The sequence below is a fragment of the Gadus morhua genome, chromosome 7, assembly GCF_902167405.1.
Source record: "Gadus morhua chromosome 7, gadMor3.0, whole genome shotgun sequence".
NCBI lineage: Eukaryota > Metazoa > Chordata > Actinopteri > Gadiformes > Gadidae > Gadus > Gadus morhua.
Window position 1 is genome coordinate 9,571,220 of NC_044054.1, and position 67,339 is coordinate 9,638,558.

General features: G+C 46.1%; 2 protein-coding genes and 1 long non-coding RNA gene across 3 annotated transcripts; all 3 read right to left on the bottom strand.

Annotated features, from left to right (window-relative positions):
- Window positions 1-3,067: 3,067 nt before the first annotated feature.
- Window positions 3,068-5,337, bottom strand: LOC115546776 (uncharacterized). The gene is made up of 2 exons (XR_003977265.1): window positions 3,463-5,337; window positions 3,068-3,347 (listed from the first exon to the last, which is right to left on the bottom strand). It is a non-coding gene; the product is annotated as an uncharacterized LOC115546776 (long non-coding RNA).
- A 6,176-nt stretch (window positions 5,338-11,513) lies between these two features.
- LOC115546764 (cytochrome P450 2K1-like) lies at window positions 11,514-30,106 on the bottom strand. The gene is made up of 9 exons (XM_030360516.1): window positions 29,815-30,106; window positions 26,440-26,602; window positions 26,121-26,270; window positions 25,881-26,041; window positions 20,791-20,970; window positions 20,541-20,682; window positions 16,666-16,850; window positions 11,927-12,068; window positions 11,514-11,814 (listed from the first exon to the last, which is right to left on the bottom strand). The coding sequence occupies exons 1-9, from the start codon at window positions 30,019-30,021 to the stop codon at window positions 11,627-11,629; spliced, it is 1,518 nt and encodes a 505-aa protein (XP_030216376.1). The 5' UTR covers window positions 30,022-30,106; the 3' UTR covers window positions 11,514-11,626.
- A 7,102-nt stretch (window positions 30,107-37,208) lies between these two features.
- On the bottom strand, window positions 37,209-51,366 carry ncf1 (neutrophil cytosolic factor 1). Its single transcript, XM_030360536.1, has 11 exons — window positions 51,257-51,366; window positions 50,811-50,891; window positions 50,545-50,620; window positions 42,100-42,259; window positions 41,814-41,878; window positions 41,136-41,258; window positions 40,941-41,048; window positions 40,438-40,555; window positions 39,937-40,047; window positions 39,266-39,423; window positions 37,209-37,547 (listed from the first exon to the last, which is right to left on the bottom strand). The coding sequence occupies exons 1-11, from the start codon at window positions 51,326-51,328 to the stop codon at window positions 37,393-37,395; spliced, it is 1,227 nt and encodes a 408-aa protein (XP_030216396.1). The 5' UTR covers window positions 51,329-51,366; the 3' UTR covers window positions 37,209-37,392.
- Window positions 51,367-67,339: the final 15,973 nt, after the last annotated feature.

The following is a 67,339-nucleotide window of genomic DNA, read 5'->3' on the forward strand; positions in this document are numbered from 1 at the left end:
TTATAGTTTACAATAAGGTAATTTATAAAATGATTACCGCATGTGAAAGCAGTTCCTGGAACCAGGAACCACGACTGGAAGCCAGTCGTGATTGGTTGAGGTTGGAACAGGGAGATCCCAGGAGAGGCAAAGATCAGTCACACGGTAGGTTTCTGCTGCAGTAAGTTCTGTATTCTTCAGCTAAGAAAATCCAGAAACCAACGAAAGCAGAACAGAATTTCAGAATAACATGCCAAGTTCTTTTCTGGGCAATCCACAAAAAAGGGTGGATAGAAATCACCTTTTGCTTAATATCTAGTTCTGAATCTATTTGTCGATGCTTTAGATGACAAAACAATGCATCATTGTGGTGCATTGGTGTACTGTATGTCCACTTTCAATAACATTACTTACAAAACCTATTGTTTCCCGATGGTCAAGATCAGGACAGTCCAGCAGGCTCAGAGCTGACACTGCTGTGTTTGTGCTCCCACCAGTCAACAGGGTCCCCACAGGCAAACTGATTCCTGACACACCAAAACCACCATGCAGGAAGGAATGGCCTATCATTCGACTTGCCATCTCAAACAGGTTGCTTTTCCGAAGCACAACAGCTGCAGAGGGAACCCGATGCTCTTTTTCCCCTTCAAAAAGGCTTGAAAGAGCAGCAGAGCCTTCATTTAAAGAGGGATAAATTGTATCAGACACCATGTAATATGAAAACATTATGTAAGGCAAGCATCCATTAGACATGCATGGTCACAGTGGAACCAAAACTCCATTTCTGGGGGTTTATTGAACTAAAGGTGAGTATAAACATGTCAATAATATTCCCCCATTGAATGCACTTTAAGTCAAAGGAATAGGCAACAATATATAGTGCAATTATTTAAATTATTATTGTGAAAAGATTAACAGTTTCTGGAAGGGTTTTAACATGTGCGACAACTTTCTATATATATGTACATATACAGTATATATAGCATCTAAGCTCCTCCCCTTACTCTGCCTGGCCCGCCCAGAGACGTTGGCCCGCCAATGAGACACGGCCGTGCGAGCGCCACGTGTGTGTGTGTGTGTGTGAATACACGCACGGTAACGCAAGTGTTTCTTGTCGGTTCTTTGACGTCTCTTCTATTTCCACAACGAGACTGTAGTGGGGGTTATCTCAGCCGTGGTTGAGAAGGAATTGGGGGAAAGGAACTTTGGCTTTTGGCTCCCTGAAGTACATGAACTGCGACATGCCGCCGGTTGCCGCGAAGCACCACCGCCCGGCAGCGGGCAGCCGGTAGCCGGCAGCAGGCAGCGCGCGGTTCAGTCGTGAAAGTGGAAGAAACAGAGACGTCGCAGAACCCGACGAAGTCGTCTGTGATTCATAATATCGTCTGGAGGCGCACACAGCTTTTGGCCGTGATAATATGTATTATATGATATAGATATCTATGTATTATATGATATTATTTAGATATAGAGCTCCAGGACTGTAACGAAAGTGTTGTACACTTCCTTGTTATTTGGATAACCGTTCTGCTTTTGGTGTTATGGCGCATAACACGTCGGACTCTCGTCTCTGGTATTTCTACAACGAGTCTCGTAGTGGGGGTTATCTCAGCCATGGTTGAGAATGAATTGGGGGGGAAATGAACTTTGGCTTTGACTCCCTCAAGAACATGAACCACGGCATGGAAGAGAAAGGGATTGATGGCGGCGAATGTCTCCCGCTTGAGCCCCTCTGAGGAACCACCGCCGGAGGCGGAGGTGCCTAAGCGCTGCCCGGCAACAATCCCTTTCTCCTACTTGTCGCGGTTCAGTCTACTTCACATTGATGTGGACGTGGAAGAACCAGGAACGTCGGAGAACCCAACGCAGTCGTTTGAGATACATAATATCGGCTCACAGAGCTTTTGGCCGTGATAATATGTATTATATGATATAGATATCTATGTAGGCTATATGATATTATTTAGACATAGAGCTCCAGGACTCGCGTGTGTTCTAGAATATTTACAGAACACGGCTAAAGGCTGTGTGCGCCTCGCCATAGGGTGTATGCACTAAGCTGTGTGACGTACTTCCTGTTTCAAATAATACAGCTCGGTTGCTTCCGGTCTGTGTGTTTATCGCGCTAGCCTGCTGACTTTGATACTGTAAACATGGATCAAGACCGCAAACACCTTAAAACTGGACCTTTTCAGAGGCAGGAGACAACCTACACAGAGCACTGCTGTGTCCCCCACTGTACAGCGTCAGCAAAATTCAACGGGGTATTACGTTTTCATGGCTTTCCGAGCCAAACTGACGTGAGGAGTCGATGGATTGTGAACATACGCCGGGATGCATATGTCATCACCACTCACTCCAAGGTCTGTAGCAGACACTTTAGTCCCGACAAGTTGATTGAGCCAACTACTCCTCAGGGTCGAAGGAGACTTGCAAAAGGTGCCGTAGCGACCCTTTTTGAGTGGAACCAGTATACAGTCGAAACCCCAAGGCGCGGCGTGTGGGAGAGAGTTGATCGGTTCGTCGAAACTGCCCCTCCGGAAGATGAAGTTGATCTCCTATTCAACGATCAAGACTACTGCTCTCTCTGAACCGACTGCCATGGATATGTCCGCATCCGCTGCTGAAAGCGTCTCAAATGAAGTACAGGAGCTGAGAAAGGAGCTACAGGAGTTACGTCTCCAGCGAGAGTTTGGACTGCAGCGGTTTGCTGGCTCCGACGCAGACATCCGAATTTACGCAAGGGAAGTCACTTTTTCACAGTCACATTTTTTGTATTAGTCTGTTATTAGCCTAGTCCCTACGTGACAGGGATATGTGTCAGTCAGGGACATTGTTGGTCAGAAAATAGCTTTACCTTACAGATTAATTTATAGTACTGTACCAAATTATTTCTTAATAGGTCTGTGAATGATTAATAGGACACATGTCCTATTAATCAAGTAGTGGCATGTTGAGAGATGGTGTAATTGGAGTTGGGGATGTCCATGTCTTATCAGAATTTATATATATGAATGTGACCACACCAATAGTACAAAAACAAACAACATTTATAATACAGATTTGTGTAAAGACTTACAGAGACGTGTTTCCAGTTCAAGTCTACAAAAGTTTATTTTTAAATGGTTGAAAAAAGTCATGTTATTATTCTATGAGATGAAAATAGGAGCACTGAAGCGCCAGCGCCAGAATGTGACCGTCTCCAACTCCACCAATGCTGGTCCTAGAACAAAATACTATCAATAAACAATTGTAAAAATTTTAAATGTATGAATTGAGCAGGTAGCACCCTACTTATCTACATGCAAGTACACGTCAAACCACCAAACCGCGCCTCCCAAAGATACGGCCCAGACAAGAACACTACTCTAAAAAGAGAGCACAGAGAACACATTAGGGCATTGGATATCCACACACATCAGGTTGTCTTACAGGAAGTTGGTGCAGTTATTGAACTGCACCCAAAGAGGAAACTAAACAAACCTGTCAGCTGAGTGCCAGGGATTAGTTACGACGCCCTCCGGTAGAGCAACCGTTGCGTAGTTGCACAAGTCACAATACAGGTAAAAGGGAGGTGACTGAGGCTGAAACAGATATATGGGAGAAATACAGGTCACCCTGCTACATAATATATACATATATATATTATATAAACGATAAAATCTTAATCTTAGTAGTTACTGTTGACATTATTTTGGTAACAATGTATACTTTTGATGTACACTTCTAATTGACAATTTTTATGCGATGTCTTTTGTGAATAGATTTGCCAGCTACAACCATCTGATAGCTTTTTGGTCTTTGATTGAGCCTTCTCTACAAGATGGTCCGTGTTTCCAGAGCCAAATCAGCTGCCCAGAAAAAAGAAGTGGTCGCACCTGCACGTGCATCAACAGTACTTTATAAGTAGTTACAGATGTAATTATATGTGATGCCATTGCATTTGTATTTGTTGTTTTTGAGCTATACTTTTTTTCTTTTCCTCTCAGAGACAGCTGCTCCAGCCCATAGATTAACTCTTTATTTTTTTATCCCTTGGCTGATGAATCACAAAACTTGATCTAAGAGAAAAAGGTAAATCATTAGAAATATAACCTCAGCATCATGGGTGTAAAAAACAACTTGTTTCTTATGAAGGTAAGTACTTCAACTGTGCTAGAAAAAGCCTACCACCTGAATGCTTACTGTTATATTCTCTCCCTCTTAAAATAAAGATGTGTTTTTTTTTAAAGCAGACTCCAAGAATCACAATTATTCCAATGTACCTGTACTTCTGCTGTGCAAACGACAATAAATATCTTGTTTATTGAAAAGTTGTAGCCTTGTACTCATTACTCAGTACTCACTTGACTATATTAAATTGTGTGTGAAAAACAGGGAGACATGAAAAACATTCAAGTTGGTGGCCCTTGAGGACTACACTTAGCTACTGCTTAACCGAACAAACACCACTGAACAGGGATGAACACAGCTTCCTGCCTAGACTCAAACTGTGGTGCCTCGCTCTTCCCCATCGACCTGTAGCACAAGGCTCTCACGCTGACCTGCACTGTCAGCTTGTCTTTATTGGACACTGAATGAATTAACACATACAAATTCATTAAGCTTCAATTGTACTGGGTTACTCCCATCATCACATCTATAACATGTTACTACATGGAAAGAAACGTTAGGTAGCTAAGTAATGTTACTTTTATATACACAAAACCGTGGCTGTACTTAAACTATTATTACTCAACACAACAGGCAAACATCAAGGCTGATATAAAACACTTGTTAAGAAATCTTGTTGGCGTTTGCTGTTCCTGCATCGTAATACACGTTCGACAGTGACAGTTAACTGACAGATTAGACTTTGACAGTAGCTAGCGTCTGTTAGACGTCGTTTTCTTACCTTCGTAGCTGTGAATGTAGGTCGAAGCATACAGCCTAAACCCCTTCTCCAATTTGCTTGTCGGAGTTTTTGTTTCCCGACATAGACTATGCACATTTGTGATATTTATTGTCGGCAGCTCCTGTAAACACTGGGTGTAGAACGTTGCCATCTTGGAACCGGAAGCTGATGAGCTGTATTACGGCGAATCAGGAAGTGCTTGTGCAAGTAGCCTATTGACTGAGCATCTTAACAGTAGTCCTTTTAAACTGCACCCCATGCAATTTGGCTTTAGAGCCAATCACTCCACTGAGACAGCTAATTGTTTCTTTGTGGAAAACATCAAGTCTAAATTGGACAAAGGAGGTATAGTTGGAGCAATTTTCTTAGATTTGAAAAAAGCTTTTGACACTGTCAACCATGAAATACTCATCCACAAAATGTCCTATTTTAATTTCTCAACCAGTTTTACTGACTGGATGAGATCTTACCTGTCAAATAGAGTTCAGTGTGTGAGAGTTAGTGGTGAGACATCACCACCCCTGAGGAACGAACTGGGTGTACCCCAGGGATCTGTCCTGGGCCCTACTCTGTTCAGCATCTACATAAATGACCTGCCATCAGTGTGCACTGGATGTGAGATTCAAATATATGCTGATGATACAGTCATATATGTTCATGCAAAAACTGAAGCCCAAGCTGCTGCCAAGCTCAGCGACACAATGGTACATGTACGTCAATGGCTTACTTGCTCACAGCTGAATCTCAATGTTAACAAGACAGTCTGTATGCTTTTTAGCAAAAGCAAAACTGTATCTCACTGTGAACCCAATGTTTGTGTGTCTTGGGAGGTCATTCAAACAGTTACACAGTTTAAATATCTAGGCATTATTCTTGACTCTACTCTTTCATTTAAACATCAAGTGAGAAAGGTAGTGCAAATAACCAAATATAACCTAGCAAATTTTAGATATATAAGGAACTGTATAACAACACCTGTAGCAAAGCTATACATGAATACTATGATAATCCCTCACCTAACATATTGTATGACAAGCTGGACCCAGGCATGTAGCACAACATTAAGGCCTATTTTATCACTTCACAAACAAGCACTTAAAGTCTTGGAAAAAAACCCCAAACTTTACCACCACTGTAACATTCTTAACAAATATAACTTACTCAGTTGGGAAAATATTTTAAAACACAGTGATGCATGCCTAATCTTTAAGATCATTAATGGGAAGGCTCCTCCACCACTCTGCACTTTCATACAGCAGAAGTAATCTAGCAGCAGAACCACAAGGTCTGCCTTAAAGGTCCCATGACATGAAAATCTCACTTTGTGAGGTTTTCTAACATAAATATGAGTTCCCCTAGCCTGCCTATGGTCCCCCAGTGGCTAAAACTTGCGTTTGGTGTAAAACGAGCACTAGCTGTTCTGCTCGCCTTTGAAAAAACGGAGGCTCAAGCGCGCTGATTTGGAATGTCTGTGCTCATGACGTCATGAGGAATCTCGGCTCCTCCCCTTACACTGCCTGGCCCGCCCAGAGACGTTGGCCCGCCAATGAGACTCGACCGTGCGAGCGCCACATGTGTGTGTGTGAATACACACTGTAACGCAAGTGTTTCTTGTCGGTTCTTTGACGTGTCTTGTATTTCCACAACGAGACTGTCGTGGGGGTTATCTGAGCCATGTTTGAGAAGGAATTGGGGGAAAGGAACTTTGGTTTGACTCGCTGAAGTACATGAACTGCGACATGCCGCCGGTTGCCGCGAGGCACCATCGCCCGGCAGCGGGCAGCTGGCAGCAGGCAGCGCGCGGTTCAGTCGACTTCAGGTTGATGTGAAAGTGGAAGAACCAGAGACGTCGCAGAACCCGACAAAGTCGTTTGTGATTCATAATATCGTCTGGAGGCGCACACAATATATTATATGATATAGATATCTATGTATTATATGATATTATTTAGATATAGAGCTCCAGGACTGTAACGCAAGTGTTGTACACTTCCTTGTTATTTGGCGCATAACGCGTCGGACTCTCGTCTCTGGTATTTCTACAACGAGACTCGTATTGGGGGTTATCTCAGCCAAGGTTGAGAAGGAATTGGGGGGGAAAGAACTTTGGCTTCGACTCCCTCAAGTCAAGAACATGAACCACGACAAGGAGGAGAAAGGGATCTTTGCCGGGCAGCGCTTAGGCACCTCCGCCTCCGGCGGTGGTCCCTCAGCGGGGCTCAAGCGGGAGACATTCGCCGCCAACAATCCCTTTCTCCTCCATGTCGTGGTTCATGTTCTTGAGGGAGTCAAAGCCAACGTTCCTTCCCCCCAATTCATTCTCAACTTTGGCTGAGATAACCCCCAATACGAGTCTCGTTGTAGAAATACCAGAGACGAGAGTCCGACGCGTTATGCGCCATCACACCAACAGCAGAACGGTTATCCAAATAACAAGGAAGTGTACAACACTTGCGTTACAGTCCTGGAGCTCTATATCTAAATAATATCATATAATACATAGATATCTATATCATATAACATTGTGTGCGCCTCCAGACGATATTATGTATCATAAACGACTTTGACGGGTTCTGCGACGTCTCTGGTTCTTCCACTTTCACATCAACCTGAAGTCGACTGAACTGCGCGCTGCCTGCTGCCGGCTGCCTGCTGCCGGGCGATGGTGCCTCGCGGCATGTCGCAGTTCATGTAGCCTACTTCAGCGAGTCAAACCAAAGTTCCTTTCCCCCAATTCCTTCTCAACCATGGCTCAGATAACCCCCACGACAGTCTCGTTGTGGAAATACAAGACACGTCAAAGAACCGACAAGAAACACTTGCGTTACAGTGTGTGTATTCACGTTGATGTGGACGTTGAAGAACCAGGAACGTCGGAATATCGGCTCACACAGCTTTTGGCCGTGATAATATGTATTATATGATATAGATATCTGTGTAGGCTATATGATAATATTTAGATATAGAGCTCCAGGACTCCCGTGTGTTCTAGAATATTTACAGAACACGGCTAAAGGCTGTGTGCGCCTCGCCATTGCGATACATCCACTGTAAACAGAGCGCATGGTACCGTCCCTGGCTGCAAGCTGCTCAGGGCCACACCCCCACCCTCCTCCTTGACACGCCCACCGAAACAGCGCATTTGGGGGAAGCTCAATGTGCGACTGGCTCGGAGTGGCTGTAACTCTGCACCACGGCTGAATTTCAGGAACGTCTTTGAATACTGTGTTAGTTGCCCACTAATACCTATATTAAAGAATACATAAAATAGCATGTCATGGGACCTTTAAGAGGGGACTGTGTAGTCCCTCTTCCAGTTCCTTCGGCCAATTATGCTTTTCTGTGAGAGCCTCTAAACTATGGAACCAATTGCCAGTGGACATTAGAAACTCCACCTCACACCATACATTCACACACCATCTTAAGGGCTGGCTTTTGACCATACAAAAATGTGAGCGCCTCTCATAATACATTAATGTTTGTCTGCCTATATACTTTAGCTCGCCTGTAGTTAGATGGATAGTTGGTTACTTTATTGATCCCTTAAGGGTTGTATGGCTGTATGGTTATATGTCTTATGTTTTAATGTTTTAATGGAGCCAGTCCTATGGCATTATGTTTTATTGCTGTATATCAATTGCTGTGTGATTTAATATGTTATTTTATTTTCAGCCACCATGTGCCTAGTGTAACATCTTGCCAAAGGACTACAGTTGAAAATTAGCCTGCTGGCTAACACTGGCGCATTTACAGAAATGTTTATCAATGTGCACTGTCCTTTAAATAAATGAAATGAAATTGGCTGGTTCCGCAAGGCAAATAATAGAACATATTTAATTATCTTTCTATCTGTCTATCTAACAACGCACGGGTCTGGTTTTAATGTGATGTATTTTGTGTATGTCCAGTCAGACTTGTTGTCTCCCTTGTTCTGTGTGGTCTAAATGAATTCCCGACATGTAGTTTGGTATTAATAAAGACTTGACTAGGCTATTTATCTATCTAGGCTATTATGCCGCTTTTCCACCGCACATGTAGCTCGACTCGACACGACACGACTCGACACGACTCGACACGGTAGCAGCGCGGGTCCTTTTCCACCGCAAATAGTACCTCCGGGACGTGGGCGGGGTCGGCTGCGCGAAAGGGCCGTGACGTATTTTTGTATGCGACGCAAACAACACCTACGTAACCCACACATGGACAGAACCCACATAACAACAATGGAGAACATCGATGCGATGGTATTCGTGTTCGTATTATTAGCTGGCATGTTGAAGAAGTGGAATATGTTGGCTGCGGCGCTGCTATGGCTGTTACCAGCATGGTTGCCATGTCGCTCTCGTGACTTCGTCACACTCTCTGGCCAATCAGTGGCCGGCCGTCTGCCGACGTCACCTTTTAGCATCGGCTCAGCCGCTTGGAACCTAGAGCGAGGCGGTACTAGAAAAAGCAGCCACTTCAGGTACCAGATACCATGTTTTCGCGGTGGAAACGCAAAAAAGGCGAGCTGAGTCGAGTCGTGTCGAGCTGGTACCATGCAGTGGAAAAGCGGCATTAGTCAACAATTATTCGCCGAAGGCAAAGTGAATAGTGGGGAATAGCCCCAAAGACTGAAGGTTTATTTGTTGTTATCAGCTGACATTCTGCGATGAAAACAATATCAATTTTGAGATGTCAATCATGGGATATTGACCAATATCCCGAGATAGCGAACCAATCAAATTGCGCAATCTTAGGAGGTTGACGTGTAGCATATACTAACTATATATAATATCTATGTATCTGTATAATCTACTGAACACTCTATTACTAGTCTCTACTCTCAAGGGTCTCAATCATGGACATATTATAAAATGGACAATGGATTCCAAAATGGTGCCCATTCATTCCTATGTAAACTGCTCAATGGCGCAGGGCCCAGTTTCCCGATAACGATGGATCTTCCCTCGTACGATCATTCTCACGATGGATCTTTCGAACCATCGTTAATTTCTTTGGAGCGTTTCCCGAAACTCCTCTTAACATGAACGCGCATTCGCTGCACTCACGACGTTCGTAGGATTGTACCCGTCCACTGACATGGTGCTGAAACGGGTTATGAAGCAGGGGGAGATGCAGGAATGTCGCAGCGAAATGGGGTTAAAAAGGGTTAAAATATCTCCCCATCAAGGCCAACCGCAGAGTAGCCTACGAAAAGAATAGATTGCAATAATATGCATGCTAAAGATATTAAAACACAATTGATTAGGCCTAGGCCGACATATGTATCAGTCCTAATCCTGAACGCACTGTGCATACATTTATTCACGTCATTTCCCCCCTCAAATAATTCCATATTACAAAAATCCAGAATAGCTTGTGTGACAACTACATTTATCTTAATGTGCTGATTTTTTAAACACATATTTTGCGCAGCAAGAGAGCCGACTTTATCTGATTCCGCATAAGGTTGCATTGATTGGCTCTGTATAGAATATTTGTAGATATTAAAAATGCAACGTTCCATTCATCATTAAAACGTGGCTATTGCTGACCCGATCAGGAGAGCTTGGTCTAGATCCTGCCCATATTGTTGGGCAGGATGAAGTAGGCTATAGGCAGGGTTCGAGTTATGATTCTCTGTGGGGGTCTAGTTGTTGACGGTGGGGGGAGACCGGCCTTGCGCTGAATTTTGACGGGGGGGGGGGGGGGGGGGGATATAGGACGTAAATATGTGCTATTATGACACAGATCTTCTCAATGCCGTGGAACACTCCGTTCACTTGCATGGGCCATTCACAACAACGCCAGCTTCTTTGGTTGCTAAGCGACGTCAACGTCTTTGGCTAACTATTTCTCTGCTGATCAACACTAAGTGTGGTAAGTTGGTAACAAATAAATTGTAAAAAAAACACCTTGTGAAGTTATTTTTTCGTTTGGCAAGTAGCCGCTCATTATCGAAAATAAGCCCCTTCAGGTCGAAGCACCTCCGTTTCGCGTCGGTGTCCGGTTCGCCCTGTCTGGGCTTATTTTCCCGATAATGACCGGCGTTCTATTATCCCACTTAACGTCAATATAACTCTGCATGTGGAAGGGAAAATATCTTTCTTTGTAATTGCAATATTATGCTGCTGTATTTTCAGAGACCCCCACAGATAGCCTATTTGAGTTTGCTGCTTTCATGGGAGCCAGACCTCTCTCGGAGCTCAGCTCCCACTGGCTCCCACCTAACTCGAACCCTGGCTATAGGTCTTGGTACACTGCCGAGCCGGTTCGGTCGCAGCTTGGCACGCCCGGCGATTTCACCTTCCTAACTCAAGTTTCCTGTGTAAAACCGAGGGGGTCAAATCCCCCGTTCGTCAAGGTTTCTTGGTTCACTGGGGAAGGCGGGGCTGTGCACGGAGTCTCTGACCTCTTTAGAATAATTTGTATTATTGCATACTCCCGAATGTTTTCATTTTTTATGAATGAAGACACCCGCATGCAATAATGAGTTCGCTCTATAAAAGGCTAACAATGCTCTTAGCGTCCTACGAGTACCCTGGAGCACTTGTTAACTACGAGCGTTTTCACGACGTTCGTTACCAACGATGCTTTCGGGAAACGGTGTGAAAACTGTACGATGCTCGTACGACGCACTTCACAATAACATATCCACTGATGGTAAAGTAAAGTTTATTATCAACCTGATATACGGTTCATCTACCCATGTTTGCTCTATAATTCTTCTCTTCAAATACATGTGCATTTTTTATGCATAGTAGCTGTTCTTCAGACAATGCTGACAGCACACAACTGATGGGGTGAAGGATTGAGGGTGAAACCAACTGCTGGGGTCAGATCCAGCTCCTCCTCCGTCACCCCGGGTGGAGGAGTGAATCTGAAGCGTTGAAGGAGGGAGGTGAAGAAGAGGAAGAGCTCCATCCTGGCCAGACCCTCACCCAGACACGCCCGGCGACCTTGGAGACAATACAAGTGCAACACTTTAATTTTTGTTAATTTTTGTATTCATCCAATTCATTTGAAAAGAAGAGTTGTACTGTATTGTGAATATAAATGGGTAAATCCTACCTGCAGAAAAAGGCATGAATGCGTCTCTCTTCACAAATCTCCCCTGCTTGTCTAGGAAGTGTGCAGGGTTGAATGTGCTTGGGGTTTCCCATTCACAGTCATCATGAAGGACAGATGTCAGTAGTGGATACACAGTGGTCCCCTGGCAACACAGAGACAGCCGGTCATGAGGCAGCGCTGGACATCAGCTTAAAGTCTGCGTAGAGTTAGTCCAGACTAGCTTCAAATATAAACTAATTTAAAACGTTTTAAATTGATAAATACCTTTTCATTCAACTTAAGTTTAGTATACAGGATTTATTCTCATGTAACAATAACAACTCTGTATTTGTTATTGATGACAACCTCCGGCATTCATTTCTTTGGGCTTCATTTTTCAACCCTGAGCCGAGGAGAAACTACCTGAAAGGGAGTTTCTTTAACTTTCGCTTGATCACGGTCCGTTTGTTTTTGCGTCCAACCAAGTCAAGGAGTAGTCTCTCGTTTTCAGGATATTTCCCTGCTTATATAGCCATATCAATTATCCTTCACCCGAATTTTAGATAACACGGGTTCCAGTAACTTCAATTATATATATATAATTGAATATATATATACTTCAATTTATTTTTTTGAAGAAGCCACATATTTCTCGTTTTAATAGTTACTCAGGTAAAATAAGCTCTGAATGCATCTTGTGTTAAAGGTTGTATCAGCGATTCTAGGCCGAAACATAAATGATCTCATTCATCTGATCTTTCCTCACGATCCACTAGCTGCCAGCCCCATTAGCAGGGCGTTAAAAAAACGCATCTCTTCCTATGCTCCGAGATCGTACACAAAAACAAATGGTACTACCAACCACTCAAAACTAAAATAAATAGTATTCCAACCAATCACAGACAAGGGGTTGGTGTTGTGGGGTTTTGCGCTGCGTTCATGACCGTTCTATTTCATGTAGGCTACGCCGTCTAGGGTTCGCCTTATGGGCTTGTCCCGTGAGCGTGCTCACGCGCACTGAAAAATTCCAACTATACACCAATCAACATGGGCACCGCCCCCGTTTCCAACGGCACGTGTATATAATGCGGCACAAACCGCCGCCCATCCTCCCTTTTCTTTCAGCGATTTGTACTGATCAACGAAAACAAAGATATGACTTCTAACAATAAGATTACCGGTGGCAGCGGCGTGGGCGGGCCACGGATCAACCAGCTCTTACAGGAGTGCTCTCAGGGCCACTTGAGAGCGCTCCTGTAAGAGCTGGCGGGCCCTTTTCAGGGCCTCAGTGCGCCTCCTGTCCCGCTTCCCTGGCGCCGGGTGACGGGCACCGGGCGTGTTTCAGGTGCCTCGGCGCTGAACACGCTGCAGCTGCCTTGGCTGCCCCCGCCTCCTGTGCTGCCTGCCGCGCGCTGCCTGAAGAGGGGCTCCTCTCCAGGCACCTCTTTTTCTCCCCGTCGGTGGATCTCGCTGAGGCCATTGACATCTTCGGGGCCGGAGTTCCGGACGCCCAAGACGCCGAGGAGTACTTCGAGGTTGACCTCGTCTCCTCCTTGGACGACGTCTTTCCTGGTTCTGCCTCCGAGTTCTCCCGCTCCGGGGCTTCCACCGAATCCACTATCGTCCCCGAGGGAGAGACCGCACCGGATGGCCAATCTCTTCGGCGAGATCATGGGTGAGGCGGCGGCCATCAAGGGCAGCCCTATTTCAGCCCCGCCACTCGCCCCCATGTCGGATGACATGCAGGGTGAGTGTTTTCGCACCCTGTTTTCCTCCCGGCGGGCTACCCAGTGCCCCCTGTTCCCACCGGGTCAGCACCTTTTCACCGCTGAGGGTGGGGACCCCTCTACTCTGATGGCCCCGGTGAGGGCCTTCACTGACTTCACCAACCTGGAAGAGTGGGCTGATACTCAGGCGAGGTCCCCCTCGCCTGGAGCCTTCCCCGGCAGCGGTTCTCTGTCCGGGCGCCGGATGGCGTCCTAACGAGAAGCCGCTGCCCCCCGACCGCCTCCAGAAGCAGATTGCCGGCCTGACGGACAGGGTGTTCGTCTGTGCCTCGCAGTCTGTGCCTCGCAGTCTGCGGCAGCGGGCAACAACTTCGCCCTATTCTCCTCTGCCCTGGTCTCCTTATCGGCTGGCAGGGAGGCTTATGGCCCGGAGGAGGCCGCGAGATGGCTGACGGTTTCCCGCTTCTCCAGCGCCATCCTTCAGCTGCCTGAAGGATGGCGCAGCAGCCGCCACCACCAGCCTGGGAGAGCAGCACCGCGGGGCCAGAAGTTCCGCAAACTTGCTCCCACTTTTTCTTATGCAAACAATAAAGAAAAGAAAGACTGTTCGACCGAACGGCAGTACATACTCCCTAAAGGGCAATATTCCTTTAGATTACCTCTTTCCCCCCCTCAGCCAGATGGCTGTAGGGTGGCGGCCGCACGGCGTGTTTACATTACCTCTGGTTCACCTGCTTCTAAGAAGCGGCGTCCCTTTGAGCTTGGAGACTCATTAAACGAGCCCGTGGATACGGACGCTTATACTAATTTCCTAGTTTCCCACATTATCCCCGCTACCTCCCTTCTAAAGTCTGTGGAAAGTGAGAAGACGGGTCTGCGCACTGTGGTTACAGCCAGCGGACAACGCACGGTCATGAGTGCTACGGCTAGACGGCTTGTTACCTGTTCAGCGGACACGAGCGCGGCGTCTAGACAGCTCGCTGTTTGTACAGCGACTAGTTCTGTGACGTCTACCACGCTCGCTGAGCCTCCTCCCTTTCATGGGATGCCCCCCTTGGTCCACACACTGTGTGGAGGCGGTAGGGGCCGAGCAATACGGGTTATTCCTGGACAGCGTTCCTCAGCTGTCAGCTCGCCCTCTCTCCGACCGCTATGCGTGTTGGCTAGAGTGGAGCGTTCTACCATCGTGGTTGGACAACCCGTTGAGATGGGGTCATCCCATACAGTTCAAGCGCCGTCCCCCACCCTTTATGGGGTTGGTGGAAACCAGGCTACGGGATCCGGGCTTTCACAGGCCCATGGGACGGTGCACCACCCGCCCGATGTATCGGGACGGTTGTTGGTCTGGCTCCTGAGAGGTTGATCCTGCAGGACAAAGGTTTGCCTGGAGCGTATCAACACTATCCAGGGTGCTCGTGCTTGCGTTTCTACAGCACTTATTGGAGAAGGGTTTGGCTTTTTCCACTATCAAGGTCTATGCGGCAGCTGTTTCGGCTGGCCATGCGGGCTGTGATGTTGGACCGATCTTCAGCCATCCACTGGTCAAGAGGTTCTTGCGTGAGGCTAGACGGGTTAGGCCTGTTTCGCGTGTGCTTACACCACGCTGTGATCTCCCCACCGTTTTGCGTGGGTTGTCCAGGGACCCGTTCGATCCTCCGTGTCAAGCCCCTTTGGATGCCCTGTCCTTTAAAACTGCGCTATTATTGGCTTTGGTTTCTGCCAAGCGGGCCTGTGAGCTGACCGCTCGGTCTGTCAGCCCGAGCTGCTTGTTGCTTAAAGAGGACAGCTCCTTTGCGCTGCTCAGACCTAATCCTGCGTTCCTCCCTAAGAACATTAATAGTTCTTTCTGGTCGAGAGATATTGTGCTTAAGGCTTTTCCCCCCCGCCTCATTCTAGTGAGGCAGAGGCGAAGTTGCATCTCCTGTGCCCTGTGCGGGCGCTGGCTATGTACGTGAAACGCTCGGCCACGTTCCGATCCCCACAACAGTTGTTTGTGTGTTATAGCGACGCTAGCAGGGGCCGCGCTCTCTCTAAACAGCGTTTTTTTTCGCTGGATATTTGAGGGAGTTTGCTTAGCCTACGTTTGGCAAGGCTTAGCGCCACCATTGGGCGTTAAAGCTCACTTGACACGGGGCGTGGCCGCTGGCACTCCCTGTGGCACTCCCGCCGTTTTTTAAATAAGAAACGGACGAGAGAAGCTCCTTATTGGAGAGTCGAACTCCGTAGCTCCGCCCCGGTGGTAGCGGACCTAATGGAAATTGTATTACTCTGGTTTTTTCCCTTCACTTTTCATGGATTCCATGAAGGACGAATTGGAAAAAAGTGAGTCTTTGCAGACTCACTTTTTTCTCTTGATCATCGCCTTGCTTGATCTAGGAGGAATTCGTTTTTTATTAAGCTGTTTTGTTTTGCACATCCTCTGCTTTTTTGAGTCTTATGTGCCCTGGTGACTTAAGTTTTCTTGACTGGGGTCCAGCAGGAGTACATTGATTGGGCTCCGCTCGCAGCTTCACCTTAGCCCATAAGGCGAAGCCTAGACGGCGTAGCCTACATGAAATAGAACGATAGTTATGATATTATAACTCTAGTTCTATGATTGTAGGCGTAGCCGTCTAGTTTGGGGTTGCTGAAAATGCTGAAAGAATAGCGTAGAGGATGGGCGGAGGTTTGCGCCGCTTTATATACACGGTGCCGTGGGAAATGTGGGCGGTGCCCACGTTGATTGGTGCATAGTTGGAATTTTTCAGTGGGCGCGATCACACGCATGGGACAAGCCCAGAAGGCGAAGCCTAGACGGCTACGCCTACAATCATAGAGCTAGAAGTATGGTATCATAACTATAGTTTTTACTGGATGCACTTAACACGGTAGGGAGGGGCGATCTGGCTCTTTTTGTTTGGGATCTTGCTTCAAATACCAACAGAAGTGACGTCACTCAACATCGCTGATACAACCTATAAGATTAATATTCATCTCCGCCTTTTTTCTGCAAAAATAGAATGGTCAAGCCCAATTTATTGAGTTTAGTCTGACCTTTCTGATGAAGAATCCCTGCAAGGTGACATCTTGAGTTGTGACATGAGGAAGGGCCACAGGGAGAATGTTAGCCAGTCTCTGGGTCTCATGGATGACGGCATCAGTGTAGGGCAGCTTCTTCCTGTCCTCTACCCTGACCTGACGACTCCCTGTCTCCCTTCTCAGCTCCTCCTGGACCTGAGCTAGGGGATGTGCACAAAGGAAACCATACATCATTTTGATGCTCAGTCTTCAAAAGCTATTAGTTATAACTAATATTATTATATAGAATGTAACTATGAAAATCTGATTATTGAAAGAGTTTCACTTTTCAACTAATGACTTTTAATCTGAATTCACAAGTCTATTTCAGCACACGCACGACCTCCGTAGCAGAGCCGTACCGTATCTGGTGCACATTGACCTTTAAGGTGCTGCCACACCTGAGCTGTTTGCTTCATTTTAATCTAACCCTGGAGCTTTCCCCCTAATATTATGGCTTGTTTGGGATGGATTTGAAGGCTCAATCAAATGCTGTTGTGGACCAAACAAACTCTTGTCCACCTTAGCTTCAATTCTGACAATAATGAGTTAACCTTAACATATATTTGACCTGAGAAATAGAATGATTTCATTGAATATAGAGAGATAACCGCTTCACCGGTTACTCTACAACAAGCTCTGATCTAGACATGAGATAAGGAGCTCCTGTCATGAGACTAAGGAGATGTTATAAATGACACATGGAATTCCCCTTGGAAAAGGGCCCTTATGGTGTGTTTGAGATGCCTCGTACACCACCCGCATGAGTTGCTCTTGTGATGTAATTTCCTGGCTTGTAGCACTTACAGCGTTCCCATTTGTCGTTGTGAGTCATTGGCTAGTCATTGTTAATGCTAGCTACTAGCCTCTTTAGCAAACCAGCTCAAAAACAAACAACACAACTTTACATTGTATTGCACTCACAGCAAGACCGTGCGATGCATAAATTGGTGACCTGATTAAAGGAGCAATGTATTCAAATGTGTTAGAGCATTTGAAATCAACATAAAAAGGACCAACGTGGTACAAATACAATTTCTTTGTCGTACCGCACAGTTAACCTCACTGAAACTCGCTAGACTCTCAGAATCCCGAGTGGGACCGACCAAAAGGGGGCATGCCTCTGTGAAATGCTGCAAGAAAGCTGGGGGATTTCCCACTTTGTTTTGTTGGTTTACGAGGCATGTCCAACATGTGGGCAAAATATTACTCATAAGGCATTTTTACCCTGCCACGCCTGTACTGTCGCTGCTTGGCACACCCTGCAATTTCACTGTCTTGCCTGTGTCAAACCGAGGGGGTATAATCCACCTTCGTCACAGAACCGGCTTTCTTGGTTAATTGGAGTAGGCAGGGCTACGCACGGAGAGTAGAACTCTTTAGAATAATCTGCATACTCCGAATGTTTTTTTGTATTTTCTATTCAAGCAGCTCACATGCAAGAATGAGTAGATGACATCTCAGTATAAGCTACTATTTGCAAGTGCAAAAACACCAACATATTCTTTATTTTGCTGACCACATGTTTTTTATCCCGACAAAAGCCTTGTTAGGAAATTGCCTCTGCTTTCTCGTAGGCTACATGAATTCCATGATGGTGAGCAGCTCGCAGATTTCAACATCTTTCAAGTTTCAAATACTCGTGGTGATGTTGTCTGTTGTCTTGATGACCAGTTAACCTGTGGGGTGTTCCACAAAGCCGGTTTTATCACATAACCGGGTAAGTTAACCCAGGGTTTGCTGTAACCCTAGGTTTTCCGTTCCAAAAGGATCACGGTATGTTAGTTGCTATAGCGACATATGCTCTGAATCAAACCTGGTCGGACCAGGTTTTGCGCAGGTTAAGTTTGAAACATAACCCGGTTTTGGGTATTTCAACCGCCGTTCACTGCAGATTTCGAATGTTCACAATGGCATGCCCTTTTGATAAGAGAACTGCTGATATCAGAGCGCAAATTATACGTGCAATCCACCGGGAGCGATTGATAAGACCACGGCTCGACATCTTGGCATATTGGATGACTTTTTGCTGGAGTGGAGACATAGATTCTCGCGCAAATCTTTAATATATTTAAATAGCCTTACATAGCCAACACTACCAATCGAGGACCTGGCCTCAGTTCACTCCAGACTATTTGCGTAGCCCTCCGTTTTTTTCAAATGGTAGTTTTATCTAGGCTATAATGCTGGAGATGCTGAGCACATCACAGTCGTTTCAGATGACCTATACAAGATTTGTATCGGCCTCCTATCATACAAAGAGCAATATTGTCTGAGTACTATGCCGAGAGGCATTTACAACATAAAGTATAAAATAGTCCTAACGGACTTGCATCCAATGGAGAATGTTCGATCGTAGCCGGCGGCTTCATTACAAGCACTGATCCATCTTGATCTGTGAAGTTGATGAATTGTCACTTTTAGGTTTTCTACCCAGTTACCAAAAAAAGAAACATTTGGAATAGTATGCGCTGTGGCAAGCACACGGTTTGCATGTGTTACTTCGAAGGCAAAAAAAATCTAAAATACAAGAAAACACAAAAACCTACATTCAACAAGTGTGGGGTATGGCCCATGACTCTCTGAGGTGGTATTAGGCCTACCTCCAGGTACCCCCTCCATGCCATGGCGCCCTGAATTTATGTTTATTAACAGCTCCTCCACCGGGGTCAAGACAATTTGAGGGCCAGATCCAGTCTGCCGACTGTCGGCCTTTTCACGATTGGCTTAAAAAAATGGCTTATTTAAATTTATACCAATACGATGTTGGGAAAAGCTTACCAGTTTGTATGTTTTTTATACTTCATTTTTATACTTGATCCTCTGACCGCTTGGAAGCAATCGGAGTACATATTGTTTTAGTAGAAAGGGCTTATGTGGTAGGATCTTTAAGAATGCTTAACTGGGATATTTATATATTCATGGCTCAAATATTAAGGATCATGCTTTTGACGCGTAACTAACGCATTTACGCGGTCAGCGATCCGCTGCCAGGCTTTGGTTCTCCGGGTTCCAGAGGTTTTAGCGTTCCCTTTTCTTGTGATAATGTCCTTCTGCTCGTCATAGCTCTCCAGGAGAACCTGGAGTTCCATTTCATTGAAATAAGCGGCCCGTTTCGCCATATCGATCAGGGTTTCCATGATCCATACATCACGTCTTTTTAAGTTTGGCGTGGACGCGCACAACCCTGTGTTAACCAACCCCGAGTTGATTGAACTAATGCATAACCGCTGCTGTGGAACCGAAAACTCTGGGTTGGTCGGCACAGGGTCAATCAACCTAGAGTTCAGCGTTAACTCAGTGTTTGTTTAACCTCCGTTCGTGGAACACCCCTCTGCTCTCTCTTAGCTGTCTACTGCTTTTAAACAAAAAACTCCTGTCTGTGGGTCACACCTTTTTCGTCCTCTAACCGAGTCCCGCCCCTGGAACCGGCAACCGTCTATTCACATTTACATGAAAATGAAACCCCCAATATCTGTAGGGTTCGAGAGGGTAAATTGGGGTGCGAAATCAAGCCGGTATATTACCTTGTCAGTATTAACTGGCGGACCATGCCAGGAAAAGTCAGTGTTAGCGCTAACCAAACCAAAAACCGTTACAAAGTATCAACTGCACTGTGAATGCGCCCTGAGTTAACCAACTGAAATGACCCAAACACACCATGTGGTTGGACCACAAACTGATTTAATTTTAAATTAAATCATTTTAAATTTTGAAGGGGCGATATCAACGTGCACAGACCTAAATACCGCTGGATGCGATTGGATAGACCTACAAAATCAGAGTAACGCAACATGTGACACATTCTCCCATAGGGCACACCTCTGTACAGGGATGAATGTCTTTCTTACATTGAATTTGTGGATACTTGGCCATGAGAAGCAGAGCCCATCTCAGGGTGGTTCCTGTGGTGTCCGTTCCAGCAGCAAAAAGGTTGCCCACTACTTTTAACAGATTCTCCTCATGGTAGAGAGAGTCTTTTACACAGGAGTCCTGTTTTCAAGTAGAAAACAAACACCTAATGAAACTCTCATGTGTCCCATTGTGGCTCAAAATAACATAGGATTGTTTTATTTTTACATGAGCGAGACTTTTTTTTACCTCATCCTTCTGTTTACGGATCAGAAATGAGTCGATGAGACATCTGCACATCTCTGGGTTCAAGGAGGTTTTCAGTTGATCGATTAAGTCCCTGAAATTATTGGCCTGAACTTCAACATTGTTCTTCAGGAGTTTAAGAGTCTTGATCCATTTTCCCATCCAGGGAAATATGTTGTAGATCTGTCAACACAAGTTGAAAAATAACAAAAAGAAAATGTTTCACTGACAAAGTGAACAATAAACACATTTATCACATGAACAACATGCATCAACATTAAACATCACGATCCAAATGGCCAATGTAGGTTTTGTCAGTGATGTCAGGTGATGTCAGGACGAGAACCCAATAGCACGACACGGGAAACAGTTCAGGTGAAGATAGTGTTTATTCCTAGGGGCAGGCAACAGGGAAGGTCCAAAGTCCAAGCAGGCAGGTCAATCCGGTAGGAGCAGGCAAAAGGAAGGTCCAAAGTCCAAAAGGGCAGGTCGATACAGAGGCAGGCAGGTTCAGGATCAGGATCAGAAGATGCGGGAGAGCTAGGTTTACACACTAGACAATCTGGCAGGGAATGTTTGGGAGGAGAGGACTGATATAGGGGGAGCACAGGTGACGGTGGTTGGTTAATTAGGAGAGATCAGGGCGGCAGACAGGTGAATGGGAACAGCAGGTAATGCAGAGCAGGGGGGAGTGGCAGAGTCTGAAATGACATGTGTGAGTGTGGCAAAACAGGGAACAGACAAATGAAAAACTACAGCCTTGCTGAAGTTGTGACAGAACCCTCCCCTCTAGGGACGGCTCCTGACGTCCCACCGGACTGGTCAGGATGGTCCCTATGGAAAGCTGAGATGAGGTCAGGGTCCAAGATGTTACGAGCCGGGACCCATGAGCACTCCTCAGGGCCATAACCCTCCCAATCGATGAGGTATTGGAAACCCCTCCCCCGCCGTCTCGACTTGATGAGGCGATGGACAGAGTAAGCAGGGCCCCCATCAATGAGCCGGGGGGGTGGTGGGGGTCTGGAGGAGGGCTGGAGCCGGCTTTCCTTAACAGGTTTGACCTTGGAGACGCGGAAGGTGGGATGAATCCTCATAGAGCGAGGAAGGCGGAGACGGACTGCAGCAGGGTTGATGACCTTAGTGATGGAGAACGGGCCCACAAACCTTTGGGCCAACTTCCTAGACTCCACCCGGAGTGGGAGGTCACGTGTGGACAACCAAACCTTCTGACCAGGAGTGTAGCATGGTGCAGGGATCCGACGGCGGTTGGCATCTCTCTGGTACCGGTTGGACGAACGCAGGAGAGCAGAACGGGCCCGCAACCAGGTGCGCCGACAGCGCTGGATGAACGCCTGGACAGACGGGACACTGGCCTCTCGCTCCTGCTCAGGGAACAGTGGAGGTTGATATCCCCGAGAGCACTGGAAAGGAGAAAGCCCTGTTGCAGAGCTTGGAAGTGTATTGTGAGCATATTCCACCCACAAAAGCTGTTTGGACCAGGAGGATGGTGTCTGGGACGCGATGCAACGCAAGGCAGTCTCCATCTCCTGGTTCATCCGTTCAGTCTGTCCGTTGGATTGAGGATGGAAACCAGAGGAAAGGCTGACCGTGGCCCCCAACAGTTGGCAAAAGTCTGTCCAAAAACGAGAAGTGAACTGTGAGACCGTTTTACCTTGTCCACAATATCCCAGGTAACTGCGCCGATGACCACCTTAGTGGAGAGGATCCTCTCATGTTGTGTGCGACTGTTGTCGGACTGGAACTGACAGGACAGGGAGTCTGGTTTGACATTCCTTGTACCTGGGCGATAAGACAGGGTGAAGTCAAAGCGATTAAAGAACAACGCCCATCTGGCCTGACGGGAGTTCAACCGTTTGGCCGACCGGATGTACTCGAGGTTCTTGTGGTCTGTCCATACAACAAACGGATGTTTTGCCCCCTCCAACCAGTGCCTCCACTCCTCGAGAGCCAGCTTGACAGCCAATAACTCCCGGTTTCCGACGTCGTAATTTCTTTCTGCTGGGGACAATTTGCGGGAGAAAAAGGCACACGGATGTAACTTTTGGTCCTCTGCTGACCGCTGAGAGAGGACTGCCCCCACCCCGGAGTCTGACGCATCCACTTCCACAACAAACTGGCAGTCTAGATCCGGAAGGATGAGAATGGGAGAAGAAGAGAACCATGACTTTAACTCACTGAACCTTTCTTCTGCAGCAGGGGACCATTGGAAGGCTACCTTCTGGGAGGTGAGGGCTGTCAGGGGAGCTGCCACAGAACTATAGTTGCGGATAAACCTACGGTAGAAATTGGCAAACCCCAGGAACTGTTGAAGCTTCTTCCGAGAGGTGGGAACCGGCCAATCCGCCACTGCTTTAACCTTGGCGGGATCCATGTGAATACGTCCGACTGAAATTATGTATCCCAGGAACGACACCTCAGTGGCATGGAACTCAGACTTCTCCACCTTCACAAACAGTTGGTTCTCAAGGAGTCTCTGGAGAACACTACGGACATGCTGCACATGTTCCTGTTCAGACTTTGAGAAGATTAAGATATCATCAATATATACGAACACAAACACATTGAGAAAATCCCGGAGCACATCATTCACTAAGGCTTGGAATATTGCTGGAGCATTAGTAAGTCCGAAAGGCATAACCAGGTACTCATAGTGGCCTCTAGGGGTGTTGAACGCCGTTTTCCACTCATCCCCCTCCCGAATGCAAACAAGGTGATAGGCATTCCTGAGATCAAGCTTGGTAAACACAGAAGACCCTTGCAGCAGTTCAAATGCAGAAGAGATGAGTGGGAGGGGGTACCTGTTCTTAATGGTGACATCATTCAGACCGCGGTAATCGATGCAGGGTCGGAGGGATTTGTCCTTCTTATCCACAAAGAAAAATCCAGCTCCAGCAGGAGATAAAGAGGGACGGATGATGCCTGCTGCCAGTGAGTTGTTAATGTATTCGTCCATGACCTTGGTTTCAGGGGCTGACAGAGAGAAGAGTCTCCCCCTTGGTGGTGATGAGCCAGGGAAGAGGTCAATGGCACAATCATATGGGCGGTGTGGGGGAAGCGAGGTGGCCCGTACCTTGTTAAACACCTCCTTTAAGTCCAAGTACTCGGATGGTACGCCTGAGAGATCTGAGAGCTCATTAGAGGAAGAGGTGTTGAAGGCAGGTAACAAAGCAGATTTCAGACAGACCGCATGGCAATGTTCACTCCATTGTAGAATGGAACCAGTCCTCCAGTCAATATGTGGGTTATGTTTTACTAACCAGGGAAACCCCAGGATGACTGGCTGCTGAGGAGCAACTATCAGGTGAAAGGTAATTGACTCAGTGTGGTTACCTGAAATGCCCAGACGAAGAGGAACAGTGCGGTGGGTAACTGTGCAGAGGAGGCGCCCATCCAGAGCAGTAGCTTCGATAGGCTTGACCAAGGGTTCCTGGTTAACACCCAGCTGCATGGCAAGACCACGATCCAAATGGTTGGTGTCGGCCCCGGAGTCAATGAGGACAGAGACGGTGTGTGATTGTCCATTACAGTTGAGCTGGGCGTGAAGTAGTGCACGAGAGAGCGTTTCAGATTTCAGAATACGGCTCACCAGCGCCCTCTGGATTCCTGGTGAGCCCTGTCTTTTACTGGACAGGAAGACACGTAATGACCTCCCTGCCCGCAGTACATGCAGCAGTTCTCCCTTTGGCGCCGCTGTCGTTCAGCAGCCGACAGCCTGGTCCGGCCAAGTTGCATGGGCTCAACCGGGTCTCTAGGGGCACCGACGGGAGGTGACGCTGGAGGACGTGGAAAGCTCCGGGGAGTACTGGTCAGTGCTCTCTCTCATCCCCTTTCCTGGAGACGTCCATCGATGCGGATGGCCGTGGCAACGAGCGCATCTAAATCTGTCGGAGGGTCCCGAGCCGCCAGTTCATCCTTGATATCATCAGAAAGGCTGTTGTAAAAAGCGTCAGTCAGAGGGGAAGCGTTCCAGTCACTCTCTGCAGCAAGTGTCCGGAACTCAATGGAATAATCAGTCACTCTCCGGCTCCCCTGAACCAGGTTTAACAGTCCACGAGCAGCCTCTCGGCCAGGGGTAGCATGGTCGAACACCTTCCGAATACCCTCAGGCCGTCACAGAAGAACAGAAAACCGACTGCTTCTCCCACTCGGCGGTGCCCCAGTCCCGAGCCGGCCCCGTAAGCTGGGTGATCATGAAAGCCACTCTTTACCTCTCAGTGGGATATGTGAGAGGCCGAAGTTCAAAAGTCAACCTGCACAAAGTCAGGAAAGAGCGGCAGGTACCTGGAGCTCCAGAAAAGCGCTCCAGAGCATTTAGGCGGGGGTTCCGGACCCGGGGCAGTGGGAGGCGAAACCGCTGGCGGTCGACTGGCCTGCATGAGCTGCTGGAGCTGACCGCTCAGAGTCTCCAAATGTTGGTTGTGGCGTGCAGAAGCCTCCCGGAAAGCCACCTCCATAGCGGTGAATTGCTTCTCATGCTGGTGTAGAGCAGCAGCTTGAGCTGCTATTTCCTGATTCACCTTCTCCATGTCGGCCTGGGTTCATTTTTGGCCAGATTGTACTGTCAGGTTTCACCAAATGGCAGACGAGAACCCAATAGCACGACACAGGAAACAGTTCAGGTGAAGAAATAGTGTTTATTCCTAGGGGCAGGCAACAGGGAAGGTCCAAAGTCCAAGCAGGCAGGTCAATCCGGTAGGAGCAGGCAAAAGGAAGGTCCAAAGTCCAAAGGGACAGGTCGATACACAGGCAGGCAGGTTCAGGATCAGGATCAGGATCAGAAGACGCAGGAGAGCTAGGTTTACACACTAGACAGGGAATGTTTGGGAGGAGAGGACTGATATAGGGGGAGCACAAGTGACGGTGGTTGGTTATTTAGGAGAGATCAGGGTGGCAGGCAGGTGAATGGGAACAGCAGGTAATGCAGAGCAGGGGGGATTGGCAGAGTCTGAAATGACATGTGTTAGTGTGGTAAAACAGGGAACAGACAAATGAAAAACTACAGCCTTGCTGAAATTGTGACAAGTGAAGTCTTCACTGAATTTCAGATTGTTTGTTCATTATTAAATGCTTACCTGTATTGGTGCAGTTCCAGTAATGCGTATATTCTCATTTGCTCTATTCACCATTCCTTTAAACTGTGGGTCACTGTATTCAAATCGGCTGCCATACACAATAAATGAGATTATATTGGAAGCAGCATGGTTCATCGGTTGCGTTGTGTCAAATGGCTGACCTGTAAAGTTAGATTATGAGAATTTAAAGGGACATTGTGAGGTAAAAAGGGCATGATACGTTTAGTTAATAATACCTACCTTTGTGCTTCTCAAACACCTCTATCAAATACTGGCATTCTTCTAGGATTTTCTCCTCTGCTGTTTTCTTGCCCATCCCATAATCTCTGAGGTTAGAGAGGGCAAAGCGCCTCATCTCTTTCCAATTATCTCCATTTGAAAACAAAATTCCTGTGAAACACAGTGAACAGTCGACTATTCTTTGCATTCAATATTAAAGTTAAGTGCATTTGCTGTTTGCTTAAAATAATCACTCATAATAAGCCTTTTAAGAAGTAGGGCCTTTTTAAAATTAAGTTTTAAGGTTACTGTATATTTAAATTACAGTGTTGTGTGTTACCATGTTGTTGGTTTATGTCATCAGCAACACGGGAAACGTATCTGCCTCCAAATTCTTCAGCATGGTCCACCAGAGCCTGTTTGACTGTTTTGTACCCGGCCAGGACAACCGCTTTCTCAGGTCCAAAATAAACTGTGAACACCGATCCATATTTCTTGGAGAACTGTAGTTGTAGTAAATAGAAAGTAAAAATAAAATATAGTAAACAACCCATGAACACAACCATATAATGGAACCTGAACCAAAAGCTGCATGAAAATGTCAGAACTAAAAGATTCAAATCATTCTATAATTTCCTATCTTTTCAACACAGTAACATTGAGTCATTATTATTATTGGCTAAATTAGCCTCTTTGGCAAACAAGCTTGAAAACAAACCAAGAACTTTACATTGTATTGCACGCACACCAAGACAGTGAAATGCATAAATTAGTGACGGATTAAAGTAGCAATGTAATCAAGTGTGTAAGAGCATTTGAAATCGACATTAAAATGACCAACTTGTTGGTCATCGACAAATAAAATGAAAAGACATCTCATTAAGACATCTCATTATGGGCCAGCCATCTATGTTTGTCAATTCATAATGTCAACCTCACTGAACTTGTTGGATTCTCAGAATCCGGATATATTACGACCACTTGCCTTGGTGAAATGTCGCAAGAAATCCCACTTTCCAACTCGTGCGGGTGGTGTAGGAGGCATCTCGAACATATCATAAGTGCGCCTTATTTTAATAAAAAAATTATACATATATATATATATATATTGTGGTGATCAGAAAAGTAGAGACATCAATAGTGTTCGGTCACATAATTGCTTTAAGCACAATAAGAGTCACAATAATTAATCCACATGGAAAATAAAATGTATTAAATTAATTCAAACAAATTTAACCTAGCATTTCCCCCTACTCAAGCCCCCCTCCCTCGTGGGCCAAATAATATCAGCAACACTATTGAACTGAACAAGTGTTCAAATATGTTTACTATTTTGACTATTTTTGTAATGTTTGATTTCTGGCATTAACAAGTTCCCTTCTGTTAATTTTTTTTTTTATATTAAACTATCTGGAACTCTGCAAAGTGTAGGCTTACTTATTTGTTGCATTTTTATGCATACTCAACTTAATAGTTATTTTTCTGTTTGATTATCATTGTTAAGGAAGACTTCTGATATCTACAGAAGAGTATTAGGGGCACATGTGAATATTTTGAGTTCTGAGTCTGAAGTGAGAATTCTGACTTTTTTTTTTTTTCACTTACATTTTTATTGCAAAATTCACATAGACAGTCCACAGTCAAAAATAACACAATAAACACAAAAAAAACAGGAAAAAAAAACTGAAACCAAACAGAAAGTTTGGCTTGGGAGTTACATTTCTAGCAGTTCTTATTTTCTCTTCGTGTCTTCGTCTAAGTAATTTGTTCCTGTCTATATTCCACGTCGCTGGTTTTGGTTCTGAATATGATCCATTTCTCCCACTTTTCTTCGAGCTGTGCTTGTTGTAGTCTTAGGCGGTGTGTCAGTCTCTCCATGACATAGATTTCCTCCACTATGCCTATTCTTCCTTACAAGGATGCTCCACCTTACCCCATTTCCTAGTTATAGCCTTCTTACTAGCTATCAGTAGTATTTTAACCAAATATCTATCTCTCACTCTTATACTCTCTTCGGCAGAATTGAAATTACAAAGGTATAGTATCATATTGCTCATTGGAATATTGTAACCTAGTATCTTTTGTACAGTTTCTTGTACAATTCCCCAAAACTTAAACACTTTATGACATTTCCAAAATATGTGTGAGTGGTCTGCAGCATCCTTTACTCCACACTCTCTCCAACATGTTACATTTGTGTTATTATACTTGCTCTTGACCTTGGGCGTGATAAAAAAACGAACCCGATTTTTCCAAGAGAACTCCCTCCATATCCGCGAATTAGTGGTTGTTTGATGTGTTTTCCACATGTCTTGCCAATCATCATCCGAAATGTACGTATTAAACTCTGATTCCCATTTTTCCTTTATGTATTTTGTTGAATGTTTAGTTGTTGTCAATGTTTTATATAAAGCAGATATGATTCTTATCTTCTTCCCTTTGTATGTATTCATTATAATTTGGATCACACCATTCACTTCTGTGGAGGGGTCTATCTCGATTTCTTTTTTATAATAATCCCTTAGTTGTAGGTACCTGTAGAATTCCCGTTTATCCAAACTATATATATCTTTCATGTTTTGGAAACTCTCCAGTGCCCCATCCTTCTCTAGAGTACACCATGCCGTGACTCCCTTGTCTACCCACTGCTTGAATCCTTTATCATATTCAGCTGATTTAAAATTACTGTCAAATGCTACCCATCTAAGAACTTTTGTTTCTTTCTTTATCCTATATTTTTTAATAACTCTGAACCATAGTTCAAGTGTGAATGTTGTGATTGAATCTATATTATTTTTAATCCTTTTGTATATTTCTTGATCTCCAATAAGGCTCTGGATAGGATATTTTACAAACTCTATTTACATGTCTTTCCATTTAGCCGTGTGAGAATTCTGACTTTAAACACAAAACTAACTATGAAGTCAGAACTCCTAAAAATAATCACTTGTAATTTATTTTATTGTTTAGATTTTAAAGTCAGAAATCGGATATTAAAGTCAGAATTCTGACATTAAACTCAAAACTCTTACTTTAATGTCAGAATTCTTAGGTTAAAGTGAGAACCCCAAAAATAATCACATGGCACTAATCCTCTTCCATAGATGTCCAATATACAATTAGTGTAATACATTGAATGTGTAAATCACTTTTCGTTGTACAATCTGAGAGCGCATGCACCTGAGTGCATTAACGTTTTTTAAAACAAAACCTACACAAAACCAGAAGACTGTCAAGGGGTGACTTTTAAAGCTGATCGGTTCGGTTGCTCGATGGCCGAATGGGCTGGAGATTAAGCGGCCCATTGTTTCCACGGGGATTATAAAAGTGGCCCCCTATGAAAAGTAATGGCGGATCCCTGTCGATACGATAAAAAATCCATAATACAAAAATGTATTATTACTCTTCCTACTGGTTAATCAATCTCAAAATGTCCACCGCTGTGCGGTCTATAGATGTTTGAAATTGTTCAGCTAATATAGCAGTTTTCAACACAATAAATGACCAGGGGAGATGACCCACTGTTCCATGCTAGTAGCCTACTGTGTGTGCATCACGCAGCCACCCAATAAGCATGCTCACTTGTGTTGTATAACATGCTATAACACGCCTGCATACATGTTAATCTGCCCAGAGAGCCAGTCTGTGCATTCAGAAACCGTAGCCTCTCAGTTTAAAGGGCTGCCTTGTTTTGTTCAACACCAACAGTACAAACCTCTATCAGGGTGTTGTGTGGCCTGTTCAGATCCAACTGCAGCAGGTTTCCAAGAAGAGGAAGTCCTCTGGGTCCTGGAGGCTCCTTGTGGTGGACATGGAAACCCTGGCTGGAGGAGAGGAAATAGAGGAGTAGCAGCAGTAGAACTGTCCATATGAGGACACAACCAGGAGTCTGGACAAAGACCAGGCCTTCTAAAACAGACATACTGCCTCCGAGCTTGACTGACTGGTTTGAGGCAATGGTTCCTGATTGTGCTCAGATGTTAACAGTAGTCTACAAAGTGGGCTGTCACCTCTATCACCTGACACCCGTCCCTTAAGGCTTAAGATGGTTAGGCTCCGGTTACCACTAAGAGGTGTGGGAACAGGGAGGTGCCTCAAACAAACACTGGTTTGTAATAAAATGCAATCCAATGGCTCCAATGATTTGTTTTATGGCTCCGATTTTCGTTTAAAATGTAATTGAATGCTCGGTTACCTTGTGTTTATGTCTTCTGAATATTTTTAAATCCAAATAACATAAATTTGATGTGTTTATCATTTAATTAAATTGTTTAATGATTTGGGGTGTTAACAGTGCTTTGTTGATTTTCAAATATATTTTGGTTTAATAATAATAAATGAGATTATATTGGAAGCAGCATGGTTTATCGGTTGTGTTTTGTCAAATGGCTGACCTGTAAAGTAAGATTATGAAAATTTAAAGGGACATTGTGAGGTAAAAAGGGCATGATACATTTAGTTAATAATGCCTACCTTTGTGCTTCTCAAACACCTCTATCAAATACTGGCATTCTTCTAGGATTTTCTCCTCTGCTGTTCTCTTGCCCATCCCATAATCTCTGAGGTTAGACAGGGCAAAGCGCCTCATCTCTTTCCAATTATCTCCATTTGGAAACAAAATGCCTGTGAAACACATTGAACAGTCGACTATTCTTTGCATTCAATATTAAAGTTAAGTGCATTTGCTGTTTGCTTAAAATAATCACTCATAATAAGCCTTTTAAGAAATAGGTCCTTTTTAAAATGAAGTTTTAAGGTTACTGTATGTTTAAATTACAGTGTTGTGTGTTACCATGCTGTTGGTTTATGTCATCAGCAACACGGGAAACGTATCTGCCTCCAAATTCTTCAGCATGGTCCACATTAAAGTGACCAACTTGTTACAAATAAAAAGAAAATACATCTTATTATGGGCCAGCCATCTTTGTTTGTAGAGTCATATTGTCAACCTCACTGAACTTGTTGGATTCTCAGAATCCACGACCAAATGCCTTGGTGAAATGCCGCAAGAAAGCTGGGAGATTTCCCACTTTCCAACTCGTCCGGGTGGTTTAGGAGGCATCTTGAACCTATCATAAGTGCGCAAGAGACAGGATAAGTGCGGCCGCTGTCACTGTAGTTTATTTTGGTTTGACCAGAACGGGCAGAACTCATCACGATCATCATGTTGCTGCAACGATGCATCATATATTCCGTTGCATCCATAACATCTGAAGCATCGATGAAAGATTGGAGCATGATTTGGAGACAAATAGAAGAAACGACGAAGAAGAAAGGCGTCGCGAACGACTGTGTTACTTGATTTTCAAATATATTTTGGTTTAACAACTATTACAAAGGAAGTCACCTTTCATTTTTAACATAACATGGCGTGTTGCTTGGAGACAACCAAAAGACAAATGGTTTTGTTTGATAATTGTCTTTATCTTTGACCCCTGTCCTGAGTTCATGTAGCAACTATTAGAAATCTCTTACCGCTATAGATTTAGTTCTGAGGTGTATAAGGGGGGGGGATTTTAAGTGTTAAGTACAGGGCAATAAAAAAGCCACAGTGTTACAGACATAATTATTAAGCTAAAGGTTTTCTACTCAGTTAGTAAAAAGTATGTGGTCAGCTAATTCTGAATGCACGATTTTGATTGATGGGATTGAGGCTTAGACTTTTGGTTTCGGCAGAAACTGATTAAGAACAGCAGTTCACGCATGTAATCGACAACAAAGAAATTACAAAGGAATCAGGCGAACAGGAACACACAGCACACAATAGACACAAGAAAGGGGAGAGGAAACTAATGCTCTATCATATATATTGTAGCGGGCCAGTGGGTGTGGGGTTTCCAATCCACCAAGATATACAGATAAACCGACACAACACACAAAGCAGTTTGAAGGGGTGATTTATTTACAGGGTAAATAACTTCACCAGGGTGGGGGAAAGGGTGATCCAAAGTCCGTACTCCATAATCTGTGTCCAGGGGTCGTCACCAAGAGCGTCCTCAAACAAGCGGTCCTCAAACAGCAGGTAATCAGGTAATCAATAAACTTCAAGCTCTCTCTCTTAGGCCGAGCCTCCAGGCAACACACAGATCCTGCCTGTAGCTTGCTAGCCCTAGCTCCGGCTTGTGGTAGCCTGATCTCCCTTTCAACTGCAAGCAATCCAGGTTAATGGCCTTCAGGCCGGCCTCATTAATTGGAGGAAGTCCATGTATGGCTAGGGGTGGAGCCAGCAGGTTGCCCAATGTCTCCCTTCAATCCCCACTCCCCTCACTCCTCCCTGGCGTCTGCCACACACCCTCCACCTCAGCTCTGACCGGGAGGGAGGGTCGGTCCAGCTCCCCAGAGCATCCCTCCTGGACAGGGCATCTGCTCTCCCAGGGGCTGCGTAGTCTCTGGTTGCGGCCTCGTCTACCGTTGCGGCCTCGTCTACCGCTGCGGCCTCGTCTCATGCGGCTGCGGCCTCGTCTCTTAAGGTACGGCCACACCAACCGCGTTACCCGCGTAAGACGCGTATAAAATCGGCAATTTTTCCATAGGGAACCATTGGTTTACGCGCGTATGAGCTGCGTAGATGCGTTACATGCGCTAAAGCAACATTGTAGCCGCGTTAGCCGCGTATGAGCTGCGTATATACGCACCTAACGCACCTACGCACCTACGCGCCTACGCCCGGAGTTCAAAATATGTAACTTTCAACGCTCCAACGCGTGATGCTTAGCCGCGATAGCCAATCAGCGTGGAGCTTGCCCCGACGTCACTGGCAGAGAGTAGTGACGCTTGCACAGAAGCATACATCTTTCTTTATTCTGGGTGGAAATAGTAACATAGTTACGCCATTAAATGCGTTTATGGAAACATTTTTAGCCAGAAATGTGCATTTTACTTTCATAATGTTCGCTCTGTGAATGTGAAGGATGTTTGGTTTGATAGTTATGACGAAGAGTGAACGCTCCGTTCACTTGCATGGACAGAGTCTCTGGTTGCTAAGCAACCTCAACGTCTTGGCGGACTATTTCTCTGCTGATCAACACTACGAATGCTGGAAACACACCAGACACACCATGTGAAGTTATTTAACCCGATTATTGTTATTTATATCCGAGATTATTTAATCGAACCCGATCTAAGCTCTATCATGCACCCAAACACGGCGGCGTTTGGGTTTCCTACCTCGGACTCCTAAATCCAGCGCAGCCACAGGCGCGTTAGGCGCGTTGAACCATTTTTGTGACACACAATGATCAAGCAACATTTTAGCTGCGTTACGCGCGTAAATCTTACGCGGGTTACGCGTTTGGTGTGTTCGTACCTTTACGGCTGCGGCCTTGTCTCTTACGGCTGCGGCCTTGTCTCTTACGGCTGCGGCCTCGTCTCTTGCGGCTGCGGCCTCGTCTCTTGCGGCTGCGGCCCCGTCTATTACGGCTGCGGCCTCGTCTCTTGCGGCTGCGGCCTCGTCTCTTGCGGCTGTGCCCTCGTCTCTTACGGCTGCGGCCTCGTCTCTTGCGGCTGCGGCCTCGTCTCTTGCGGCTGCGGCCTCGTCTCCTGCGGCTGCGACCTCGTCTCTTGCGGCTGTGGCCTCGTCTCTTGCGGCGGCATCTCTTGCGGCGGCGGCGGTATGGAAGAAAATAACCCTACATTTTATGGTAAACTATGATTATTATTAGGCCTGTAAAACATATAGATACTTTAATGGTGGAAGGTATCTTATCACCTCTCCCCTATAAGTTAGGTTTGACATGGCGCCAGGGAGCAAGTTCACTCTGTTCCTATCTTGGTTGTTTTTCCAAGGGTAAAGCTCACACGTATACCATCGTTCCTTATGCATAATGGTTGATGTATGTTCAAGGGTAAAGCTGTGACCTGGAAAGTATGCTATGTAGATCAACATTGTGGTTAAGTGGTCAAGGGTTGAGCTGTGACCGGGAAAAATATGCTATGTAGATCAACATTGTGGTTAATAAGTGGTCAAGGGTAAGGCTGTGAGACGGAAAATGTGCTATTCAAATCAACATTTTATGCAAGTCTGACCTCATAATATGTAAGGATTGGGTATATAAGGAGCAGGACGAGAATCATTCTGGAGTGTCTTTACAAACCTCACTCGGCTTTATCGTTGCCTGCTCACGGGTAGCAATAAAGTCTCTGTCAATACTTGATCCAGACTCTCCAATTCCTCATGTTTTTAGTTAGTTGAAGTGAATTAGATGAGTCGTCAATAGATTTCACGACAGCGGCAGCGGGACCAATCTGCTGGGGCCCTGGACGGGAAGCTGCAGCACCTGCAGCCCTGCCAACAATGACCGCTGTCAACGCTCCCTCCGGCTCCCGATTCGTGGCCAGGATCGCGTCCAACCATTGTCGCACCAACGCTTCGATGTCCTTCGTGTGGGCCTATCTATTCAACTTGGGGTAGATAGTTGCCTGCATTCTCCACCATATGTAGCGGGCCAGTGGGTGTGGGGTTTCCACTCCACCAAGACAAACAGATAAACCGACACAACACACAAAGCAGAGGGGTATTCTACAAAGCCGGTTTTATCACATAACCGGGTAAGTTAAACCAGGGTTTGCGGTAACCCTTGGTTTTCCGTTCCAAAATGAACACGGTATGTTAGTTATATAGAAACATATGCTCTGAATCAAACCTGGTCGGAGCAGGTTTTGCACAGGTTAAATTTGGAACATAACCCGGTTTTGGATATTTAAACCCGCGTTCACCGTAGATTTCATGTGTTCACAATGGCATGCCCTTTTGATGAGAGGCCTGTTGATATCGGAGCGCAAATTATTCGTGCAATTCACCGGGAGCGATTAATAAGACCACGGCTCGACATCTTGGCATATCCGGATGACTTTTTGCTGGAGAGATATAGATTCTCGCGCAAATCTTTAATATATTTAAATAGCCTTCTCCAGCCTTACATAGCCAACACTACCAATCGAGGACCTAGCCTCAGTTCACTCCAGACTATTTGTGTGAGCTTTTCTTTCTCCTCTCTCTCAGTTTGTCCTCATCTGCGATCTCGATATCTCTCTCTCTCTCTCTCTCTCTCTCTCTCTCTCTCTCTCTCTCTCTCTCTCTCTCTCTCTCTCTCTCTCTCTCAAAACTTGACTTTGCGAGCCTTGGCATCAGCAAATCTTGTTATGACATCTTTCATGTCTAATGATTTCCTGCTCAATCGAAAGAACAGCAAGGGAAGACAATGGGGTCAGAACCAGTTGCGTGGCGTGGGGATTTTTTTTGAGGAAGCCAAGTGAGGCCAAACCTTTAGAGAAAATAGTGCGTTGCAGCTTGGATGTATTTAATGCAACTACAAGAGCTATTTGAGCGCCTGGTCATTTACCAGGACTTACACACACCTGTAATATGACTGACACGACACGCTCTCTCTCTCTCTCTCTCTCTCTCTCTCTCTCTCTCTCTCTCTCTCTCTCTCTCTCTCTCTCTCTCTCTCTCTCTCTCTCTCTCTCTCTCGCTCTCTCTCTCTCTCTCTCTCTCTCTCTCGCTCGCTCTCTCGCTCTCACACACTCACGCACACACACACACACACACACACACACACACACACACCCCCAAACACACACACAGTCCTCCTAAACATCTCCTTAAATTACACATTTTATTATAAATGCAAAAATGCATTGATTCGCTGCTGTTGTGGTAGTTTGGTAAAATTAATTTTAAGTAAATAATCTAAATCTCCACCCTCCATAACTGCACTTGCTAAGTAGGCTACTCAAAATTGAGAAGGATTCAAACATGCTAATTTCGCACTATTTGTTTTGTTATTGTTTTTTCGGTGACGTTGATAATGATGCTTTGATTTGATTGGTATGAAGCCAAGGGTCGAGTGGCTACCCTTGGCAACCGCCTGACACCCTCCCGACCAATCAGAGGAGGGCAGTGTCATGACATTAGCCTCACCTGATGGGTCAATTCTTTCTTTTTTTTTCACCAAGGGATGCCAGCTCGCTTCCTCGCAGCGTTTAGTGTCGTGTTTCGTTTCGCCGCTATGGCAGCCCATCCCCGCCAGAAAACGGCATAATTTGGACGCGTATCACCTTCATTACGCCGTAAAAAACGCCGTAAAATGTAGAAAAACTGTGTATTTTACGCCGTCATGCGCAAAAAAGCGCCGCTTTTTACGCCGCAATTAAGCCTTTCAAGAGCGCGCATAAAAAGTGCCGTTTTAAACATCATACCGCACGTAAAATACGGCGCGTTTGTGCACATCACAACGGCGTAAAATACGGCGTTTCTCTAGTATGCTAATAAACTCCGCCCTTCTTTTCTCTCAGCCAATGCATTTGAAGTGTTTGAGCCCGATCGCTGACCAAGACAAGCAGACCAAATCAGTTCAGCACAGATCTGCTTTGAGGATTTCTCCTCTCATTTGGCGTTAGTTGTAGCGTCTAACTTTCATAATCCAGCAGGTTACACAATACAAATAACTCTTACACAAATACAGACAGCCTATACAGTAGGCTAATACAGCGACCACCTCAGCAAAAAGGGTGATAGGGTCCAACTGAGAACCACCACTATGAGACCCCACATTACATTTGTCCATGATCAAATCAAATAATGTTTACTTAAAGGACAGAGTTTCCTGTATTCTCATCAAGGAGAAGAGTGCATAAGGCAATCTCTGCTTCCTCGTGATCAGTATACCCTAGGCACAAAGGTTAACGTTAGATAATGCTAGGAACAAGTAGGGTGGCAAGTAGGGTGACAGTGCAAGGAATAGGGGACAGAGCTTACATGATGAAGGGGAAACAACATGATGGATTATTCCATCACACATAATGTGCGGAGCAGAGCTGAGCATTTCTGACAGCTGTACCACTATATAAAAAGTCCCTGCATTTGTCAATGCATTGGACTTCAGCTTGGGCAGCTCTTGGAGTTACACAGGTTGATTTTCCTTGCATTCGATTTCAGCTTGTGCACCTCTTGGAAGGGCACAGGTTGTTTTCCCATGCGGAGCTCTTGGAGAGAAGCAGGGGGAACTCCCATCTAGGCCTCGGATCATCATTTGTTTGTTTTATTGTTTGCTGTATCATTGATTATATGTTATGTACCATTATCACCTAAATATATGACCATTACTGTTATTATTTCAGATTACACTTTATTCTACCCAGTTTGGTCAGTTATAAGGCTTGGTTCCAGAATTCCCATCACAAATACAATATAAATACTGCTTTGTCTTCGTGTCATAATTAGTTTATTATTTGTATATTTATAATAATATTTTATTTTATATTTGAAAAGACAACCCTAAACAAAGCAACGCTAGTGGTTTGCTGCGGACTCGTTTGGTTTCCGGACGCTGACTTTCTTCCGGGTGTGTTCGGTGCAGCGCTGCATGATGAGGTCGGCAGTGGGCCGCGTCGGGACGGCCGGCATTTGGCCTTGGTCCTTCGGAGTGGACTCCTCAGGGAGCTTGGCTGTCGCCGGGTACAAAATGAAAGCACATGGCAACAAGGGAACGGGTTATTTCAGGACACGACCCCTGACGCTTTTGGTTTGAAACCAATATAGTTATAAACACACTTGTAAAGAAAAAACGGAATACATTGGTTTGATGATTCTTAAAGGCACCCAGTGCAACTTTCGAGGCTTAAAAATAAACATTCAATTTCTAGTCTTTTTTACGCGTAGTAAGTTTCAATAACTCCATACCATTACATACCGACATTCAAGCAGCAAAGATGAGACGTCGTTGTGTGGTGAGAACTGATAGAAAATCGATAACAACAACAATGCCGCCATTTTCTTTATTTTTTGTAACCTACAATAAATAAAGCAGGCTTCCAGTCAATGGAAAAATGGCTTCTCCCCACCGGCGATTGTTGTTGTTTACGATTTTCTATCAGTTCTCACCACACAACGACGTCTCATCTTTGCTCCTTGAATGTCGATATGTAATGGTATGGAGTTATTGAAACTTACTACGTGTAAAAAAGACTAAAAATTGAATGTTTATTTTTCATTGAATGTTTACATAAAGTTGCACTGGGTGCCTTTAACAATGTCTATGTTTAAATCTAGATAAAGAATTGTCTTGTCTGATTAATGCCAATGATTAATGGTGACATTTATTAGATTTATATATCATGAATGAATATACATCTGCTGTCCAGTTCACTATCTGGCAGGTGTGATAGAGGCATCGTTCAGTTTCACCTTTCCTGATGTGAGCAGTTATGGGCTGTTACAGATGCCGAGTACACCACCCGCATGAGTTGCTCTTGAAACGTTATTTCCTGGCTCGTAGCATTTATAGCGTTCCCGTATGTCTTTGTGATTGTGTCATGTCATTGGCTAGTGTTAGCTACATTAGCCTATTTAGCAAACCAGCCCGAAAACAAACAACACAACTTTATATTGTATTGTATGCACAGCAAGACCGTGCAATGCATAAATTGGTGCCGGAATAAAGTAGCAATGTAATCAAGTGTGTTAGAGCATTTAAAAATTGACCTTAAAATGACCAACGTGGTACAAATACAAAGAAAATCATTCTCTTTACGGGCGTAGCCATTTTTGTTGTCGAGTCGTACGGTCAGCTTCACTGAACTCGATATACTCTCAGAATTCCGATTGGGACCGAACAAAAGGGGGCGTGCCTTCGTGAATTGCCAGGACAGCTGGGATATTTTCCCACTTGCAACTCGTGCGAGTGGTGTATGAGGCATCTGGAACACACCATAAGACTTCCAGCCCAGACGTGATAAAATGGCGGTGTCGATCAGTAAGCCTTCTGAGGCTTCGTAACCAATCACGTTTGTTGTACGTTGTTATTCAGAGGTGCTGGAACATGTCAATATCACAATGTTTTGGAATGACTTCTTGTTAAGATACACCGTTTTATCCTCGGCCCCAAGACGACTCGATGGTCGATTGAGCCGCTTCTCCTAGCTAACGACAACTGCAACAGTGGCTACCATGGCGGTTATGGAAAAAAACTGGAGGTTTATGTTGTTAAATCGCAATTAACAGGACTATTGGTCCAGACTTAGAGAGGCCATTACAACCTTTCTGATTGTAGCAACAAAGAAAAGGAGGACAAACAGAGTCTTTGAATGTGACAAAGCAATACCGGAGACTTCTAACGGAATGATTATCTGTGTCAGAAGGGCTTGACCAGACCGGGTGTTCATACCTTGGTTTATCCTCTCCCTGAGCGGGGACTTCCTCCCCCCCTGGGTCAGGTCGCCCCTGGTGGTCTGCAGAAAGCGGCGGCTGTTCCTGCGGTAGGCATCCTGGCTGAGGCTCCGGCGTCCCCTGGTGTGGATGCTTTTTGGATTACGTATGGTTGACCTGCAACAAGGGAACACTGGGATTGAACTCCTGCGTGTGTGTTTGTGTGTGTGTGTAAAAGAGATATGAAACCTTTGCACGAGCGGTCCTTTTTCATGAAGTGAAACTTCAAGGCAATAGGAGGTTTCACAAGTTCTACCTAGCATGGTTTCATACTTACGTGAATTATCTCCAATAGACACTAATACAAATCTTCTATGGGACTATAAATAAGTGTGAATCATATTAATGAATTGAATTAATTGGGGATATCCAAAATAATCAAACTAATGCAGAAGTTTTTTCTTCAAAATACTCTCTTTGACATAAATGTTTACGATTGTTAAGCACAATTGTGTCCTTTCTATGTGTCCTTTTCTTCAAAATCCTCTCTTTGACATAAATGTTTACAATTTTTAAGCACAATTGTGTCCTTTCTATCACAAATCCAGCTCTTATAAGTATAAGTGGGGTGCCCTTTCTATCACATGCCCAGCTACTATTAGTACAAGTCGGGTGAGGAACGACCCTAACCGGCGTGGAGGTGGCCGTCTCTGGAAGCTGTTGTTCTGGGGTTCGGCCGGCTCCTTTCTTCCTGCACTCTTGAGAAACATGGAGGGGAAATGTCCTGTCTCATCTCCTTTCCTGTGGGTCACAGCAAACACACACGCATGTACGTGCGCACACACACACAAACACATGCACACACACACACACACACACACACACACACACACACACACACACACACACACACACACACACACACACACACACACACACACACACACAAACACACACACACACACACACACACACACACACACACACACACACACACACACACACACACACAAAAATACTAAATACCTTAACTAACTTAATGTGTATGAATATACTATATAGAATCAGATCATATAAGATATTTTTACAGTTGAAGTGGGCCAATTCATTATAAAATATGTGATTATAGGAATAAACAATGTCATAGCTGAAACCATGCCATTTGTTGCTTTGCTGGGAGTTTGTCCTTACCGCACTTCCCACCAGCCGTCTAGCAGCTTATGGATGACCTCCACCTCCTCATCGACCTCCAGGGAGAGCTCATCCTCCAGCTCAGCCTTGTAGGCCATGGTGGTGACGTACAGCTCCCCTGGATAAAACCAACAGGCAGGCCCCACACAACATTCACACGGCTGGTTTGAATGGAGAACCAAACCCCCTGATCCCTGCCTTAAAATACACTTTCCAATTTAATTTTGGGGCTGTCGCAAGAGCGGAGTGTCGCATCATCGCTTAATCGGAGGTGACCTGGTAAACATATCAGCCAATACGTTTTTAGAGTTGCCTAGTTCACAAGTAATGTTGATGTTTGGTGTTTGATTTCCATGTGGCAGGAGCATTTACATCCTTAACATCATTAAGATATATTTACTGCAGTAGTAGCATTGAAAGTAGATTGGATTTGATTAAAAAAAGTCTATACAGGTTTTGTGTTTGGGCCCTCCATTGTCAGAACCTGCTGCCAGGTCACTTGCCTGCGTAGTTGGGTTCGGCTTCCTCAGGCTCCTCTGGGGCGTCCAGAGGCTCAAGGTAGGAGGCTGGTACCCAGCCCAGGCTGGTATCACACTGGCAGAACCACCAGCCTGCAAACACACAAAACTTCATTCTAGTAATAAATGAAGCCATGCAGGACAGGACAACGTCAGCTGGAATGACCGGCCGTTTCTCACCATTTGTACTTTTCTCCACAATTTCCACCAGATCTCCTGTTTGCAGCGTGATCTCATGCTTGGAAGTCTTTTCAAAGTCGCCAATGACCCTGTAGGTGTCCAAAACGATGGGGCCTGTGATCTCTGTGGCGACAAATAGGAAGTCATATCACGACCAAAGTCAGAATGCCCCCATATCCTAACTATGTTAACATATGCTCCATTTGTATATTTGATGATTACTTTAGGATTAATTATTATATACATTCAAATAAGATCTGACATGCAAACAAGATAAGAGTTTTTGTAATCTAATACCAAATGTATTTTAATAGTGGGCCAGTGTTGCAACCCTAAAAGCGTGTTGACTTCACAAGCGGTCAGACACGTCGCGACACTCCATTGTAAGGGTGGAAGCTCCGCAGCAATTTCAGGCAGGGGAGGGGAGAGGGAGATGTGCCACAGAGGGGGAAAATAGAGAGCAAACAAATAGATTTGCACTACTTTCCGAAAAAAGGCAGAACATAGGTCTCCAACAGCATCTCAAGCGACTGCCCCTCAACAGTGAAAAGCAACCTCGAAAACATGTAATAGGTAAGGGTTATAGTGCAATAGGGAACTCTTTTATATGCCCTTAAGGACGATGGAAAACATGATATTTCTACGTCTTATTTTTTTTTTAAAAGTATTTCTACTCACCAGTTATCGTTCCGTTGAATTGGTCTTTGGACACATAATTGGTTTCATTTTTACTGGTCCCATTCCTGAGAGATGAGTGTGAGATAAGAGATGAGTCATTAGGCTTGTAAATCATGTCAAATGTCATCTGAAGTCAAATAAAGTTCAACTCATTATTGTCTTGGCACTATCTCAAGCTCCTCATGATGTGCATTGGTTCACACAGCAACAGCAATGATAACAAACAAGCTGACGAGACAGGGGAAATGATTCCACCAGTGAAGGGTAGCGTGAAGGTGACACTGACGGGCTCAGTGGGTTCTCATCCTCAGGCCGAACGGCGAAGAAGCTGCAGACCAGGCGACATCGGGAGATATGCGGCGGCTGGCTGATGAGGGAGCGGCAGTACTCTGCCAGGGGGCTCTGCCGGGTCTCTGCGGCCTTCTGGCTGTCCAGCCAGCTTGGTGCTAAGAACATCCAAATCACAGAAGAATGAAAAAACATACACTGAAATGGACCAATGGCAAAACGGGCATGTTCTCGATGGACATCATTTTGGTTTTTTTGTGCTTTATTTTTCTCGCCGTTTGTTACAAACGAGCCAAACTCCCTGATTAAAAACTGAGGCTCTAATTCTACAGAACTGGGGCTTCTTATTTCAAAGCAACTCTTAAATAGCAGGTGCCAGCTGGAGTTTGCTTTCAATCGGAAATGTTAAGGATATTTTGAATGACCTTGAATGCCTGATGAGGAAGTGGAATGTATGGTGAAAACACGACAAATGCAACACATGGGTTTCTGTTGTGACAACTGGGCATGACAAAAACTGCCAAGCTAAATTTCACAACAGCCTTTCGGCATTTCCTATTGTTATATTGCAAAGTTAATATTCCCCTTATTTGTTTGACTTTGGGGCAATGGATTTCAGAATGTTGATATTAGTTTGCTCAAGAAAATGAACTTTCCATATATTTTTGGTATGTTATACTTTCAATTGTAATGGAAAGTCATCCGCAAATGTTGTTTTGATACGATTTTGCCCATATTCATTGTTTGTTCCCATAGTGAAACCTCATGCACGCAGCACAAAGGTTGTAATACACTTGTAATACACAAGACTTGACAAATCTTACAGACAACCAGATTTTGTGATTCAGACAAGCAAAAAATAAATAATCAGGAAGTTAGTATTAAAATGTCAAGCATCAAGCGAAACGAGTCAGGAGAGGTATGGCGGGCAATTACGAAAGTCGAAACACTACATCAGGCTGTCGTACTCCGTGAAGTTTGACATGGTCAACAACTTGCAAACTGGAATCCCCCACAACACCTTGACCAAAAGTCTTCACATGTCCGAATGTGTCCCTTGATGTCTACCAATAGAGTGCTCTCTTGTGAACACTCAAGAGAGCACAGAAGGGTTTAATTAAGAGTTTTAATAACAAACCTATCTAGCAGCTACTTGTATGTTCAAGCGAAGGCAAACAATAAGCTTGACCTAAGGATAATAATAAGGTTGGTAATTAAATACATCACAATAGAACAGTGAGCGATCTTTCCTCCTTATCTGGCGATCCGACCCCATGGCCCCAGTGTGTTTTCTTTTTGCGGGTAAACAGTTATGGTCCTGCTGTGCAATTTAATAAAATCTTTCCACTATGTTTGAACCTAGACGCAAACAACTAAAAGGAAGTTTGAACCTAGACGCAAACAACTCATCATCATTTATTTAGACCAGTTAGTTGTAGCCAATATTGCACCTTTATGGTCAGCTTGGGTAACACTCCTTGGGTTGGCATGCCTTTGGTTTCCTTCCTCATCAGTGCAATAATTGTATCACCATTTAATACAATCAGATAAGCCTTATACTTACATGACTAGGGCACTTCATAATAGGGCGTAACAGTTACCATCCCCTTTTTGACCAGCTCTGGTTCCGGATGTAAATTTCCCATTTATTTTCATCGGCTTTTCGTAAAATCATTATATAAAGAGAATTAATCATGGAACCAAGCCAATCGTTCTTCAAGGTAGTCGTGACCATAAAACGTTTTATTCGGGGCAAAGAATTATTTGGAAAACAGAAGAAAAGGCAAGGGTACAAGACAGTGCATATTATTTTTGTGAACGAGTGAGGAACTACTCAGAACATAACGTTACTAGTATTTATAACATGTGAATTCATTCTCGTATTCCAGGGACGTATTTACTCAAAAATATGTATTCCTTGCCTTTTTTCCAACCCAAATTACAAAGAAAGCACTGCTAGTGATATATCATATAATTGTACCTATTTTTATAATATATTCTATCTCAACATATTTTCAGCCTATACAGTAGTGTTGGCTCATTCGTTCGCAAACCGGTTCGAATGAACGAGTCTTTAGGACGAACGAACCAAACCGTTTCTCTCATTCGTCTCGTTCACCATTTGATTAACCGGAAACTCGACTGAACAAACAAACAAGTTTTCGGTAGCACTAACTCCACTGAGTCTGACTGACTCAGCTGAGAACCGTGCAATGGCGTGCATTCCATGATGCGATTCACCGCTACCGGAAACTAGGCTGATTCGCGAACGACTCCTCCCAGTTCAGTCGAGTTTCCGGTGAATCGATTCACCGGCAACTCGACTGAACTGGGAGGAGTCGTTTGCGAATCGTTTGTTCGTTCAGCCTGGTTTCCGGTAGCGGTAAATCGCATCATGGAATGGACGCCATTGCACGGTTCTCAGCTGAGTCAGTCAGACTCAGTGAAGTTAGTGCTACCGGAAACTCGACTGAGCGAACGAACGAACGAACGATTCGCGAACGACTCCTCTTGGCGAACTGAATCACGCGAACTGGATCACGGAAACGAATCATTAAATCCACCACTGTACAGCTCATTTCCTCTATAGTTCTAACCACAACTCAAACTTTCACTTTCGCGGGTGCAGTAAACGCTTCCTGGTAACAGCGAGCTCCACCAATCATAGACGTTGTATCACACTTCAGGATTTATGGGTAGTGTAATGGTTTCAATGACATTGCGAATAAAACGTGTTTTTCCAAAAAAATTGATGTTGCCCCGTTTAACTTGTGGCCTCTACAGGAGCAAATACTGTCAATTCCCAATAGTGATGATGGATTTCATGATTATTTTCCTTTATTCAGTTCCCGTCAGTCAGTTCGCCGAGAAGAATCGTTCAGAATAGTTAATTCATTCGTTCGTTCAGTCGCGTTTCCGGTAGCGGGGAATCGAATCATGGAATGCACGGTTCTCAGCTGAGACAGTCAGACTCAACTCCTCCCTCGTTCAGATTCTCAAATGATCGTGCGAGTCAGTCATCAACACAACATTACAACTTTAACCAAATGCATCAGGATGGGGGGGGTGTAGTTCATTATTGGATGTTTAAAATATCAGCAAGATAACACTTGATTGAGAGAAGAATCAGGTCGGTTCGTTCAACGACCCATTACTAATTCACAATTTAACGGCGCGTTATATGTATCATTTGGATGGTTACGACATTAAGGGCCCTATCTTGCACCCAGCGCAATTTACTTCCTACATCGTTGTTAGTTTGCAACCGGCGTAAAGCTGATTTTCCCCCGCAGCAAACTCGGTCCACTACACTTGTGCCCTGATGGGCGTGTTGGTGAAAAGCAGAGGCATTTTCCGGCGCAACTGATGCATGGTGCTATTTTACTGATCGAAGTGCTGGTCTAAGTGCACTAGCAGCGCGTTTGGTGTTGCTATTTTGACATACAATGGCAGGTCGGAACCTCAACATATGCTTACACACCAGTAGGCTACACAGCACAAACATGCAAACGATTAGCCTAATTTAAATATTATGATGATGATGTGGATTGTGGAAGAAAATGTTGTCCATAGCTGCCTGAATGAACACTGTAATAGGCTATGCCATGCGTTAAAATAATAATAACAATAATTAACTCGAGCAAAGTCGGCTATATCCCAGCCTTTCAAACCAAAGAAGAACAGCTGATACAGCGGTAAGAAGTTGTACTTTAAAAACAATGCCTCTGCCGTACAGCAAACACATATTTTCGCGACACAGACAGACATCGTGTACAAGCCAATAATTTTTAGGATTGATGAGTATGTGATGAGTATGTGGGTGCACACACGCGTGTGTGCACCCACATACTCATCACATACTCATTGCATACTCATCTGTTTAAACGCAAACTAAACACGTAACGCATAATACAGTCCATGGCAATGTATATTAACAGGGGGAAACATGCATATTATGAAAACAAGTCGTTAACAATAATGTAAACAATACTGGTAAGAAACTATGGTTGTTAATGTATTGCAGCATATCATTAAATAGACCCACAGTTGCGGCAACAAGACCGCATATCATACATGTGTTAAGTATTCTTGGCCGAAATTTACATGTTGACTCAGTGTTTCCCATTGTGAATTAGGCCTATTATTTGGCCATAAACTGAGCAATTGGAAGTTTGAAATTCATGTGATCATGCCTCTGTCTCAAAGCAGACTGCAAACGCGCCGTCAAAATATCAACTCGTCAAGTTCAAATGCGCTGGCTCTTAAAGGGGACGGGATATGGAACTCTCATTTGTTTGTTTGTTGCACATTACGCCGAAAACTAACCACCGGGTTTCAGACCAACACATTTTAGAATTGCGTCGGGCGCAAGATTAATTTATACAACGGTATAATAGCATCAGCGCCAGAGATCCGCCCACAAAGCTACTTGCGTTTCGTGCTTCTCACTTGCTTTCCATGCCATTAAAATAGGACCCTCAGGCTTTTAATCAAAATCTCTATGATGAAAATTAATGGGATTTTTACTTCTGGAACCACACTGTTGCGCTCTATGTGAATTGTGTCGGGAAGTTGTAACGTGCTCTTTGTGGCTAGTGCAAACCACTTTATTTCATCCACCCCAAAATAATCCAGTGACTTCCACACTTCAATCTTCGTTTTAATGTAGATTTGCTTTTTTGATCATTAAAATAACGCATTCATGTTAATGAAATTAACTACATTAGAAGTTAAAAGGATCTGCATTGTTGCAGCACTACCTCAAGTTCTCAATGAAAGATAGACAGCTGATTTTTTTTCCTTTTCGTGATAACAGGTCCACAATCCTTCTTTCATTTCGCATGTCCAAAGTCCGGCTCCCTTACGAAAATGTATTATTTATAGCCCGCCAGCCTGCCACCGTTGCAATTTCTCTTTTCACCACATGGTGGCAGCACCATTCTGGCGCTAGCCTCATCCGCGACCCCCATGGACCTGACCCCTCCCCCCCACAGGTATGCTATTAAGGGTTAGCAATTGCATGGACGCATTCCTACATCATGGCTGCTGTAGATATATGTAATGAGCAAGCAATGTTTTTGTTACTTATAATGCTATTTAAGTTTAATCTACTATTTAATTTATGTAGTATTGACTCGGTTTCAAGTAATATGGACTGAAGATGGAGTTGAGTCAAATAGCAATATCTATTTAAGTTAACTTATTGTGTTAGTTGTCTTGACATAATTTCAAGGCAGCATGGACACTCAAATTTTTAAATTGAAACAACAAGATCGGGTTTACAGTGTATTTCTCACTTCTCGCTTGTGTGATGTGATCTGGAAATTGTCTGGAAGAGTATGTTTATTTTTTTGTGGTCAAATTGTTAGTTTCCTATTGTTCTGAGATGATGAAATTGAAGAAAAGACAATATTTTTATTTGACTTGTTGCGTTTTTTCTTGAAGAAAGTAGTCCAAGCCTTGGTCGCTTTTAACTCACTTTATTTGTTAAAGTAGGCATATTTCGGTATGGTAACTATGAAGCATAAGGGAGGGAATTGTATTTAACACGTGAGAGAGAAATACCGTGAGCTACTTCAAGCCACGGGCTTAGTCCCGTATCTCTCCGTTGGTGTACCTATCTTTCTCTGTCCTCTCCATCTGAATCACGCGCTTTTGCCCGTCAAGTGGGCGTGGCCTATGTGAAGTGGGCGTGGCCGGGATGACGTAATGGCTCCGCCATCCTCACCTGTCTAAAGGTGCTGCCATCTGTGGCTGGAGTAGTTATTGCAGCTTATTCCATGCTGCCTTGAAATTAGCTTATACAGCTTATACGTCTTCCTAGTAGCTATGTGAGGGTAATGCAGCTTGTGTGTTCGATCCTGCTTCCTAATGGCTATGTGGGGGCAGCTTATGTGCTTAAAATACGTAACAGACTGCAATTGTTGTAATACAGTTTATGTGAATTTGGTATGGTCAAAAAGTAGTCATGAAATCATACATACGTCTTCTCAAATTAACTTGGACAACTATTCCTCAATGCTTGCTCCTTGTGTGGTGTGATATACAAGTTGTGAAAGAGACTTGTCAAATTGAAGTCTATTGCAGACTACTGCATATCATATATATATCGTATATATATTTAAAGAGCCCATGCCATTAAAATCACATTTTTCCTATTGTTTGTTAAATAACATAGGTCTGAATAAGTTTGTGAGCTGTTGTAAGTTTTAAATCTATGCAGTTTGTCTGCTGAATGCAATAGGCAATGAAAGGAAAAAGGCAGAAGAAATGAGCCGATCTGGATAAGGTGACACTGTGACGTAGCGTTGTCAAATTATTATTCATGGCCCTGCCCACTTGGTTGGTTCGTAACCACCCACAATAATTCTGAAGGAGTCGTGATTGAGCTAGTGCTAAATGCTAATACGTGTACGGTAGTTGCTTAGTTCGTAGTAACAGGCTAGTTACAGAATTTTGAATGCAATGGCAGAACGACATCGAACTACATGAACTGCGACATGCTGCCTGCCGCCGGTTGCCGCGAGGCACCACCGCCGCGAAGCACCACCGCCCGGCAGCGGGCAGCCGGGCGGTGGTGCCTGATTGATGTGGAAGTGGAAGAACCAGAGACGTCGGAGAACCCGACGAAGTCCTTTGTGATTCATTATATCGTCGGGACGTGCACACAGCTTTTGGCCGTGATAATATGTATTATTTGATATAGATATCTATGTATTATATGATATTATTTAGATATAGAGCTCCAGGACTGTAACGCAAGTGTTGTACACACGTCGGACTCTCGTCTCTGGTATTTCTCCAACTAGACTCGTAGTGGGGGTTATCTCAGCCATGGTTGAGAATGGATTGGGGGAAAGGAACTTTGGCTTTGACTCCCTGAAGTCATGAACCACGACATGGAGGAGAAAGGGATTGTTGACCGCGGTCGTCTCCCGCCGGAGCCTCGCTGCCGATGGACCACCGCCTCGGCTTCAGGAGGCGGTGATTAGCGCTGACCGCTGCCGAGGCGGCGGGAAGCAGGGCTCAAGCGGGATACATTCGCGGCCAACAATCCCTTTCTCCTCCATGTCGTGGTTCATGTAGCCTACTTCAGGGAGTCAAAGCCAAAGTTCCTTTCCCCCAATTCATTCTCAACCATGGCTGAGATAACCCCCACTACGAGTCTCGTTGTAGAAATACCAGAGACGAGAGTCCGACGTGTTATGCGCCATCACACCAACAGCAGAACGGTTATCCAAATAACAAGGAAGTGTACAACACTTGCGTTACAGTCCTGGAGCTCTATATCTAAATAATATCATATAATACATAGATATCTATATCAAATAATACATATTATCACGGCCAAAAGCTGTGTGCGCGTCCAGACGATATAATGAATCACAAAGGACTTAATCGGGTTCTCCGACGTCTATGGTTCTTCCACTTCCACATCAATCTGAAGTAGACGCGGTCGTTTGAGATTGATAATAACCTATCGTCTGGAGGCTCACACAGCTTTTGGCCGTGATAATATATATTATATATTATATGATATAGATATCTATGTATATTAATATGGGTTTCTAAGAGCCATTGCGATACATCCACCGTAAACAGAGCGCATGGTACCGTGGCTACAAGCTGCTCAGGGCCAGGTGATAATATATATTATATATTATATGATATAGATATCTATGTATAATATGGGTTTCTACGAGCCATTGCGATACATCCACCGTAAACAGAGCGCATGGTACTGTCAGTGGCTACAAGCTGCTTAGGGCCACACCCCCACCCCCCTCCTTGACCTGCCTTGACACGCCCACCGTATACAGAGCGCATGGTACTGTGGCTACAAGCTGCTCAGGGCCACACCCCCACCCCCTCCTTGACCTGCCTTGACACGCCCACCGAAACAGCGCGTTTGGGGGAAGCTCAATGTGCGACTGTTTCGGAGTGACTGTAACTCTGCACCACGGCTGAATTTCGGGGACGTCTTTGAATACTGTGTTTGTGGCCCACTAATACCTATATTAAAGCATCCATAAATAGAATGGCATGGGATCTTTAATAAAAATTATGAAATGCAATTAATTTGCCTGTGACTTTATTATGGTCCAAAGATATGCGGGAGAGGCATTCGGCCCTCGAGGTATTTACATTTTTTAAACATGGCCCCCTTTGAAAAAAGTTTGGACACCCTTGACCTAGAATCTGAGCATCACACATAGCACTTCAGAATTTCCTGACCCTCCTTCCCGACAGCCTACGAACTTGCAGAATGTTTTGAAAGGCAGAAGATTGGTCGGCGACACCCTTTTAGTGTTGTCTACCGGCCAAGACACGGAACGAATGCATGGTCCTGCGATTGCCTAATCTGACACGTTGACTATTGGCCACCATCATGAAAGAGAAATGTTACGTTTAGTCTGATCTTGGACTGTTGGCCGCTTCCTACCTGGTAATGTCGGGATGGTTCTGTCTTTCTTCTCGATCGCCCCTGACTCAATGGGAAACATCTCTTTCAGCGTTTTCTATGAACCAGAAAGATGTTCAACAACAAGCATAGATTTAGCCTATTTTGTGGGTCAAATTTGCTGAAAGAAATTCATAAAAAAAAACTGTACAGACCAACCATGATAATCTACATGGTTACAGTTACAGTTGAGTTAAGCTTCATTTGGCTAGAGGTTACGGTATATTTCTATCGGGGGGGGAACTCACATGAAAAGTGTGAACCTCGGGGTACCGGCGGTAGATGAGTTTCTCAGAGAGGTCACTCCACTTCACCATCAGCATGTACACCTGCTCATTGCAGGGCGAAACAAGTGCAATCTGACACAGCAATCATCACACAGTACAGCTAAATGTTTTAAGTGAATACTTAGACCTGTCCTTCATTCGTGAAAGACATTCAAAGGCGTGTGTCAATGCTGGAATATACGGTAGGCCTCAAGTACATAAAAACAAAAAACACAAAAACTCAAACCGACCTAAAAGTAATTTTACAACAAAAAGCATTAAGCAGTTGGTCTCAAGAGGACAGTTGCTCATCTGACATTAACAAATGAATAAAAAGAAAGTATTTAGTAATAAGCAGCCTTCACTAGGTAAACAGTAAAGTGTATCTTAAACCCATAGTGGCTGCGTAAGAAGGATCCAGGTCTTACAAAGTGCTGGCTGGGAAACAGACGCTTCTCGTATCCCAGCAGCTCCACATGGCGGACGTAGATCTGCTCCATGCTGCTCAGGGCCAAACTGCATCTCTTCTGGGAGGGATCTGGGGACCGACAAGCTTATATAGCATCCAGATTGTGTGTGTGTGTGTGTGTGTGTGTGTGTGTGTGTGTGTGTGTGTGTGTGTGTGTGTGTGTGTGTGTGTGTGTGTGTGTGTGTGTGTGCGTGCGTGCGTGCGTGCGTGCGTGCGTGTGTGTGTGTGTGTGGCAATAAGCTTACCACAATGGTCACCTCCTCTTTAGCAGTCTTTGAAACTATCCTAATGCAAGCACACATTTGTGAAAAGAGGAAGTGTGACTGTGACTGGGAAATACCAAAAGATAAAGAGTGGAATCATTCCTTACGTCCAAGAGAGCATTTCTGATATTTCAGAGGATCTTTTAATGATTTGCCAATGTAGAGATAACAAGCAAAGATGACAAATGAAAAAGCTACATTTTACAAAAAATAAAATGCATCAATAAATGAGAGAAACCACAACCAGAGAAGGGGAAGTGACTCTCTCTCTTTCCATCTCCCCCACCCTCACCCAAACATAAATAGTAACAACGAATCTCCCCAAGACAAACAGATGCAGACAGAAACAAACACAAACACAAACACAAACACACACACACACACACACACACACACACACACACACACACACACACACACACACACACACACTATTGGGTTGAGGTCAATTAGATCTCGTTATTGTTATTTTAGTGTTTTAAATGTTAAGAGCAACTAAGGAAGTGACATCCACCATCAGTGTAATTGTCGCAGAAGGTGACTAGGGCGGGACAGTACATTAATTGCAAAGACAGTTGATCCCCCCCAGATCCCGAACAATGGACTCTGACTAGAGCCGTTATTCCCTGCCCCTAGGGGCACTGTGGGTTGGGGTGTATGTTGTGTTTTTTCTTGTACACAGTAGAAGAGGGACCAGGAACTGAACGATCATCGCTGACCTAGCTACGCCAGGAAGGACCTCTTGGAAGTTCTTCAGTTCCCGACAACGCCTGTGAGAAAGGTACGTATCTTAGCCTTACGTCTGGTTCCAATAACGTCACCCAACACTGAAGCATTGCTTTGTTTATCTTTTCCGTCTAGAAGTTGTCTCGTACAACGACGTAATCGGAGTCTGTCTTTATCATCCAACTCTATACAGCAGTAGTAGACTAGTGTGCATGCCCGGGACTCCAGCTAACCCTGCCCCCGGTACCGACGTCCATCCGGTTACTACAAAATGAAGGCATTCCTTACACTATTATTCCATAATACCACATCTCCCTTTCTTTGAGAACAAAGGGTGGACTACCTTTGTCTCTGCAGGTCTGAAGGGGTTTATCATGCCCTTTTGCTGGAAGACCTGTCCCTGATCTGTCCCTGTTTCAACCATAATGGGAACTATTACTTTAGCAGGCTGTGTTCTCAAAACTTAAACTCTGAGGTTTCAGGTAAACAGTAGAGCAGAGCAATTTAACAATCACATTTCACTCTCTTTTTCTTTCTTTTTTTAGTGTAGAAAACAAACCAATAAATCACCAATCAAGTCTCTGCGGCTTTCTCACCTCTCTCCCACACCTGGTCCGCACATTCTCTGTGCCGGGGCCCTCTCTGCTGGGTGATGTTGTCACTGGTGGAGCTGGTTCTGGTGCAGATTAATCTTTTTCCATCAGCGTTGTCTACCCCACTGTTGTGCTGCAGTGGCACCAAGTAATGCTGGTTCCTCCTCAGTGTGCCCTGAGGCACCTGGACGATATAAGAGCGAGCGGTGTTGTGTGTAGATAGCACTGTGCCCTGGACTCGTGCATCGGTGACCCACACATCCTCCCCAGGTACGGGTGTCTCCAGGTTTCTCGCTCAGTGTCTCTTGTCGAAGGATCTTGCGTCGTTCCTCCCCTTCTCCCTTTCTTTGGCCTCCAGCGCATTGTAGTCAGGCAAAACTGGATTCAGCAAAGTTGGAGGGGAACGAACTGTAGTGCGGAGGCGGCGCCCCATCAACAGCTCGGCTGGGCTATAGCCGTTCTGTAGAGGGGTTGCTCTGTATGCCAGCAATGAAAGATATGGGTCTGATGCCTTTGTTATCATGTTTTTCACGGTTTGTACAGCGCGTTTCGCCTCCCCATTGCTCTGAGGAAACTTGGGGCTGCTTGTGATGTGCACAAAGCCATACTCTGCTGCAAAGGCTTTAAAGTGGCTACCTGAGAACTGGGGCCCATTGTAACTTTTTAGAAATTCACCAATTCCATGACGAGAAAACATGAATTTCATGTGCACCACCACTTCTGTGGTCCTTGTTGGTGACAGCAGCGTAACTTCCACATAACTTAAGAAATAATCTACTACCAGTGGATAGGTCTTGCCTTTCAGCGTGAAAAGGTCAGCTCCCAAAGTTTGCCAAGGCCTGTCTGGCATCTCTGTTGGCATCAGCGGCTCTTTGACGTTCCTTCTCTCTTGAATGCAGGTCCTACATTTCAGCACCATGTCATTCAGCTGGCTGCTAAGTCCTGGCCACCATGCCGTCTGTTTGGCCTGGCCCCTGCACTTTGTCACCCCCAGGTGTCCCTCATGTAGTCTCTGCAGCACATCACCTTGTAAGGCCGATGGGATGACGAACCTCGTGCACGACAGCAGAACTCCATCGTGCACAGTCAGCACTGCTTTACCAGCCCAGTAATGTCTCAGCACTCCCTGTAGCTGGCTTTTGTCAGGCCAGCCGTCTGCAGTACTCCATCAGTACAGAGCATGTGCTGGCTGCCTTCAGGTGGTCGCGTAGGCTGCTCAGATAATCTCCACTGACAGGAATGTTGCTGATGACAGAGTCGACATAGATGTTGGTGTCCTCTAGTAGGCTTGTATATGTGTGTGCTCTTGCCACTTTCAAAGGAGCACGAGATAAGGTGTCGGCTGTCCACAGGCTTTTGCCAGGGACATGATTGACTGTATAGTTGTACCTCATGAGTCTCATCCTAAACCTTTGGATTCTTGGTGGGAGGTCATCCAAAGCTTTCCCTCCCAGCAAACTCACAAACGGCTTATGATCAGTTTCCAGCTCGAATGGTTTTCCCAGGATGAAACAGCTGAACCTTTTTACATGCCCACGTCGCAGCCAATGCCTCCTTCTCCACTTGAGCATAGTGCTGCTCTGTTGGTGACATTGACCTGGACGCATATGCCACAGGTGACCACATGGCATTGCTCTTCTGCAGCAGGACTGCCACCAGGCCAAAGGGAGAGGGGTCAGCAGAGACTTTTAGTGCACTGTTTGGGTTGTATAGCGTGAGCACTGGTGTGGATGACAGCTCTGTTTTTAACTGATCAAAGGCGGCCTGCTGCTCTGCCCCCCAGTACCAGTGGTTCTCCTTGGACAGCAGGTCTAGCACTTTGTCTTTTTCAGCCAGGTTAGGCAAGCTGATTGACCATGCCCAGAAAACTCCTGAGTTCGCTGACATTTTTGGGTGCATCCATCTCTTGTACTGCTCTCGTCTTCTCTGGATCTGGCTTCACTCCATCTGCTGAAATCACATGACCCAGGAATCTGACGGTGTGGCGTGTGAGCTCACATTTGGCCATGTTGAGCGTAATGCTGGCCTTTTGTACCTTCTCTAGAACCGCATGTAGCCGCACATCATGCTCCTCCTGCTCCTCCTGCGTCTGTCCCCAGACCAGGATGTCATCCATGTGACCCAGTACCCCCTCCAGGCCACTGGTCACTTCTGTCACCATCATCCTTTGAAAGTGCTTGGGGGCTGATGCTATGCTGAAGGGTAGACGGTTAAAATAGTAGCGCCCAAAAGGCGTGATGAAGGTGGTGTATTTGGCAAACTCTTTTGTCAATGGTACTTGCCAATAGCCCCTGTTGGCATCTAATTTGCTGAATACTGTTGCACCAGCTAGCATGCCCAGAGTGTGTTCGACAGAAGGCAGGATAAACTGTGAGGGGAAAAACGGTCTGTCTAGTTACTGGACCAGATAAAATGAGACGGAGAGGTAATAAAGTCTGTCGGCACGAGGACCTTGGATTTATTAAGTAAAGTGGCAACGGTTATACAGAGTCATAAAGCGTGAGAAATCGAATATGTCTCAGTCCCTAATCAGCGCTGATGGTTCATCCAGAGCTTCGCCTCCGTGGAAGGTCCGCTTCAGAAGAAGATGAAGAGTTCCTCAGTGATACAGTCTTATGCTGTATCCTCCTCTCGATGAGGTGTGTGCGTTTGAGATGTGTGTGGTTCTGTGTGTTTTTGCTTGACCTTGGCTCTCAGGCCCCTAGTATCTGCATGTGTTCCTCCTAGTGGGGGAGAGCTCCTGAAGTGTCTCCTGTGTGGTAAATTAATGTAGCTCTCCCGTTCTTGAGGATGACTGGTGCATTGTCTGAGTGTCCACCATCTGCCAGCCTGGGAAATGGGGCCTTCGGCTCCGGCCTTGACCTGACTATATATTATCATGTTTGTGTTCGTTGGGTTAGAGCAAGAGTTGACTATATTGTAATGTGTCTGCCATGTGATGTGCTCATCAGGCTAGGGTAGGAGTTAGCTATATTTATACTGTACATGTGATGTACTCAGCAGGTTATTTTGCCCAACATCTTCATACTGATTCATTCATTTTTGAGAAATCCAAACAAATGCGCAGTGTATCTCTGGCTACACCTAGGACAGAGGGTACATTGCCACCTGGCCCAAACAATGGGCGTGTCGACACTACCAGGCACTTCACATCATGCCCCCCTGTAATGTCATGGTACACCTCGGCTGGCAGGGCGGTGACATCAGCACCAGTGTCTATTTTAGAGCACACTTATGTTTGTCTCACTTGTAGCTGCACCGTCCACGGGTCTTTTTTCCAGCATCCATGGCCCCCAGGAAAAAGCTCTCTTCTTCCTCTGTAGTGACAGCATTCAGAGATTTTGCACTGTTTCTGCACACCTTGCCATAATTTCCATTTTTTCCACAGTTGTGACACACAGCATCTTTAGCAGGGCATTCCAATATTCCATGCGAGGGCATTTTTCCACATCTATTACAGGCCTTTGAACCTGGCTGTGGCCATGCATTAAGTTTATTTTTGCCTGGTGTTTGTGCTTGTGGCTGAGGCTTTGAGGGAAATTTGGGTTTTCTGTAGCTTTTAGCATGCACAGCATCAACATTAGAGCACTTGCTAGCACAGTCATTTTCACCTCTTAAGTCAGACTGCTGACGTCTTACTTCTTCAGAATGCCGTATCTTTGTTATAGCAGTTTCAAGGGTAAGGTCTCTGTCTAACTGTAGCTTCTCTGACAATGAGAAGTTTCTCAGCCCGAGCACTATCCTGTCGCGGATCAGCTCATTCTGTAACTGTCCATATTTGCAGTGTTCAGCTAATCCGTATAGAGCAGTGATGAAGGAATCCACCATTTCTCTTAGCAGTTGCACACACTGATTGAACTTGGCTCTTTCGTAGATTACATTCTTTTTAGGCACAAAAAATGCATCAAAGCCCGCCTTGACATCCGTGTACATCTTCCTCTCATCCGCAGTCAGCGTTAGCCCCTTTATCACATCTTCGGCTTCATCGCCCATGCAATAACCTAACGTGTTCACCTGGTTTTCCTCCGACGACGTAGCGTTTAAGTTGCTTGCAAGCCGAAAGCAGTCGAATATCCTAATCCAACGCTCCCATTCTTGAGGCTTCGTCAAATCGAATGGATCTGGAGGTTGTATTGTGAACGTAGCAGTTGGTGTAGGTTGCGCCATATCTGCCGGCTTGTCTCGCATTCATCCGCCAAAAAGATACACTTTTCTCTTCTTCGTCTTTTTATTTTTTTTACATCTTTTTTTTTTCTCTCCGCTTACAAGTCGCCCAGTTCTGACACCATGTCAAGTTATTCTTATAATGAGGCTCGTACAAAGACGTAATCAGAGTCTGTCTTTATTATCCAACTCTGTATAGCAGCAGTAGACTAGTGTGCATGCACGGGACGCCAGCTAACCCGCCCTCGGTACCGACGTTCATCCGGTTACTACAAAATAAAGGCATTCCTTACACTATTATTCCCTAATACCACAGAAGTCACCCTCCGTACCGGTACAATCATCTAGCCACTCAAGCCTCCATGACCGGCGAGGGCTGTTGTGGACGGACGGATCCCTACACCACGTTGCACAGTAGTGTTTGTTTCGTTTGTTTTACACCAACTCGCCGTTCGAGAGACTAGTTTGGGGCAAGTTGGAGCGGACGATTTTATCTCTTACTTTATCTTGTTTGTTTGTTTTGTTTATGTAGAGTCTTATGTTTTATCCGTAGAGTCTATCCTCCCTTTATTGGATCCCTATCGTATAGGGGGTGGTAGCTATGGTAAGCACTGTCTGATAACAGGCCTATTGGTTCAGCAAGCCCTTTCAGCAAGCCCTTTTCTCCAATGATCATGTTGTGGTGATTATGCATGCATGGATAACGTGTTTTTAAAGGAACACTCCACCCATTTGCATTAAGCTTTGCATTGTTAGAAACCCAGTCATACTTTTGAATGGTCATGCAACACTCTCTCATTTTCCCCAGAGACGGGAGAAATCCGTATTTACCGGTTATATTACTCTTTCTATATAATTATAAGGAAATATAAGAGGGGGGATTTCTATTGCGACTACAAGCACTAGTTCCCACCCTTTCAAACCCGCCCATAGGGGGTGGGACCTAATGCGCTAACAGACCGATCAAAGATCAGTGCCAGTGCGTTAGACTTCACCTGCAGAAAACGAGGCTGAAGGTACTGAATACGCAGACGGACACAATATGGAGGATTGGGATTTTGAAGTTATGGTAGAAACGGATGTTCGTGGCTACCTTTATGAGCCACAATATAGCGACGAGCAGCTGAGGGTTATGGAGGAACAGGAGGCGGCGGAAGCTGCCGCCGCTACAGCCGAGGCAGAAGACCTGCCTGCCGCAGACGAGGAGCCCGCAATGGTCTGTCTGCTGCCGAGAATTCCAGCGTTGCCAATTCCTTCTGGTCGAAATCACGGAATCGGAGGAGGAAATTAGGGCCGTCAAAATGAATGCGTTGACGCAGGGTGATTCATTTGCGATTAATTATACTAACGCATTAACGCATGTGCAAAATGACCCGCACAATATATCTCACACAGCGAATTCCAGCGGCCGCTCTGCACTACTCGCCGCTAGTCGCCGCTCTAGAGCTTTGGCTGAGAAACAAGATGGATACCAAACCGAAAGAAGCTGTTGGCCCTCTGGATGGAAAGTTTGAGTGTAAAAAAAACAAAGATGGAACACTTAATAAACAAGCAGTGATTTGCACACTCTGCAGGAAGGAGTTTTCGTTTCACCGAAGCACTTTCAGCCTAAAGTACCATATCAGCGCAAAGCATGCGTTTGTCGGCGCTTCAAGTTCTGGGGCAAGTCCAGGGGACTTGCCTCAGACAACGCTCACCGAAGGCCGTGCATTAAGTAAGTCTATTTCGGAGAACTTGCAATAATATTGCCAAATGGATTGCAAAAGACTGTCAGCCGATTAATATTGTTGAGGACAAGGGCCTAGCGGAAGTGTTACAAGTTGCTCAAGAGGCACAGTAATGACTAAAATCCATGACCTCTACAAAACGGAAAAGAAAAAAGAAAGATGAGGATATGATAGCAATATGATAGCTGCGGCTAGACTTCGGCCATTTGACCACATGCCTTGCATAGCTCACATCCTACAGAGAAGCATCACGGTGAGCCTCTCTGACAGCGGATTTGTGCATGCATTGTCCAAGTCTCACAAAATTGTGGGCCACTTCAAACACAGTCTGGCAAACACCGCGGAGCATCAAGCACAACAAGCTGCCCTTGGACAGCGGCAGGAGCAGCTCGTTCAGGACGTTCCAACACGTTGGAATTCGACGGTGGATATGGTCAAGCGTCTGAACCGCAATAAAGCAGCAATAAAAGCAACCCTGGACCAACAGCAGTGCAAACTCTTTATGGTTGAGACTCTTCTAGAGCCCTGTCGGTATGTAATCCACATATTAATTATTAATAGGCCTATAGGTTGAAATAAAATGTAATTGATTAAATTGAAATGATATGTTACCTTTTTGTAAACTACCAACTTCTGTTGTAATAACTTAAATTGTCTCTCGTGTGTGTGTGTGTGTGTGTGTGTGTGTGTGTGTGTGTGTGTGTGTGTGTGTGTGTGTGTGTGTGTGTGTGTGTGTGTGTGTGTGTGTGTGTGTGTGTTTTATTGTAATTGAGATCCTGGGTGGGGAGGCCTATGTATCCTGATCTGTTGTACTGCCTGCCCTCTGCCACTTGCGTCATGTAATGGAGGTCTCTGAGGAGGACCCTGCATATGTGGTGAGATTTAAGACAGCATTCAAAGAAGACCTAGCCTCCCGCCAAGAAAAGACCAACAACGCATGGCTCAAGCTTGCAACGGCCCTGGATCCACGCTTTAAAGACTTGAAGACCCTGCCCAAGAGTGAAAGAGAAGAGGTGTGGACCACACTGGGAGGCATGCTGCATGAACAATCACCAAGAATGTCTCCACAGACTTCTGAAGATGGGCCACCCAAGAAGAAAATGAGCGTGCTCCTACTAATGTGCTCAGATTCTGATGAGGAGGTGCAGCCTGGCAGAGATGTACACAGGTACAGGGCAGAGCCCAGCATTAGTGTGGACGACAGTCCCTTGCAGTGGTGGTCTGCTCATTCGGGAGCCCATGACAAGCTGGCCCTGCTGGCTCTCAATTATCTAGCGACTCCTGCATCCACAGTTCCATGTGAAAGACTCTTCTCAGTGGCAGGCCACATCGTGCAAAAGAAACGGTCAGCCTTACTTTCAGAATATGTCAACCAGTTAGTTTGTCTCCGCAGCTGGCTAAAAGAAGAATAGCCAAGAGAGCCACATTTAATTGCATGAAGGTGTGGTAGTTTGTTAATTTAAAAAGGGAAAATATTCAACCAATGTTTGACCATTCTAACACTAAATGTTATATGCTGATAGGCATTGCAAAGAGACTGACACAAGACACAAATTGTAATATGGTGTGGTATGTTTAAGTTTGATTTTAATTTTCATTATTAATAACACCATCATCTGGATTTTTTCATGAATAAAAGAACATGCTAAATGCCTATATATCCGCCTTGAGTCATTTATCTTTCCGTTCCTACAACAATATACAGAGAAATTGAGAAATTCCGGGCATATTTACGAATGGTAATCGTGATTAATCGTGATTAATCCACAGCTACCCTGTGATTAATCTGATTACATTTTTTATTCTTTTGACAGCCCTAGTACAAATACTTGATATGCTGAGCTACTGTAATTAATGTTTTTATGCTGTACAATAATATACAAATGATGTGTTTGAAAAAACGAGGGCAGAAGTCTAAACTAGTCAACATATTGTAACGACCTCGCCGGTGACATAATGATGTCGAGTCATTAGTAATTGATCGTAGTTTTTAATCAACCAAAACCAGGTCACTGAAACATAACCAACGGCGGACAACCGACAACCAAAACAAATGGGCCCGGTTACCCCGGCAACCCCCAACACGGTCTCACTCACGTGCAGGCCCCCACCCTGATTGACAATAAGAACATTACAATACATGCACATAGAACAACTGGCATAACGGACAACGAAATACAATGCAACACATAACACACAAACTATTTAATTGTCCCAGGGTCGCTACATTGCCTCCCCCCTTCAAAGTTCCTCGTCCTCGAGGGAACAAACAAAGTCCCGGAAGCGACCCGGCGCTCTCCTCTCCCTACGAGGCCGCGTTTGGGCCACGGGGGGCTGGGGAGAAGCGCCTGGGGGCGAGAGGGGCCCACGAGTGTCAGGCCCGGGGGCGGGCAGGGGGAAAGGGAGGGGCGGGGCTGGGGGCCAAGTTGCTGACTGTGGTGATCGACAGGGAGGGGAGACAAGGCTAGGGTTAGGTGGGGACCCAGGGCCAGAACACTGAGGTGTGCGTGTCCGGGGCCCATTCGCACCGGTGCGGGGAGCTGCAGGGCTCACTGGAGCAGGTTGAGGGGTGGCGGTGCCTTGATAAAGGGCCAACCGGTCTCTGTGGAGAGCCACCCTCCTTCCCCGAGGTGGTAGCTGGACCCTGTACACCACCTCCCCCATCCTCTCAAGGACCCTGCATGGCCCGATCCACTCGCTATCGAGCTTTGGGCATCTTCCCTTCTTTCTTTGCGGGCGGTAGGTCCAGACCAGCTCCCCAGCCTCAAAGTGCCTGCCACGAGAACGCACATCATAGTTCCTTTTCTGCCTCACCCCTGCACTCAGCAGCTGTCCCCTGGCGAAGGAGTGAGCCGTCTCAAGGCGGTCCTGGAGTCTCCTGGCATACTCTGGGCCGGGAGGAACAGGGGGAGAATCGGGCGGCCGGCCAAACGCCAGGTCAGCTGGGGTGCGAAGCTCCCTGCCCAACATCAGCAGAGCAGGTGTGCAGGACGTCGACTCCTGGACAGCTGACCTGTATGCCATGAGCACCAGAGGCAGATGATTGGCCCAATCCCGCTGATGCTCAGCCGAGACAATGGCCAGCTGCTGCTCCATACAGCGATGAAATCGCTCCACCAAGCCGTCACTCTGTGGGTGCAGGGGGGTAGTACGGCTCTTCTGCATGTCCAGCCTGCTACATAAAGCCGCAAAGACACGGGATTCAAAATTTCTCCCCTGGTCACTGTGGATGGACTCCGCTGCCCCAAAATGGCTAATCATCCCCCCGACCAAAGCGTCCGCTATGGTCTCCGCCCCCTGGTCAGGCAGAGCGTACGCCTCCGGCCACTTGGTAAAATAGTCCATGGCCGTGAGGACATACTTGTTCCCCCTCTCTGTGCAGGGTAGCGGGCCCACCACATCCACCCCAACCCTCTCCATAGGGAACCCCACAGGGAACTGCTGTAGCTGGGCATGGGACCTTTCCGTGGGGCCTTTGCGGGCTGTGCAGCCATCACAGCGGCGACAGAAGTCCTCGACGTCCCTCTTGTGCTGCCCCCAGTAGAAGCCAAGGCGGAGGCGACGCAGGGTCTTTGTCACCCCAAAGTGCCCTGAGCCCACGGCACCATGGACCGCTTAAAGCACTTCCCCACGCAGAGAGTGAGGCACCACCACCTGCCACCTCACCTCTCCGGTGGCGGGTTCCCTCCAGGCCCGCTGAAGCACGCCATCCCACAGTCGCAGGGCCTCGAACTTAGCCCACAGTCCCTTGGTGACCAGGGAGAGAATGGCCACTTCTTCCCATGGGGGCCGCCGCTGTTGGTCCAACCACTGGAGCACTGGTCGAAGGTCTGCGTCCTCCTCCTGCTGCCGTCTCCATCCTGCGGTGTCGACCTCCCGGAGCTCACAGCAGACTGGGGACGCCACCTCCACTGCAGAACATCCCTCCTCCTGGCTGCACAGCTCCTTCTCACGGCTCTCCCTCCTTTTACAGTTGCGGCAGCCATCCTGACTGCAGGGGCGTCGGGAGAGGGCGTCTGCATTAGCATGGCGTACCCCTGCCCTGTGCACCACACTGAAGCTGTAGGACTGCAGCTCCTCGATCCACCGTGCGACCTGCCCTTCTGGCTTCTTGAAAGACATGAGCCACTGGAGCGCGGAGTGGTCGGTCCTTACAGTGAAGTGCCGGCCACAGAGGTAATATTTGAAGTGGCGTACAGCTCTAACGATGGCCAGCAGCTCGCGGCGAGTGACACAGTAGCGGCGTTCAGCTTTGTTAAATGTCTGCTGTAATACGCCACCACCCGCTCCCCTTCCGGCCCCTCCTGTGCCAGCACGGCGCCATTGCCAACGTTACTAGCGTCCGTGTCCAGGATGAAGGGCAGGGCAGGGTCAGGAGGGGAGAGCACCGGGGCTTTGGTGAGAGCTCCCTTGAGTGTCTCGAAAGCAGACTGGCAATCCTCTGCCCACACAAACTCCCTGTCCTTCTGTAGCAGGCGGAACAGGGGAGTGGCCACACAGGAGAAGCCCCTCACAAAGCGTCTGTAGTAAGACGCCAGTCCGAGGAAGCTTTTCAGCTGTCTGGTGTCAGTGGGGGTGGGCCAGTCCTGGACAGCTTGTACTTTGTCCTCCATGGTGCTAATGCCTTCTTCCCCCACCCTGTGCCCAAGGAAAGTTACCTCTCTCCTCAGGAAATGGCACTTATCAGGATGGAGCTTCAAGCCCGCCGCAGCTACTCTCTCCAGAACCTGACGCAGCGAGGCAAGTGCTGTCTCGAAGGAGCCCCTGTGTGCCAGTATATCATCCAGGTAGACGATACACTGCTGCCGGGGGATGCCGGCGAGCACTCTGTCCATCAGCCTCTCGAAGGTCGCAGGTGCATTGCAGAGGCCGAAAGGGAGGACCCGAAACTGCCACAATCCTCTGCTAGTGCAGAATGCAGTCTTGGGTCTGGCGTCAGAGGCGAGAGGGCACTGGAAGTAGCCAGAGCGGAGATCGAGTGAGGAGAACCAGGATGACCCAGCTACGACATCTAAGGCCTCATCAATGCGCGGGATGGGGTAGGAGTCCTTCCTCGTCACTGCGTTAAGTGGCCTGCGGTCGACACAGAATCTCCACTTACCCCCCTTCTTAGGCACCATCACCACGGCTGCTGCCCAGGGACTGGGATCTGAGGGCTCTAAGAGGCCTGCCTGCTGCATCTCCCACAGCGCCTGGTCCGCAGCCTCCTGGCGGGCCAAGGGCAGGCGACGCGGGCGCATTCTGATGGGCCTGGCATCTCCAGTGTCGATCTCATGCTGCACCAGGTGCGTCTGACCCACATCGCTCTCGTTCAAGGCAAAGCTGTCCTTAAACTCTGCCAGTAGTAGCCACAGCTGCTCCTGCTGTTGAGGGTCTAGTCCATCACAGTGCCCCTGCCAATTTGCCCGCACAGTCGACAGCACAGTCTCCTCACCTGTCTGAGGAAGCTGGGCAGGGCAGGGGAAGGGGCCCAGGCTCATGGGGTGGGGTGCTGGGGTGGCAAGGGAGTAGTCTGTAGGAGCCAAAACATTGACACAAGGGGGTGGGAGGGAGGGGGAAGGGTTGCAGGAGGAGGACTGAGACAATGGACAGGGATCGGGAAGACAGGGTAGTTGGAAGGTCTTTGCAAGGGGGTGAAGGGGGCCGGTGACGTGTGACTGTTCCATCTGAGCTGTTGTCGGTGGGGGCCGGATGTAGGAGGTGTTTGGCGGGGCCATATAGACTGTGGGCCCTCCTTGGAAGCCAATCGCCCCCCTCTCAAGGTCCAGCTGGCAGCCAGTGCACCACAGGAAGTCCAACCCTAGGATACAGGGGTCCTGCACAGCTGCTACCCACACTGGGTGGAGGACAGTCTTTCCCCCTACGCAGATGGACAACAACCCCTTCCCTTTCATGGGAGCCCTCTCCCCCGTGACTGTGCGAAGCTGCACGGTTGTAGGTTGGAGTACCGTCCAGGTCGGCAAGATGTCTGGCCTCACCAGGGTCACAGTAGACCCCGTATCGACTAAAGCCAAACAGGCCACCCCTTCAACAGTGACAGGAACATGACAAAAGTCCCCCGCCCAGGTCCGCCCCACCACGACAACAGGCTCCAGGATGTTGTCGTCTGCTTCTGGGGGGGGTGGAGCCCCGCCCCCCCGGCTGTGATGATGGGCTCCTCCAGATGACGACGGCGGGGGTAAGGGGGCAGGGCCTCGTGTCTCGCCAATTACGCGGACCCTGACCCGTTTCCCTGGGCTCTCACAGTTGTAGGGCACTCTCTGACAAGGTGGCCAGGCTGCCCGCAGCCCCAGCAGACCCTCTGCTCTCGACGAGACGGGGGGCGGCGGTCCGCCTGCATAGAGACAGCGCGGACGAGTTCAGTGAGCTCGTCCACCCAGGCTGGCTTCTGTGAGTCCTCACTCCTCTCCCTCGCCGATCTCACCATCGGCTGAGGAGCAGGATGACCGTCGATTGCTCCAGCCCACACCAGCTCCCTCTCTATGGCCATCTCCAAGGCCTCTTGCAAAGTCTGCGGGTGGGCTAGCTGGGTCTGCATGCGTAGTTCTGTAGGGGAAAGGGCCTGGAGAAACTGATCCCGAGCGAGTTCGCTCTGCACGGCTGGCGGCATGTGGCTCTCGATATCGCCGAGACAGGCTCTCGATATCGTTGGCCAGGGCCCGCAGCGTCTCCCCAGGCTTAACACATGGCTTAAAACGCCTCCTTAGTGCCCCCACTAGGGCAACATAGTCCCCCCTGTCCTCTGGGCTAAGCAGCAACAAACAAGACAATGCGTCGTCCGCCAGACACATCGCAAGCTGCAGTGCTTTGACCTTCACTGACCATCCGGCAGCATCGGCTAAAAGTTCAAATTGCGCGTGGAAAGCTTCCCAGTCAGCCTTACCGGTGTATCTAGGCGTCTTGATGGACACCGGGCTTGATGTAAGAAAGGCGCCGCCATGTCTGTCGCCGTCTTGTGGTGGCCACGGGCAGTATGCGCTGCGAACTATGCGTGAAAAATCTTCTTTTTCAACGGCGGCCGGTTCCCGTTGGGTTCTACCCCTCACCAGAGACTCCGAGGCTTCTCCACACGCCCCCTCGCCGTAGTCGTCCATCTCTATCTTCACCCGACAGTCCGCAGGAAGCATTTTTGTTGTAAAGAACAAGCCACAACAAAAACAGAGCTAACGGCGATAGCAACTTCAGCCTACTCGCCGAGCACAGCAGGACCGAGAAAAAATTAATAAAAATAAAATAATAATAATAAAAAAAAAAAAATAGGCCCTCCTATTTCAAAGGTTGCTATCAGGAGCACACCAATAATGCATTTTTTTTATGAAGTTAAGTTGATATAAAAATGACGATAAACAAAATATCAAAGAGCAGGATTGTGAACCTGTAAATTCCCAATAGGCAAAATGTGTCGGCGTTGTTTTAATTAGGAACGGCAGTTGATGATGCGCGCCTCCTATTTGCAACGAAATTGTTTAAGTCGGACATAAAACCATTTAATTTAACAGAGGCTGCACCCACTAAAACAGATATTTTTGTTTTTAAATAAATATTTGTAAACGAAAATTCACGTACAACTCAGTCGTCAAAGCTGTCCAGGCATCAGTGGTGATAGCAACTTTGTCAGCTGAGGACAGGATCTCGCGGAGGGAGGCTGCTGCTTCACGGTACATTTTCTCCAGCCTCACAGTCATCGTTTGGCGACATGGCACTGTGTAGGTTGGCTCGAGAAATGAAATCAGATTGCGTAACCCAGTCCCCTCTACTACGCTCATGGGCAGCATATCTCCGGCTATCATCTTAGCTAGCAACCCGCTGATTCTTTCAGCCCGGCGGCTATCACAGGATCTCACCGTAAAGTTTGCGATGCTGCCTTGCTGGCTGGAAGGCTTGGGATGCCTCCTTGCCAGGTGATTCAACATCACGGTTGTGGACGAATGGTACGCAAAATGAGGCATAATTTACACTGAACTGTTCTGTCATCAATCTTCATGAAACTATCCCACACCGGACTTTTAAGTGAAGATGCCATTGTCATGAAAGGACAAAGGAAGAGATCGCTCTTGGGAGACGTAGCGGTGTAGCAGAACAGAAGTGACCGTTAGAAAAACAACACAGCTACGTCTCCCATTTGGAAAAAAAGAGAAGGATTTATTGTATTTTGATAATTTTTAATTGGTTATTTTGAAAGCAGAAATGGGTAAAAAAGTTTAAAAAAAAACGATTAATCGATTTCTATTTTCAGAGTCGTTTAGAGCACGAGTCGAGAATCGACCGTTGAGTCGACACATTCTTCACATCCCTACTTTAGACAGGTGAGGAAGCCAGAGCCAAAACCTCACATAGGCCACGCCTACTTGATACAAACGGAGCAGGAGTCAGAACAGAGGGCAAAAACCCATGGCAGCCCCATTTGTGGCCCTGTGGCTAGAAGACAGGTCAGCCGTGGGTCGCTCCACGCACGTGTTCAATACAATTCCCCTCCTTTTGCTTCATGCTTCCGAAATATTTTAACAAATAAAGTGAGTTAAAAGCGTTCTGGTTTAGACTACTTTCTTCAAGAACACAGCAGGTCCCT

Coding starts and splice junctions, on each gene's coding strand:
- LOC115546764 (XM_030360516.1), bottom strand. CDS start 30,021: ATGTCTGTTTTAGAAGGCCTGGTCTTTGTCCAGACTCCTGGTTGTGTC. Junction 26,603..29,814: donor CACACAACACCCTGATAGAG/GTTTGTACTGTT, acceptor CTACAACTACAG/TTCTCCAAGAAATATGGATC. Junction 11,815..11,926: donor ATTCATGCCTTTTTCTGCAG/GTAGGATTTACC, acceptor ATTGTCTCCAAG/GTCGCCGGGCGTGTCTGGGT.
- ncf1 (XM_030360536.1), bottom strand. CDS start 51,328: ATGGAGCAGATCTACGTCCGCCATGTGGAGCTGCTGGGATACGAGAAG. Junction 50,892..51,256: donor TGTTTCCCAGCCAGCACTTT/GTAAGACCTGGA, acceptor TGCAATGAGCAG/GTGTACATGCTGATGGTGAA. Junction 42,260..50,544: donor AACCATCCCGACATTACCAG/GTAGGAAGCGGC, acceptor GGATGTTCTTAG/CACCAAGCTGGCTGGACAGC.